Below are 72089 nucleotides of genomic sequence, written 5' to 3'. Positions count from 1 at the left end.
ACGCGTCCGTGGAGTGGTGTAGCGTGGCCAACTGCATCCTCTGGACCTGAGACCATGCCGGGTCGTCTTGCTTTTTCAATGACATGCGGGGATCGCATGTGAGCAAAGGGCATCTCCAACGTTGCCACGACCGCAGCTGACTACCCTGGCACACCAAAACCCTTGTCCCTCGCGCTGTCGTGCTGTGCGTTCCGCCGGCGCCAACTGCCCGCATTCATGTCATCCATTCGTATGCCATTGTTAAGAGGCTCGGTGCCCGAGGAACCAACTCCGGCGACTTAATGACGCACCCGGACGCTTGGCCTCACCGGAATGCGCTACTTAAAGCGGCAACGCCCAGCTAACCTCCACACCATAGCGCATCGTCCTCCTACCTGGCACCACATCCACCATGACCGCAAGTGCGAACGCTCTACGGGAGAGCTTGTCTTCGGGGATGAAGCTCGAGGTTGCCGCCCTCGCTCAAGTCGCCTCTCGCGACGCAATAGCGGCGTAGCCGGACGCGGACGCGACCGCACAAGCGGTGGCCACGCTGGCGGCGACGACGGGAGCACCGTCAGCCATGCGTCCTACTTGCCGCCGTCCAACATCCGGCACCGCCGAGGTCGGGGACTCCTCCGAGGATGAGTAGGTCATGGGAGGCAGCAGGTCATGGTGTGCCAACTGGCCGGTACGTATCACGTGTTCTACTCTTCCTCGCCAGAGACGGCACCTTCACTTCACGGGTCTTGAACCCTGCCCCCGTACATAGAGATCGCAGATGGAGGACGTCGGTCGCCGCCATAGAATAGGTTTAGGGTCAGGTTTCTTTTATTTTTCTGTCCTATAAAAGTTCGAAATGTAATGAAAATCTGGTGTGTTTGCATTAATCTTGGTCGGTATATATGAACTTTCACAATAATATACATATTGTAGGAGTACTAGCAAGATGCCCGTGCGTTGCACGGAAGATCAAGATCTTGTGGGAGAAAAGGATGAACGAGGGAAAGCCTTATCTACAAATGTGGAGAGGAGTGCGGGTAAATTGTCATAGTTTCCTTCCTATCCGTTAGATATAGATCGATACGGCCTATATTGCAGGATGACAGGCACACCATCATCACCAACTCTGCTTTTTATTGAACCAAGACAAATCTAACATGTGAAGTAAAATAAACACATAGGGTCTATACATACACAAATTATCTTAGGCACTCCAATAGTACGTCTACTACACATTCACGCATTTCACATCTTTCTACATCTACGGGAACCTACGAAAGGGTTAACGTAAATTGCCTCTCTCTCTCCTCCCCTGATTTTCATGGTGGTGGGCCCCTCCATCCCCCAATCTACAATCAACAGCTCACACGTTTCACATTACGTTAATTATGTAACTGGGATTACGTAGGTGTAGCATTACTCGTCCTAAAAAACCCAACTAAGCCAACCTCCCAGCATATCGCGCGGGAAAAGACCCGGCTGCGCCATTTTAGTCGGGATTACCAGATTACTAGTGGTAGTATCGATGGATCACGCGAAGCAACAATTTTTTTGAGGGGGTGAAGCACCTAGTTTAAAAGGAAAAAGGTGGTACACTCACAGCACTCCTGTCGTGGTCGCATTGCACCCCACACACGTTCGGTCCTACACACGGCTCACGCAAACGGAACACGCTTCGTCTTGCCTCTTCACTGACACGTGGGACTACACTTGGAGAAACCGACCATACGCCAAACTCCCCCTGCCCACCGCGCGAAAATCCTCCTCCCCCCCACACCCAAAAATTCCCCCCAAATCTGACTCAACCGCCCTTTGGCCAACTAGCCAATAATATTCCCCAAACCCCTCTGTCCCCCTCCACTCCATTCGGTCCGCCAAAGCCGCCCTCCCCGCCGCGCCGATACGTCGGCGCCGTGATTCGGCGATCCTCTCGCTCCCACAGTACGCTCTCATAGACTGCCGTCCTCTAGCCGCACCGCCACCTCTGGCTACGTTCTTGTGGAGGCTCACGGCGGTCAGCGCCGCCACCGCTGGCGACGTTCGTGTGGAGACGCACGGCGATCAGCTTCTCCCATGGTACGCGCATTCTAGACTGAGGCCCCGTTCATGTCGGTGTAGCGTTGAACGTTAGCTGATAGACGCTGTTAATCTCACTGTTTGCCGAAGTAGTTTACTGTCAATATGCTCTGCTTAAGAAGCTTCCTTGCCCTGTTCTGCACTCAATCTGCTTAGCTGAGATGGCATGCCAAGGACGATTAGTTGCTAAAATATCCTGCCATATATTTATTGTGATGTAGATTGCCATGGTCTAGTAGCCAATCTGTTAGGTGAAATACCTCTACATCGTTTTATACTCGATCTTTGTTGCTGCGATGGCCTTCGATAGTTCTATGGCTGTGTGCTAGGCCTCATTGACTGCTGAAACAGCCTGCCATAATTTGGCACTCAAATCTGTTTGCTGAACTAGCTTTACATATATTTCGTTACTTAGATCTGCTCGTCCAAATATCTTGCCATAGCTTTAGACATCGACCTAGGTATTATGTTTTTGGACTTCATAAAAAAGCATATATGTTTTTCCTGTAATATCTAGTAGAAGAACTAATTTGTATGTCTAACAGATGGACAGGACTTGGATAACTTCTGCTCGAAGATTCTCTGCTGCATATGTCGAGGGGGTTGAAAACTTCATGAACTTTATCAGAGCTGAGTACGGTGGTCCAAAATCAGATGTGCTCTGCCCGTGTAGCAGTTGTATGAATTCAGTTACAAGACCCCAGTCAACTGTGCAAAATCATCTACACTTGTATGGGATGTCGGTCACATATAGTAGGTGGGTTCATCATGGTGAAGCTGTGAACGTCGATGTTATTGACTACGTGGAAGCAGCATATCACCATCTTGATCTGCCTGATGCTCAGGTGGAAGAGGAGGAGGAGGTGGTGGTGGCGGAGCCAGTGAGTTTGACCAACATTGAAACAATGCTACGAAATGCTCGTGCATTCCGTGAACTTTCACCTGCAGAAGAAAAACGGTGGGCCCGCATGTTGGAACAATGCAACGTTGCTGTCACCCCAGGAAATAAGCTGTCAGTATTCTAAGCTATGGTCACCTTTCTTCAGGTGAAGACATCTGAGCGGATGACCAACAAATCATTCGATGCGATGTTGGCTGTTTTCGGCAAATCTTTCCCAGATGCGTCTGAGCTGCCACACACCAGTGAAATGAAGAATTTCCTTCGTGCAGTTGGAATTGGATATGATATGATCCATGTTTGTAAGAATAATTGTGTTCTGTTCCGGAAGGATTATGCCAACTTAAGTGAATGCCCGAAATGCAAATCATCAAGATGGAAAGATGGCGATGCTGTGAAGAGGATTCCTCATAATGTTCTGAGACATTTTCCAATTACACCAAGATTGCAGAGGTTGTTTCATGATGCTGAAACAAGAGAGAATGTACTGTGGCATTCTAGGAACCAGGAGTACAGAGATCAGAATGTAATGAGCCATCCATCTCATGGTAGTGAGTGGAAAAACTTCAATGATAAACACAAAGAGTTTGCTGCTGACCCAAGAAATATTAGACTTGGATTAGCTTCAGATGGATTTAACCCATTTGGCCACCAGAGCGCCACATATAGCGTGTGGCCAGTGCTTGTTATCCCTTACAACATGCCTCCAAATGTCTACACCAAAGAATCAAACTACATGGTGGCCTTGCTCATCCCAGGTCCAAAAAGTCCTGGAAAGGATTTTGATTTGTTCATGGAGCCTCTTGTGGAGGAACTTCAACAGCTATGGAATGGTGTTCTCACTTGAGACCTATATAGCAGCCCACCAGCTGATTTCTTTCTGTGTGCTGTTATAATTTGGTGCATCCATGATTATCCGGCTTTGGGCACTATGTCAGGGAGAACAACACATGGTTACAATGCATGTGTTCGCTGTGACAGGAATCCGCTGTCATACGCAATACTTAGCAAGATCTGTTACATTGGACACCACAGTTTCCTTTCCAAGGACAAGCCGCATCCTAGAAAATACCGAAGACATGTGTTCAATGCAAAGCATGAAAACCGTGACGCGCCAAAGAGGCTCACCGCCGATGAGTTGCAAGTTGAATTAGAGAAGGTCAGGCTTATTACACCAGGAAACCATCCTGGTAATGGTAGCGGGAAAAGGAAGCGTGGCAGGGTAGGAGAGAGATTATTGTTTACCTGCAGGTCCACTTTGTGGGACTTGGAGTATTGGAAAGATTTGGATCTGCAGCATAATCTTGATGTGATGCACATCGAGAAAAATATATGTGACAGTATTATCGGCACACTTCTTAATATTGAAGGCAAGACGAAAGATACCTTAAAATCTAGGATTGATTTGACACACCTGGGTATCAGAAAGGATTTGTAGGTGCAAGATGAAGGTAAACCACGGGATATGGCACCAGCTGTGTACGTCTTGGACATGGTAAAAAGAAAGGAATTCTGCGAGGTCCTGTCACGTGTGAGTTCCCACATGGATTTTCTTCCAACCCTGAAAGGAGAGTCAGTGTAGATGGAAACAAGGTACAAGGGTTGAAAACTCATGACTGCCACGTCCTACTTCAAAGGGTTTTACCTGTTATCCTTAGAGGATTGGGCCGCCCTGACTTATACAGAGCAGTTGCAGAGTTGGGACAATTCTTCAGGGAACTCTACAGTAGGAATATCAGGATAGATGCTTTGGAGCGTCTTAGAGACAAGATACCAACTATCCTATGCGACCTTGAGAAGATATATCCTCCAGCCTTCTTTGATGTGATGGTGCATCTGGCTGTTCATCTACCCGATGAGGCACTACTTAGAGGTCCAGTACAGTATGGCTAGATGTACCCTATTGAAAGGCGGCTAGGGACTTTGAAGGGCTATGTTAGGAACAGAGCTAGACCCGAGGGTTCCATTGTAGAGGCCTACATTACTACAGAAGCGTTGACATTCTGCTCAAAATACATTGAAACAGCTTATCAGCTTAGCAAAGAGGTGGGTGAAGACAATCCCGGGCTCAATGTTTTCGATTATTCTATTCGAGTTACAGGGAAGAGTCGACAAGAGGACAAACCTAAAGATTTGGACAAAATGGTTTGGTATGTTTTGAATAACTGTCCTGAGATACTACCTTATATCAAGTAAGTGCAGTACTGCAGCTTATACATCGTAATCTACTAAACTTGCAGCACATTCTTATATATTTAGATGTTTGACGCGATCACTATGTTGTGCAGCATCTACAAAGAGGAGTTACTACCGCAAAATCCAAGAAACATTGACAAACTGGTTATGGCAGGATTTGCGAAATGGTTCAAGAACCATGTAAGCTTTTGAAGTGCATTGTCAGTTTTTTAATATATTGAGTACATAAGATGACCAGCTTGTCTATTTTCTAACCATAGGATAAGAAGATGTGGGAGGATGGGCAGACAGTTGATGGTGCCCTTTACTCACTAGCAATGGGTCCTAATACTCGGGTAAGACATTATGAATCTTGCGTTGTTGGAGATGTGCGCTACAACACCCTTGCACGAGACGAAGGCAGGAAGACACAAAATAGTGCCATCATGAGCATGGATACGTATGACAAAGAGACAACTGAAATGTATGCTAATATTACAGACATTGTTCAGTTGCAGTACACCTCCAGTTTCGAGGATCATCGGTGTGTGGTTCTGTTGTGCTGTCGTTGGTATAACCTGTTTTCCAGGATCGCAAAACCTAGAGCTGATGATTATTTCAAATCCATCAATGTCAAGGTGGCGTACCAAACCAATGAGCCTTTTATTTTGGCAAATCAAGCCACACAGATATTTTTCTTGGAAGACACATTTGCACGTAGCGATGACTGGAGAGTATTGCAAAGGTTTCAGCAGAGGAATTCATTTAATGATGTTGCACAACAAGATGATGCTTACACTACTCCTGATGTACAAGATAACACAGATGTTCCTAATATCTTTGAGAACCATCACGTCAATGACGTCGGCGAAAAGATTGCCTGTCGTGTTGTGGACATACAAGAGTTGATCAAGAAGAAGCCAACGTTCGAGGACGTTGAGGACGAAGAAGATGATGACACCATGGGGAATTACGATTCAGACTGATACACATGGCGAAGATGTTGACGCTGCTGCTGCGGATGATGATTACATTGCTTTTGTCATATTTGCCTGTCAGAAGACGTTTTTTATCTACTATGTGAAATTGTGTTTGCTATGACAACTGAAACTTGATGAACATGTTGTTTAGTATTTTGCTGTGAGAACATCACTTGTTATGTATGCTAATTTGTGTTTGGTGATTGTATGACAACTAAAACATGATGACATTGTTGTTTAGTTGTACTCATATTTGGCTGTGAAACTTGAATTTGATGACATAGTTTGCTGTTGGACTGCAATTTGCTCGACGTCTTCGAATGAGAACAAAGCTAACCTGACAGGGCCTCTGCTATTTATTTATTTATTTATTTATATGAGCAAAAGGGGATACCCCCTGATTTCCGTTAATAGAAATAATTAGATGTTCACAACACTACGCCCAGCCTGCTACACAGGTTTCAATCATTACTAGTTTCAGCAAAGTGCTCATGTCGTAGCCACTGAATACATCACAAGTGCTACATACACTGCAAATAAAGAGACAATCATCCTAAAGAGCACATAGATTTTGCCCATTATCTTCACAAGCTCTTTCATCTCCTCATTACTGTCAAGGCCGTTCAGCAGCTGTTGCTTGGCCATGATCAGAGGAACTGCATCTTTAACCTTCTGCTCTACACCTTCCTCTTCTGTCGTTCCTTCAGTTACTTGTCCAACACCCCAACCTGCTGGAATTGGGATTCCTCGGCTAACCAAATAATCAGCGTAGTTGCATTCCCCCACATCAGCAACTTCCCAGAAATACAAATCACATGAATCTTCCCTTTTCTGCACGAATCAACTTGGAAGATCATCAACCAAACTATTAAAAAAAATTAGCAAATGAAAGCAGCAGAACAACACTTAAACATATTTATTACCCCATGATTCGGGTATTTGTAGAAGACTCGGCCAGGGTTGCGGATTATGGTTGAGACGCGACGGATGACTCTGCATGATTTGCAGCAGTGGCACCACACCAACGGCTATGGGTTGCTATGAGCAATCGGCTGCGGTGCACGTGCCGGCGGGGGTGTGATGAGACCCACAGGCAATGGTACAGGTGGCGACTTGGCGCATATCTGGTTGTTGCCTGCTGAAGAGTAGGTGGACGAGCAGCCAGCGGACATGGTTGCTGCGGCCAGAGCTTATGATGCTAGGCAGAGTAAGTAGAGAAGAGGAGAAGCGAACATTGGATATGTCAGTTTCATTACTTGCATAGTAGCGTATCACCATATATAGTCATAGTCTAGGTTTGGATTCGAACCAGCTACAGGAGCATGTCTTTCTTTTTTCTAAAACTCGGCAATGTCTCTTTACTAGTATACTAGCTTGTTCTATACGCCTTCCCAAGTCTTTGATTTTCTTTCCCTTTTTTGCGAGGAAGGAAGGAGGACAAAATTGAGAGTTCCTGGGACTCGAACCCAAGACCTCTCGGTTGAAAACCAAGGGTGCTAGTCACTTATGTGGTGAACGTTTCCTGTGAGGAGGACGGCAGACGAACGCATTTTCCTCGCAGTTTTCTTCCTATATATAAAAAAGTATGCTACTTGGTGTCCGCTTAGTCAACAAACGATTGTGCCAACCTTGACCGTTGGATTGACATTCAACGTCTGTCGCGTTTCTTCAGTCTCTTCTTCCTCGAGCCGCCAAAGCCAAACCAGCGGTGGCGAGACCGCCTGCTCCCGCCTCCCACTGCTGGCTGTGATCTTCCCCGGCTCCTGTTCGTTCCCGTCTGAGGCCTCACCATCGTCCTCCGCCTTGGTTCGCTCGCTGCGGCGCCACCCTCCGGTGTTGTCAACATGGTCAACAACTGAGAGGAATAAGGAGATGACTGTACATAGTGAGGATGACAGTAGGGACCCAGCAGCGCGCGCAGTAATTTTGTTTTTTCGGGACGAAGAAGGGTATCAACTGGGTTGTGCGGGACCCGTGGCCCATCTAGCCCAGGCTTTTATTTCATATGTTTAGCACATGACCAGCCCAGTTTGTTTTTTTCCTTTCTGAAAATGGCTAGCCAGCTATTTTGTTTTCTGCAGAATAACCAACGTAGGCCTACTTGCTTTTCTACGCCCTGCTGGGCCGGAAATCTTTCAAGACGAGGAGGGATGCATTTTTCCCAGAAAATGGGCTATAAGTAATAAGAAATGGGCTATAAGTAATAATAAATGGGCTGCAAAATGAAAAAAATACAACAAACACGCAATTAGTTCCAAAATACTGTTTTCTTTCGGATTTTGATATTTTAAATTTCATTGTTTTTGTGCGGGTAAAATTTCATTGAATTTAAATTAAGGTATATTTAGATTTAAAATTAATTTGAATCTGGCTAGAAATTTTGGGTTGTATGTTGTTTGGGACAGATTTGGAGGCTGACTTGTGGGTCTACTAGGTTGACGTGTACTTTGGCTTTGTCAACTTAGTCCACAAATGATTCTACCAGCAGTGATCGTTGGATGTTAATCCAATGGCCGTGCTGCTTCTTCAATATCTGATCTTCTTGCTCTAGCCGCCCAAACCAGCTCCGGTGGGACTGCGTGCTCCCGCCTCACATGGCCGGCTGTGCTGCCGCACAGGCTGCACGGCCCCACCCTACTTCATTGTTGGCCAGGCCATTCCTCTACTCACCCACACCTCCTGTTATTTTCCGGTGACGGTAGCCGGACCAGTAAACCCTAGTACTCCCCACCGCGTGGGCAACCATTGCCAAGTCTTCCCCGGCTCCATGTCGTTCCCTTCCTAGGCCTCACCGTCGTCCACCGCCATGGTGCTCTCGGCGCGGCCTGGTCAACGTGGTCAACGAACGACATCCATCGGCCATGGACTGTACACGCAAAATAATGATTCCTCCACCGGACAGCTAGGACCCACCGAAAGTGCCTCTATATTTCATGAAAAAAACGTTCCCCCTGCTGACATGTCGGACCCACCAGCTATATCTTCGCACGCAAGGAAGTGCCTCCTTATTACGCACAAAATAATGAATACCCCCTGCTAGCTGGGACCCACCATAGTGGGAGGATGACTTGTGGGCCAACTAAGTTGACGGGGATGGAGGCTTTGTCAACTTAGTCAATATGAACGATTCTAGCTCTAGTGACCATATGATGTCCATCCAACGGCCGTAGTGCTTCTTCAACCTCTGGTCTTCTTGCTCCAGCCACCCAAAGCAGCACCGGTCGTGCCGCATGCTCCTGCCTCCCGTGGCCAGCTATGCTGCCATGGAGGCCTCGCCGCCCCTACTATTCCCACTGCTGGCCAGGCCCTGCGGCGACGGCAGCCTCACACCACAGCCGAACCAGTGAACCCTCGTAGTCCTCTCCGCGCGGGCTTCCACTGCCGCGTCTTCCCCAGCTCCGCGTCGTTGCCTTCCTAGGCCTCGCCGTCGTCCACCGCTATGGTTCTCTCAGCGCGGCTGGTCAACGTGGTCAAGGAACGACTTCCATCGGACGTGGACTGTACGTGGAGAGGCTGACAGCTGGGTCACGACAGCAGCAAGGAAGTGCCTCCTTATTACGCAGAAAATAATGATTCCTCCACCTGACAGCTGGGACCCACCGGACGGGCCACTGTATTTCACGGAAAAAACCTTTCCCCCTGACTGCTGGGACCCACCAGCTTCATCTTTGCACGCAAGGAAGTGCATCCGGGCAAAAAAACGATTCGCCCCCCTGACTGCTGGGACCCACTAGCTACACCTTCACACACAAGGAAGTGCGTCCGGGCAAAAAAAATGATTCGCCCCCCTGACTGCTGGGACCCACCGGCTACATCTTTGCACGCAAGGAAGTGCGCTGGGCAAAAAAAATGATGCGCCCCCTGACTACTAGGACCCACCAGCTACATCTTCGCAGGCAAGGAAGTGCCTGACAGTCGGGACCCACCTAGTCGAAGCGTATGTAGTGTTGTCATTCTGGTCGTGAACGTGTACGTACATACTGGTCGATGTAGAGGCGCGCACGTGTCATAGTAGAGGCATGCACGTGCCATAGTAGAGGTGCGCACATAACATGTACACGTACGTACAACGGCCAGGGTGCAAGAAAGAAAATACGGCCACGTATGTGTACATACAGGCGGGGTCTCGAACGCCTACTCGCACATACGTACGGCCAGGGCTCGTGTACATGGCTGGGTTGGACTGGAGAAACAACGTCGTCGTCGTGTTCATGGGGATGCAACGGAATGCGTCGTGTTCATGGGGAGGCAACGGAATGCGTCGTGTTCATCGGGAGGCAATGGAACGCATGGGAGCCAACCGGCTGGGTCAGAACCGAATGCGTGGTCGTGTTCATCGGGAGGGCTTGGACGGAACAGGCAATGGAAACAAGGCCTGGCGTACCGCACAACGGAGGAAACGGACCTCCTATGTTTGGAATGGGGTCCTGTTGATCGGGAGGGGTCTAGCGTACCGCAAAATGGAGGAAACGGACCTCCTACGGTCAAAACGAGGGTCTTGTTGATCGGGAGGGGTGTGGCGTACCGCAAAACGGACGAAACGGACCTCCTACGGTCGAAACAGGGGTCCTGTTCATCGGGAGGGGTGTGGCGTACCGCAAAACGGGACTCCACGGGATACTGTTCATCTCCACCGTCGACCTCCTCCAGCCTCCACGGGCTCCTGTTCATCCAGCCTCCACCGCGCGCTACTCCACCGGCTACTGTTCAACCACCCCTCCACCGTCTACTTTTCATCCAGTCCTCCACACCATGGGGTCCTGTGCAACCACCCCTCCACGGGCACCCCTCCACCGTCTTCTGTTCATCCAGCCCTCCACACCACGGGGTCCTGTTCATCCACCCCTCCACGGGCACCCCTCCACCGTCTACTGTTCATCCAGCCCTCCACCACACCACGGGGTCCTGTTCATCAAGAGGTAACGCCACCGCTCACTGTTCATTCAACCCCCCGCCCCCGCAATGCTCACTGTTCATCCCAGAGGCAGCATCGATCGGCTTCAGTTAGCAGCAGTACCGAAGGAATCGCTCGATCGGGTTCAGTTAACAGCCATCGATCGATCGCTCGGGTTCAGTAACGCGTAGCCTGCAGTGCAATCGCTGGGGTTCAGTTAGAGCCCAACGCCTCGCTCGGGTTCAGTTAGAGCCAACGCCTCGTACACACGCGCATACATGTATGAGAGAAACGCGCATCGCTCGGCCCCCGACCTCCCACCGTCATCAGGAACTCCCCGAAATTTTCCTCCCCCTCGGTTCTACCATGGTTTTTCCGTCATGGACGACCCAAGGAATGTCATGCAGTTGCGTCTCCGGCCCGCCCAGGACGAAAAGCCCATTTTATGTCATGATTTTTTGTCATAGAAGTAGGAGCCCACCACATCTATGATGATACCGGGTTTTGTCACAATTATCGTCATAGAAGTGTCATATGTATGACAGAAAAAAAAATTGTTCGGCCCAAAATGTCACGGATGTGACTTTTTTTGGTAGTGTCTATAAATACCCCAATATTCCCAAAACCCTAGGGGAGTTGACGAAATATTCATCCAGCCGCCGCAGAGTCCAAAACCACATGATCCAATCTAGACACCATCTCGGATGGGGTTCACCACCTCCATTGCTGCCTCTCCGATGATGCATGAGTAGTTCTTTGTAGACCTTCAGGTCTGTAGTTAGTAGCTAGGTGGCTTCCTCTCTCTCTTGATTCTCAGTACAATGGTCTCTTGGAGATCCATATGATGTAACTCTTTTGCAGTGTGTTTGTTGGGAACGATGAACTTTGAGTTTATGATCAGATCTATCTTTTTATATCCATGAAAGTATTTGAGTTTCTTTGATCTCTTTTATGCATGATCTCTTATAGCCTCGTATTTCTTCTCCGATATTTGGGTTTTGTTTGGCTAACTTGATCTATTTATCTTGCAATGGGAAGAGGTGCTTGTAGTGGGTTCGATCTTACGGTGCTTGATCCCAGTGACAGAAGGGGAATCGACACATATGTATCGTTGCTACTATGGATAAAATGATGGGTTCTATCTCTACATATGTATCGTTCTTATTGCATTACTCTGTTTCTCCATGAACTTAATACACTAGATGCATGCTGGATAACGGTCGATGTGTGGAGTAATAGTAGTAGATGCAGGCAGGAGTCGGTCTACTAATCTTGGACGTGATGCCTATGTAATGATCATTGTCTGGATATCGTCATGAGTATTTGAGGTTCTATCAATTTCCCAACCGTAATTTGTTCACCCGCCGTTTGCTATTTTCTCGAGAGAAGCCACTAGTGAAACCTACGGCCGCCGGGTCTCTTTCTCATATTATTTGCTTTTGCGATCTACTTTTATTTGCTTTTATTTTTAGATCTATTAATCTAAAAACCCAAAATTACTTTGCTGCACTTTATTTTATTTGTGATATGTTTATTCAATCTATCACAACTTTCTCCAATCACGCACCAATTTCTGGCACCGTTACGTGAAAGGGATTGACAACCCCTTTAACATGTCGAGTTGCAACGATTTGTTATCTGTGTGCAGGGGCTGCTTCTGTTGTGTTGCTTGGTTCTCCTACTGGTTCGATAACTTTGGTTTCATATCTGAGGGAAATACCTAACGCCGCTGTGCTGCATCATCCCTTCTTCTTTGGGGAAATACCGACATAGCTTCAAGCGACATCATCGCCCTAAGCAGGTCGCGTTCGGCCCGGAGCTTTGCATGGCTCTCATTTAGTTGTCGGATGACATCGACAAAAGAGGCTTTCATGTGATCATGCAACCTCGCCCAGCCGCAGATCTGATCCATCTGGCTATGGACGATCGCATGCATGCGCCTGTAAGAGTCCTTGCCTGCCCGTGAGACATTTTCCCAGGCTGCCGCGGCGCGGGAGGACATCTTTGCTGCATTCGTGGCGTGGCAGGATATGTCTTCTGCTTCCGCGGCGCAGCCAGACCACTCTGCCGCATCGACGGTGCGGCAGGACCTGAGTGCTGCTTCAGCAGCGCGGCGGGGCCTCTGTGCTGCTATGGCCGCGTGGCGGGATATGCCGGCTAAGTTCGTGACGAGGCGGGACATCTCTCTAATGTCTACTACACAACCTTCTTCTTGTAGACGTTGTTGGGCCTCCAAGTGCAGAGGTTTGTAGGACAGTAGCAAATTTCCCTCAAGTTTATCAATCCGTGGGAGGTGTAGGATGAAGATGGTCTCTCTCAAACAACCCTGCAACCAAATAACAAGGAGTCTCTTGTGTCCCCAACACACCCAATACAATGGTAAATTGTACAGGTGCAGTAGTTCGGCGAAGATATGGTGATACAAGTGCAATATGGATAGTAGATATAGGTGTTTTTAATCTGAAAATATAAAAACAGAAAGGTAACTAATGATAAAAGTGAGCATAAACGGTATTGCAATGCTAGGAAAGAAGGCCTAGGGTTCATACTTTCACTAGTGCAAGTTCTCTCAACAATAATAACATAATTGGATCATATAACTATCCCTCAACATGCAACAAAGAGTCACTCCAAAGTCACTAATAGCAGAGAAGAAATGAAGAGATTATGGTAGGGTATGAAACCACCTCAAAGTTATTCTTTCTGATCGATCTATCATAGAGTTTATACTAGAATAACACCTTAAGACACAAATCAATCAAAACCCTAATGTCACCACAAGTATCCATGGGTATGATTATACGATATGCATCACACAATCTCAGATTCATCTATTCAAACCAACACATAGTCCCTCAAAGAGTGCCCCAAAGTTTCTAACGAAGTGTCAAGACGAAAGCGTGTGCCAGCCCCTATGCATAAGTTCACGAGGTCACGGAACTCACAAGTTTATCACCAAAACATACATCAAGTGGATCACATGATATCCCATTGTCACCACAGATAAGCACATGCAAGACATACATCAAGTGTTCTCAAATCCTTAAAGACTCAATCTGATAAGATAACTTCAAAGGGGAAACTCAATCTAGTACAAGAGAGTAGAGGGGGAGAAACATCATAAGATCCAAATATAATAGCAAAGCTCGCGATACATGAAGATCGTACCATCTCAAGAACACGAGAGAGAGAGAGAGATCAAACACATAGATACTTGTACGTACCCTCAGCCCCGAGGGAGAACTACTCCCTCCTCGTCATGGAGAGCGCCGGGATGATGAAGATAGCCACCGGAGAGGTATTCCCCCCTCCGACAGGGTGCCGAAATGGGTCTAGATTGGTTTTCGGTGGCTACGAAGGCTTCTGGCGGCGGAACTCCCGATCTATTCTGCTCCCCGATGTTTTTAGGGTATATGGACGTATATAGGCGAAAGAAGTCGGCCAGGGGAGCCACGAGGGGCCCACGATGGTGGGGGCACGCCCAGGGGGGCAGGCGTGCCTCCTTGCCTCGTGGCCACCTTGAAGCTTCCTTGACTTCAACTCCAAGTCTCCTGGATCATGTTCGTTCCAAAAATCACGCTCCCGAAGGTTTCATTCCGTTTGGACTCCATTTGATATTCCTTTTCTGCGAAACACTGAAACAAGGGAAAAAGGAGAGAAACTGGCACTGGGCTCTGGGTTAATAGGTTAGTCCCAAAAATAATATAAAAGTGTTTAATAAAGCCCATAAACATCCAAACAGATAATATAATAGCATGGAACAATCAAAAATTATAGATACGTTGGAGACGTATGAAGCATCTGCAAGCTTAATTCTTGCTCGTCCTCGAGTAGGTAAATGATAAAAACAGAATTTTTGATGTGGAATGCTTCCTAACATATTTCAAATATAATTTTCTTTATTGTGGCATGAATGTGCATATCCATAAGATTCAAGACAAAAGTTTAATATTGACATAAAAATAATAATACTTCAAGCATACTAACTAAGCAATCATGTCTTCCCAAAATAACATGGCCAAAGAAAGTTTATCCCTACAAAATCATATAGTTTGGTCATGCTCCATTTTCGCCACACAAGAATGCTCTCATCATGCACAACCCCGATGACAAGCCAAGCAATTGTTTCATACTTTAGCAATCTCAAACTTTTTCAACTTTCACGCAATACATGAGCATGAGCCATGGACTTAGCACTATGGGAGGAATAGAATATAATGATGGGGTTATGTGGAGAAGACAAAAAGGAGAAAGTCACACATCTACGTGGCTAATCAATGGGCTAGGGAGATGCCCATCAATTGATGTCAATGCAAGGAGTAGGGATTGCCATGCAACGGATGTACTAGAGCTATAAATGTATGAAAGCTCAACAAAAGAAACTAAGTGGGTGTGCATCCAACTTGCTTGCTCACGAAGACCTAGGGCACTTTAGGAGGCCCATTGTTATAATATACAAGCCAAGTTCTATAATGAAAAATTCCCACTAGTATATGAAAGTGACAAAACAAGATTCTCTGTCATAAAGATCATGGCGCTACTTTGAAGCACAAGTGTGGAAAAAGGATAGTAGCATTGCCCATTTTTATTTTCTTTTTTTGGGCCTTCCCTTTTTTTGGCCTTTCTCTTTTTTTTATTTGGGACAATGCTCTATTAATGATGATCATCCCACTTCTACTTATTTTCAACTCAATGATTACAACTCGATACTAGAACTATATATGACTCTATAGAATGCCTTCGGCGGTGTATCGGGATGGGCAATGAATCAAGAGTGACATGTATGATAAATTATGCATGGTGGCGTTGCCACAAATACGATGTCAACTACATGATCATGCAAGGCAATATGACAATGATGAAGTGTGTCATAATAAACGGAACGGTGGAAAGTTGCATGGCAATATATGTCGGAATGGCTATGGAAATGCCATAATAGGTAGGTATGGTGGCTGTTTTGAGGAAGGTATAAGGAGGTTTATGTGTTATAGAGCGTATCGTATCACGGGGTTTGGATGCACCGGTGAAGTTTGCACCAACTCTCAAGGTGAGAAAGGGCAATGCACGGTACCGAAGAGGCTAGCAATGATGGAAGGGTGAGAGTGCGTGTAATCCATGGACTCAACATTAGTCATAAAGAACTCACATACTTATTGCAAAAATCTAAAAGTCATCAAAAACAAATCATTACGCGCATGCTCCTAGGGGAATAGATTGGTAGGAAAAGACCATCGCTCGTCCCCGACCGCCACTCATAAGGAAGACAATCAAATAACACCTCATGTTTCAAATTTGTTACACAACGTTTACCATACGTGCATTCTATGGGACTTGCAAACTTCAACACAAGTATTTCTCAAATTCACAACTACTCAATCAGCACAACTTTAATATCACTATCTCCATATCTCGAAACAATCATCAAGTATCAAACTTCTCTTAGTATTTAATGCACTTATATGAAAGTTTTTTATTATATCAAAAGATAATTACCATGCTGTTCTAAAGGACTCTCAAAATAATATAAGTGAAGCATGAGAGATCAATTATTTCTATAAACTAAAACCACCACCATGCTCTAAAAGGATATAAGTGAAGCACTAGAGCAACGACAAACTACTCCAAAAGATATAAGTGAAGATCAATGAGTAGTTGAATAATTATGCAACTATGTGAAGACTCTCTAACATTTAATAATTTCAGATCTTGGTATTTTATTAAAACAGCAAGCAAAACAAAATAAAATAAAATGATGCTCCAAGCAAAACACATATCATGTGGTGAATAAAAATATAGCTCCAAGTAAAGTTACCGATGAACGAAGACGAAAGAGGGGATGCCTTCCGGGGCATCACCAAGCTTAGGCTCTTGGTTGTACTTGAATATTACCTTGGGGTGCCTTGGGAATCCCCAAGCTTAGGCTCTTGCCACTCCTTGTTCCATAGTCCATCGAATCTTTACCCAAAACATGGGAACTTCATAACGCAAAACTTAACAGAAAACTCGTAAGCTCCGTTAGTATAAGAAAATAAATCACCACTTAGGTACTGTTGTGAACTCATTCTAAATTCATATTGGTGTAATATCTAATGTATTCCAACTTCTCTATGGTTCATTCCTCCGATACTACTCATAGATTCATCAAAATAAGCAAACAACACATAGAAAACAGAATCTGTCAAAAACAGAACAGTCTGTAGTAATCTGTAGGATTCGAATACTTCTGTAACTCCAAATATCCTGAGAAATTAGTAGGTCCTAGGAAAATTGTTTATTAATCTACTGCAACTGGAATTGGTATTTTATCGCACTTTGGTAAGAAATGAAAATTATTCTCGTGAGTGCATACTTTCTATTTTTACAGCAAGATCAAATAACAATCACTCAAGAAGGTCCTAAAGGCTTTACTTGGCACAAACACTAATTAAAACATAAAACCACATCTAAACAGAGTCTAGATGAATTATTTATTACTAAACAGGAACAAAAAGCAATGAACAAAAATAAAATTGGGTTGCCTCCCAACAAGCGCTATCGTTTAACGCCCCTAGCTAGGCATGATGATTTCAATGATGCTCACATAAAAGATAAGAATTGTAACATAAAGAGAGCATCATGAAGCATATGACAAGCACATTTAAGTCTAACCCTCTTCCTATGCATAGGGATTTTGTGAGAAAACAACTTGTGGAACAATAATCAGCTAGCATAGGAAAGCAAAACAAGCATAACTTCAAAACTTTAAGCACATAGAGAGGAAACTTGATATTATTGCAATTCCTACAAGCATCTATTCCTCCCTCATAATAATTTTCAGTGGCATCATTAATGAATTCAACAATATAATTATCACATAAAGCTTTCTTTTCGTGATCTACAAGCATAGAAATTTTATCACTCTCCACATAAGCGAATTTCTTATCATGAATAATAGTGGGAGCAAACTCATCAAAATAATTATCATGTGAGGCATAATCCAATTGAAAATTAAAATCAAGATGACAAGTTTCATGGTTATCATTGTTCTTTATAGCATACATGACATCATAATAATCATCATAGATAGCAACTTTGTTCTTATAATCAATTGGAAACTCTTCCGAAATAGTGGATTCATCACCAAATAAAAGTCATGACCTCTCCGAAACCACTTTCATCAACATAATCATCATAAATAGGAGGCATGCTATCATCATAATAAATTTGCACATAAAAACTTGGGGGACTAAATATATCATATTCATCAAACATAGCATCCCCAAGCTTGTGGCTTTGCATATCATTAGCATCATAGATATTCAAGGAATTCATACTAACAACATTGCAATCATGCTCATCATTCAAATATTTAGTGCCAAACATTCTAATGCATTCTTCTTCTAGCACTTGAGCACAATTACTGGAATCCTTATTCTCATGAAAGATATTAAAGAGATGAAGCATATGAGGCACCCTCAATTCAATTTTTTGTAGTTTTCTTTTATAGACTAAACTATTGATAAAATAAGAAACTAAAAGATTCAATTGCAAGATCTAAAGATATACCTTCAAGTGCTAACCTCCCTAGCAACGGCGCCAGAAAAGAGCTTGATGTCTACTACACAACCTTCTTCTTGTAGACGTTGTTGGGCCTCCAAGTGTAGATGTTTGTAGGACAGTAGCAAATTTCCCTCAAGTGGATGACCTAAGGTTTATCAATCCATGGGAGGCATAGGATGAAGATGGTCTCTCTCAAACAACCCTGCAACCAAATAACAAAGAGTCTCTTGTGTCCCCAACACACCCAATACAATGGTAAATTGTATAGGTGCACTAGTTCGGTGAAGAGATGGTGATACAAGTGCAATATGGATAGTAGATATAGGTTTTTGTAATCTAAAAATATAAAAACAGCAAGGTAACTAATGATAAAAGTTATCATAATCGGTATTGCAATGCTAGGAAACAAGACCTAGGGTTCATACTTTCACTAGTGCAAGTTCTCTCAACAATAATAACATAATTGGATCATATAACTATCCCTCAACATGCAACAAAGAGTCACTCCAAAGTCACTAATACCGGAGAACAAACAAAGAGATTATGGTAGGGTATGAAACCACCTCAAAGTTATTCTTTCTGATCGATCTATCATAGAGTTCGTACTAGAATAACACCTTAAGAAACAAATCAATCAAAACCCAAATGTCACCTAGATACTCCAATGTCACCAAAAGTATCCATGGGTATGATTATACGATATGCATCACACAATCTCAGATTCATCTATTTAAACCAACACATAGTCCTTCAAAGAGTGCCCCAAAGTTTCTACCGGAGAGTCAAGACGAAAACGTGTGCCAACCCCTATGCATAAGTTCACGAGGTCGCGGAACTCGCAAGTTGATCACTAAAACATACATCAAGTGGATCATGTGATATCCCATTGTCACCACAGATAGGCACATGCAAGACATACATCAAGTGTTCTCAAATCCTTAAAGACTCAATCTGATAAGATAACTTCAAAGGGAAAACTCAATCCATTACAAGAGAGTAGAGGGGGAGAAACATCATAAGATCCAACTATAATAGCAAAGCTCACGATATATCAAGATCGTACCATCTCAAGAACACGAGAGAGAGAGATCAAACACATAGCTACTGCTACATACCCTCAGCCCCGAGGGAGAACTACTCCCTCCTCATCATGGAGAGCGCTGGGATGATGAAGATAGCCACCGGAGAGGGATTCCCCCTCCGACAGGGTGCCGGAACGGGTCTAGATTGGTTTTCGGTGGCTACGGAGGGTTCTGGCGACGGAACTCCCGATCTATTCTGCTCCCCGATGTTTTTAGGGTATATGGACATATATAGGTGAGGGAGTCCTGGATTAGGGGGTGTTCGGGTAGCCGGACTATACCTTCAGCCGGACTCCTTGACTATGAAGATACAAGATTGAAGACTTCGTCCCGTGTCCGGATGGGACTTTCCTTGGCGTGGAAGGCAAGCTTGGCGATGCGGATATTCAAGATCTCCTACCATTGTAACCGACTCTATGTAACCCTAACCCTCTTCGGTGTCTATATATACCAGAGGGTTGTAGTCCGTAGGCAATCAACTCCATATACAACAATCGTACCATAGGCTAGCTTCTAGGGTTTAGCCTCCTTGATCTCGTGGTAGATCTACTCTTGTACTACCCATATCATCAATATTGATCAAGCAGGACGTAGGGTTTTATCTCCATCAGGAGGGCCCGAACCTGGGTAAAACATCGTGTTCCCTGCCTCCTGTTACCATCCGGCCTAGACGCACAGTTCGGAACCCCCTACCCGAGATCTGCCGGTTTTGACACCGACATTGGTGCTTTCATTGAGAGTTCCTCTGTGTCGTCGCCTTTAGGCCCGATGGCTCCTTTGATCATCAACAACGATGGGGTCCAGGGTGAGACTTTGCTCCCCGGACAGATCTTCGTCTTCGGCGGCTTCGCTCTACGGGCCAATTCGCTCGGCCACCTGGAGCAGATCGAAAGCTACACCCCTGGCCATCAAGTCAGGTTTCGAAGCTTAAACTACATGGCTGACATCCGCGGAGACTTGATCTTCGACGGGCTCGAGCCACGGCCAAGCGCGCCGCACTATCTCGAGGGGCACGATCTAGCTCTACCCCAGGACAGTGTCCTGGAGGCCGCGCACGCATCAGTTTCGACCCCTAACTCGGAGCCTATTGCGCCAATCGAGGATGAACAATTGGACGTCACCTCGGGGGTTGCGATCCCAAAAGCGATCGAGCCGAACGCTAGCCCCGCACTCTGCACGACCCGTGACTCCAAGGATCCGGACTCCTCCCCGAACTCCGAACCCCCCATGCCCCTGCCAATCGAATCCTATTGGGCGCCGATAATGGAGTTCACCGCCACAGACATCTTTCAGCATTCGCCTTTTGGCGACATCCTGAATTCTCTTAAGTCTCTCTCTTTATCAGGAGAGCCCTGGCCGGACTACGGTCAGCGAGGGTGGGATACGGACAATGAGGAAATTCAAAGCCCACCCACCGCCCACTTTGTAGCCACTGTCGACGATCTAACCGACATGCTTGACTTCGGCTCCGAAGACATCGACGGCGTGGACGACGATGTAGGAGACGAACAGGAACCAGCACCTGTAGGGCGCTGGAAGGCCACCTCGTCATATGACATATATATGGTGGATACTCCAAAAGATGGAGATGGCGATGGAACAGTGGGGGATGACGCCCCCAAGAAACAGCCAAAGCGCCGGCGTCAGCGGCGCCGCTCTAAATCCCGCCAAAGCAAAAACGGTGATTCCGGCACGGGAGATAATACTACTCCGGATAGCACCGAAGAACACCCACCTCAGCAAGATTCAGCACAGGAAGATGGAGAAGCCAGCCCTCATGAGAGAGCAGCAGACCGAGAGGTCGAGGATGATAACTATACACCTCCCTCCGAAGACGAGGCAAGCCTCGATGACGACGAATTCGTCATACCATCAGACCCCACCCAACAAGAGCATTTTAAATGCAGGCTTTCAGCCACGGCAAGCAGCCTCAAGAAAAAGCAGCAACAACTTAGAGCTGCCCAAGACTTGCCAGCTGACAGATGGACTAAAGTCCTTGCGGCCGAAGGGTATGAACTCGAAGGCCCATCCAAGAATTACCCGAAGCGCAGGCTGCTACCCCGATCAGAGGAGGAAGCCCCTACATCACCACCGCATGACATGGCAGACCGGCCACCTCGCGGCCGCGACAGAGAGGCCTCTCGGCCCTCCACCCAAGCCATGCCCCGACGCCGCTCAACTAAGGCACGGGAAAATGCGCCAGAGCTGTGAGACATACTGGAGGATAAGGCAAGACAAACAAGATCGATCTACGGATCACAGAGGCGCCCTACGGCATGTGACAATGATCTTCACTCTGGATACAACAAATCCGGCCGGGCCGAACACAACAGACATAGCTCTTCCGAGCTGCGTCGTGATATAGCCCAGTACAGAGGCGCCGCACACCCGCTATGCTTCACGAATGAAGTAATGGATCACAAAATCCCAGAGGGTTTCAAACCCATGAACATCGAATCATACGATGGCACAACAGATCCGGCGATATGGATCAAGGATTATCTCCTTCACATCCACATGGCACGCGGCGATGACCTACACGCCATCAAATACCTCCCGCTCAAACTTAAAGGACCGGCCCGACATTGGCTTAACAGCTTGCCAGCAGACTCAATCGGTTCTTGGGAGGACCTGGAAGCCGCATTCCTCGACAACTTCCAGGGCACTTACGTGCGACCACCGGATGCCGATGACTTAAGCCACATAATTCAGCAGCCAGAGGAATCGGCCAGACAATTCTGGACACGGTTCCTAACAAAGAAAAACCAGATAGTCGACTGTCCAGACGCAGAGGCCCTAGAAGCCTTCAAGCATAACATCCGTGACGAGTGGCTTGCCCGGCACCTGGGACAGGAAAAGCCGAAATCCATGGAAGCCCTCACGACACTCATGAGCCGCTTTTGCACGGGAGAAGACAGCTGGCTAGCTCGCAGTAACAACTTATCAAGGAACCCTGGTAATTCGGATACCAAGGACAAAAGTGGCAGGATACGTCGGAATAAGCAAAAATGCCGCATTAGCAGTGACAGCAATGAAGACACGACAGTCAATGCCGAATTCAAAGGCTATAAATCCGGTCAGCGGAAAAATCCATTCAAAAAGAATACACAGGGCCCGTCCAGTTTGGACCGAATACTCGATCGCTTGTGCCAGATACATGGCACCCCCAAAAGGCCAACCAATCACACTAACAGGGATTGTTGGGTGTTCAAGCAGGTAGGCAAGCTAAGGGCCGAAAACAGAGACAAGGGTCTGCACAGCGACGACGAGGATCCCAAGCCGCTGAACAACAATGGACAGAAGGGCTTTCCCCCACAAGTGCGGGCGGTGAACATGATATACGCAACCCACATTCCCAAGCGGGAGCGGAAGCATGCGCTACGGGATGTATACGCGATGGAGCCAGTCGCCCCAAAGTTCAACCCATGGTCCTCCTGCCCGATCACCTTTAATTGAAGGGACCATCCGACTAGCATCCGTCATGGTGGCTTCGCCGCATTGGTTCTCGACCCAATCATCGACGGATTTCATCTCATAAGAGTCCTCATGGACGGCGGCAGTAGCCTGAACCTGCTTTATCAGGATACAGTGCGGAAAATGGGCATAGATCCCTCAAGGATTAAGCCCACAAGAACGACCTTTAAAGGCGTTATACCAGGTGTAGAAGCCAACTATACAGGCTCAGTAACACTTGACGTGTTCTTCGGATCCCCGGACAATTTCCGAAGCGAAGAGTTAATCTTCGATATAGTCTCGTTTCGCAGTGGCTATCACGCCCTGCTCGGATGAACCGCATTCGCAAAGTTCAATGCAGTGCCGCACTACGCATATCTCAAGCTCAAGATGCCAGGCCCTCGAGGAGTAATTACGGTCAACGGAAACACCGAACGCTCCCTCCGTATGGAGGAGCATACGGCGGCTCTCGCAGCAGAGGTACAAAGTAGCCTTCTCAGGCAATTCTCTAGTCCGGCCATTAAAAAGCCAGACATTGCCAAGCGCGCCCGGAGTAACCCACAGCAGGACCGCCTGGCACACTCTAAGCAAGCGTAGCAATGTGGTCCCAACCCCAGCTTTCGCGACATAGCGAAACCAGTACCTCACGTGCATAACTACGCCCTTGAAATACCATGGGCACAGGGGAAGGGGCACAATAACGGCACGCCCAAAATACGGCTTAAAACATACTAAGGGCTGCCGGATTCTTTTTTTTAATTTTTTCTTACTTTCAGGACTCCATACTTCAGATGACCTGTTCAGCAATTCGACTGCCGCACAAATGATGCAAGATCCAGGGAGGCAGACAAGCCATGCCGCATTATGGAACTCCCAGGTGGTCTCTGTTACGAGCGGTATACCTGTTTTAAATACAATTCCGCGGCCTGCCCCTGGTCAGGACATACTGAATAGTCCAATATCTTTTGCTTACCGCACTATTTGTATCATTCGGCTTTGATAAATAGCCTCTCTATAAACAATGCTTAGCTTCTTGTCTATTTTTTGCATTGTCTTCTTTTCACATTTATGTTTATTAAATGACATGATTGCACCCATACACCATGGTACGGCAAACACGACAGGGGCTTCAGTACCCCTCATAATGGTGTGAGAAGTCCGTACACTTTCACAAGTGCGGCACCCCGAACTTATAGCACTATATGCATCGGCTCCGAATCATGATTTGGGTCAATAGTTGGGTTTGCCCGGCTCCTATGTTTTGGTGCCTTACGTTCCGCTCTATCGGCTAAGGTAGCACTAGGAGAACCACTGCGATTGTGCCCCAGTTCAGTTGGGTTAAGCACCTTAGTGGAGAAAGCTAAAACTGACTGTCATGATGTGGTGAGAGACCGGTCGCTGTTCAAGAGGTTTTTTGAGTCCCTAAAGGCTTATGCCGCTTCGAGCGAGGAGCTGGCTTCGTCCGGCCAAGGCGTGGATAGCGCCCCGAACTCGGTCTTCCGAACTAGGGGCTTCGCCAAAATTTAAAATTATAGAGTTCTATGGCTAAGTGAGAGTGTTCAAGCATTATAGTCCGATTGCCTGGTTCGTTGTGCTGAGCGCCTCCCTCGAAGGACCCAACTATGGGAAAAAGACCGCTCAGGTTTATCCCGCACACCCCAGCACTAGTGGCATGGGGGCAGAAGCCGACGACGGGCCATCTCTCAATTTTTGATAAACGTCCGCACAGAAATTAATATTTTAAATTCAATAAGCATTGCTTAGCGCATATGAACAAGTTTTCAGTGCACAGGATAAACACGAGTGAGTTCATTCAAATATCACATCCTTGGTACATTCATCCGCCACAAGGCGGGCACCTGCAAGAACATCCTTGTAGTAGTTCTCGGGCTTGCGATGCTCCTTCCCTGGCGGCGGCCCGTCCTTCACAAGCTTCTCACCGTCCAGCTTACCCTAGTGCACCTTTGCACGGGCAAGGGCCCGACGGGCACCTTCGATGCAGACGGAGCGCTTGATGACCTCAAGCCTCGGACAGGCCTCCACCAGCCGCCGCACTAGCCCAAAATAGCTCCCAGGCAGGGCCTCTCCAGGCCACAGCCGAACTATGAAGCCCTTCATGGCCTGCTCGGCCGCCTTGTGGAGCTCGACCAGCTGTTTCAGCTGGTCGCTCAAGGGCACAGGGTGTCTGGCCTCAGAATACTGAGACCAGAACACCTTCTCCGTCGAGCTGCCCTCTTCAGCTCGGTAGAATGCGGCGGCATCGGATACACTGCGGGGAAGATCTGCGAATGCCCCTGGAGAGCTCCGGATTCGGGTAAGTAACAGGTAGTTCACTTTTATATTTCTGCTTTGCATAAAGAATGCCTTACCCGCTGCTATCTTCCTCATCTCCTCCAACTCTCGGAGGGCCTTTTGGGCTTCGGCCTTGGCAGACTTGGCAGCCTCTAGGGCCGTCGCAAGCTCGGATGCTTGCGCCTTCGACTCCAGCTCCAAACTCTCATGTTTTTTCATGAGAGCCTGAAGCTCTTATTGCACCTCGTCGACCTGAGCCCCAAGTCTGTCTCGCTCGGTGCGCTCCGCGGCCGTTTTCTTTTTGGTCGCAGACAGCGCCTGCTTAAGGGTTGCCACCTCAGTAGTGGCCCCTACAATAAGCAGTACAATCCTGTTACTCTTTTTGCAATCAAGCCTTTCTATAGGCACGTTTTCTGTAAGGTATTTCTTACCTTCTTCCTCCTCGAGCCACCGCTTGGCAAGGCCGAGCTCTTGCTCGGTCCGCTCGAGGTCCTGCTTTAGGACACCCACCTCCGCAGTCAGTGCGGCGGTGGATAGCAGCGAAGCCTGCATACACATATTGACTCTTTTTTGTTAGACTCCTGCGATATTTAAGAGATCCTCTATTCGGCTTTTCTTTCCGAACACCAAACAGAGCATCAGGGGCTACTGTCTATGCGGTAATATTTTTACATATTTTTACTTACCTCAAAGCCTATTAGAAGGCTAGCGCAAGCTTCAGTCAGTCCGCTCTTGGTGGACTGAACCTTCTGGATCACCATACTCATAATAACACGGTGCCCCTCTTCAATGGAGGCATCGTCAAGCACCTCCAGCAGATTGTCCGGCACCTCCGGTTGGACGGAGGCCGCCGGCTCAGAAGGCTTGCTCCTCTTGGAAGGAGTTCGCCTACCGCGGCTCGGAACTGTGGAAGATTCCGACGCGGTGTCCGGCATAAAGCCGGACTGAGAGCCCCGGGGAGCCTTATCCCCTTCACTCCTGGAGTCCGGGAGGTTGCCTTGTGGCTCCTCCGGGACCACCTCCTCCTGCCCTGGAGCTTGTCGCGATGCCACTTCGGCGTCGTCTGCAATGCGGGGGGAGACAGCGGGTGGAACTGAGTTCATGTCCGATGAGTCCAGGGAGCCGCCCGACGATTCGTTGAATTCGGCCCGGGGCGGACTGCATAATTTCATTCGACATTAGGGAAAGCTGTGCAACAAAGGAACATCATGAGTTACTCTGATATCCAAACTTACGATTTTGCCGGACGCTTGGCCCTGTTTGGCCACTCCTCTTTGCCCTCTTCAGCGTCAGAGGCATAGTCCGGCGGAGGGGTCTTCCTTTTACTAGACCTCTTGGCCTCCCCCGTTGGGGCGGCCTTCCTCTTCTCTCCTCCCTCCGCTGGGGGGAGATTTTCTTCTTCCTCCTCCTCGTTTTCGCAGGAGGAGGGTGTCTCGGACTCGTCAGATGACGAGTCCGACACCACCACGTTGCGGGCACTCTTTCGAGTCCCCGTGGTCCTCTTCTTCCTGGCCTTCTTCTCCGGCACCACATAAGGCGGCGGAACCAGCAGCTTCACTAGTAGAGCTGGGGCTGGGTCTTCGGGCAGCGGAGCCGGACAGTTAATCGGTCCGGATATCGCTCGCCAAGCCTGTCAAAGGTAAGGGAGTTTAGATCCCGCATAGAGTCAAACTATGAAAAAAGCTTAACATCTTGTAAAAGGTGTAGATGGCTTACCTCGCTAGCGTGACGCTGCGAGCTGTATCCGCGGTCCTCGAAAGCGGATGCGGGAGCCGCAGCGCCCTTGAATAGCATCTTCCAGGCGTCTTCGTACGTCATGTCAAAGAGCCTGCTGAGGGTTTGATGCTACGCCGGGTCGAACTCCCACAGATTAAAATCTCGTTGTTGGCACGGGAGGATCCGGCGGACGAGAATAACCTGGATTATATTAACAAGCCGGACTGGCTTGTTCACCAGGGACTGGATGCATGTTTGCAATCCGCGTGGGGGGTCTGGATCGGAACTTGGGGGCTGTAGTCCATTCCGGATCGCGCGACTCGGTGATATAAAACCACCCGGATTGCCATCCCTTTAGGGTCTCCACGAAAGAGCCCTCGAACCATAGGACGTTGGCCATCTTGCCCGCCATGGCGCCTCCGCACTCTGCCTGGCTGCCGCGCACCACCTTGGGCTTGACATTGAAGGTCTTGAGCCAGAGGCCGAAATGGGGGAGGACGCGGAGAAAAACCTCGCACACGACGATAAACGCCGAGATGTTGAGGATGAAGTTCAGAGCCAGATCGTGGAAATCCAGGCCATAGTAGAACATGAGCCCCCGGACAAATGGGTGGAGTGGAAAACCCAGTCCGCGGAGGAAGTGGGGGAGAAATACTACCCTCTCATGGGGCTTTGGGGTGGGGAGAAGCTGCCCCTCTTCGAGAAGCCGGTGCGCGATGTCCTTGGACAGATATCCGGCCTTCCTTAGCTTCTTGATTTTGCCCTCCGTGACGGAGGAGACCATCCACTTGCTTCCCGCTCCGGACATTGCTGGAGAAGGTTGAGGTGGGAAGTGCGGGCTTGGGCGCTGGAGCTCGGGTGCACAGGAGATGGATAGGCAAAGGTGGAAGAAGGCGTAGGTAAAGAGGTGGATCCTTGTCCCCTTATATGGGCGGATGCGGTTGTGCGTCCCCACCTGCCTAGTAAAACTCGCTTGCCTCCAAAGCATCGTGATATGGCGCGGTTGGGTTACCCACGTCCGTATTGATGAGAATCCCGTAAAAGGGGTACACGATCTCTGCTTTGACAAGACGTGCCAAGGAAACCGCCTCGCAAAACACGCTGAGGTGGAAAAGTTTAAACGATTCGAGTGCAGGACTTGGCTGTAGTGTGTTGACACACTGCGGAATACGTCAGCAGATTTGATTTGTGTTAATATTATTCTCTCTATGGCAATATGTGGAAGCTTATTTTGCAGAGGCGGACACTACTCTTGGTGTTTACCATCTTCTATGAAGGACTTGGAGGAGGAACCCGCCTTGCAATGCCGAAGACAATTTGCGCGCCGGACTCGTCGTCATTGAAGCCTGGTTCAGGGGCTACTGAGGGAGTCCTGGATTAGGGGGGTGTTCAGGTAGCCGGACTATACCTTCAGCCGGACTCCTGTACTATGAAGATACAAGATTGAAGACTTCGTCCCGTGTCCGGATGGGACTTTCCTTGGCGTGGAAGGCAAGCTTGGCGATGCGGATATTCAAGATCTCCTACCATTGTAACCGACTCTATGTAACCCTAACCCTATCCGGTGTCTATATAAACCGGAGGGTTGTAGTCCGTAGGCAATCAACTCCATATACAACAATCATACCATAGGCTAGCTTCTAGGGTTTAGCCTCCTTGATCTCGTGGTAGATCTACTCTTGTACTACACATATCATCAATATTAATCAAGCAGGACGTAGGGTTTTACCTCCATCAAGAGGGCCCGAACATGGGTAAGACATCGTGTTCCCTGCCTCCTGTTACCATCCGGCCTAGACGCACAGTTCGGGACCCCTACCCGAGATCCGCCGGTTTTTACACCGACAATAGGTGAAAGAAGTCGGCCAAGGGAGCCACGAGGGGCCCACGAGGGCGGGGGGCGCGCCCAGGGGGCAGGCGCGCCTCCCTGCCTCGTGGCCACCTCGAAGCTTCCTTGACTTCAACTCCAAGTATCCTGGATCACGTTCGTTCCAAAAATCACGCTCCCAAAGGTTTCATTCCATTTGGACTCCGTTTGATATTCCTTTTTTGTGAAACACTGAAACAAGGGGAAAACAGAAATTGGCACTGGGCTCTGGGTTAATAGGTTAGTCCCAAAAATAATATAAAAGTGTTTAATAAAGCCCATAAAAATCCAAAACAGATAATATAATAGCATGGAACAATCAAAAATTATAGATACGTTTGAGACGTATCACTCTCGTGCTTCCGCTTCCATGCTTGCATCTCCCTGGTGGCAATCTGTTGACCCAGAACTCACGCTGGCCATTGCTGACGCAAGGGAAGAATGATGATGACTTGTTTGTTTTTGTGGATGAGGAGTTGAGGAGGAATGTGCAGTCATCTTAGAGTAGTAGTATTTATAACCGAGTACTAATACACTCCTAAGTGGGAAACTGTTTAGGTTTTGATCAGTGTGAACAGGTTTGCAATATGGAATGTGACGGGGCACATGCTCAAAATTTACTGACAGTTATAAGTGCGACACTATTCCCAGAAGGCGTAACATGGGCACGTACGCCTTCTCGGCCGCATACGTGGCGTTTGCACCATACGGTGCACCGCAATAGGCAATGTCAGCACACGTCTTGTTCCAACAATCGTGCGCGCTCATTATTACTATCACACACACTTCTTATAATTAGAATGTGTCTGCCCGTCTAGCGCACACACGTTGATCTATCTAACTGTTTCAGTTTCTTGTGGCTAATCGCAAATAGTTCATCCATATGAAGTGTATTCCATCAATCGCAAACACTTTGATCTGGCTGACCCATTTCTGTTCTGTTGCCTAATCGCAAACAGTTAATCCTTCTGAAGCGTATGCCCTCAATCGCACACACCTTTATCTAGCTGCCCATTTCTATTGTTCCTCCTCATCACAAACAGCTCATCCGAGCGAACTGTATGCTGTATATCGCACACACCTTCATATGGCTACACGTTTCTTTTGTTCTGCCTCATCGCAAACAGTTCATTGAACTGAACCATATGCCCTACATCGCACACGCAACTAAAATCTGAACCGTGTTTGATGGCTCCGCCATCGCAAATGTTTTACACCTTTTTGACGGTTCTTTTACACCACCGTTTGCGATTATTGCATCGCACACAGTTTCATCAAAGGGTCTCTGATCGTAGTGTCGTGTTAGCAGCATCCTTCAGTAGTGTAAAGACCGGCGCTCTTAATTAAACAAAACAAAGAGTACTACTACAGCTGGTTCTCGTTGATCTTTGCCGCCGCCTCCATGTCCAGCTTGCGCCCGACGGTCTCCTAGGGAAGGGGCTTCATGGCATCCATCGCACCATACTCGGCAAGCAACTCACTGTCCACGTCCGCAATCTCTTTGGAAAAGATCGCCGCGAGCTGGGCGTGGGCGGCCACAATCTGGGTTTAGATGGGCTCCATCGTCACAAGGTATGCGGCGGAGGAACGAACGGCTGCTCGAACGCTCTCGGTGATTGCCGACTCTTCGGCCGTGGGTTGCCGATAGTTGTCGGAGAAGCTTTGTTCGATTTGTGTGGTGACCGCCATGAGTTGGGCGTGGGCGGCCTCGACATGATCGTGGGCAGCCTCCATCAGGGCTATGGCCGCCGCTGCAGAATGGATAGCTGATGTGCCGCTCTCGCCAGTTGCTATCCCCGAGGTAGATGTTGCTGCCTCCACCTGAGAAGCAATAGCGTCCGTTTGGGCTGCCTTGGCCGCCCGGTCGTAGATTGCGGCCGCGCACATGCACCTTGTTAGCACGCGCATGGCGGCTGCGGCCGCGCTCTTGCTGGAGTGGGCCACCAAAGTTGCCCTCAAGATGTGGGTCCACGTGCCCATCTTTCACCGGCGATGATTGAACAGTGAAATGATATTTGGGGAGCGAGCAAGTGTGCTTGAGACGTCGGCTGTGGACTATAGCCGACACACCATATCGCGTAAGCCATAGGCGTACTATACACCAACGGTGCTCCAGGATATTTTGTGTTGCATCTCACACGGTTGGTGATAATAAACTATGTGGGATCTACTTGATTTTTCATCTTGATTTGAAATACCTAATGGGGTCACAACAACAATGGATAGTGTTTGAATTGCTAGACCTTTTATCTGCAGTGAACATGCAACTATATTTGGGTCGTAAAAGAATTGGAATTATTCAGGGTTCGTTTGAACATTTTACACATTAAATTGGTTTTCTAGCCATTTTACACAATTTAAAATTAAACTACATGCACATACTCCGGTGCACCTACATGGGTTGTAAAATTATATGTGTCCATGGGTTTATCCTTATGTCCCATGCAAGAAATGGGGATGAAATTCGAACACCACGACACCGTGGCTCTCCGGCAAACATCGATGTACTTGCTTTTGTAATTCTAGTAAATCCAAAATTCGTCTGAAATTCATGAAACTTGGCATGCTATCATGGAGCGGCATCAACATGCCGTGGCAAATTTTTTGTCCCATTTGGGGCAGGTTTTGGTATAAGCTTCTCATAAACCTTCTCACAACAAGTGTGATGGTTTCAGTAGGGAACATTTCACCTTTCTGGACGAAATGATATCCGTTGCCTCTTCTTGATTCAAAATTTTTCCTAGTGTCAACATAGAACAAAAGGAGTGTTGTGTCAATTTTTGGGATTTTTCGGGGTTCGCTAGGACATTTTTATACATTAACTGAATTTTCTATGCATTCACGTGCATAATTCAAATTTAAACTACATGCACATGCTCTAATGCATATAAATTGGTTGAAAATTCAAATTTGTGTCCATGGTTGCATGCTTAGGTCCCATGCAAAAAATGAGAATGAATGTCAAACACCCTGCCACCGTCACTCAGCCGCAAACATTGAGATACCTAGTTTTTAAATTCTAGTTAATCCAAAACTCATCTGAAATTCATGAAACTTGGCATGTTTTCATGGAGCAGCATCAACATGCCGTGGTAAAAATTTTGTTCCATTTGGGGCAGGTTTGGGGATATGCTTCTCACAGACCAGAGCTTCTCACAACAAGCCTGGTGGTTTTGGTAGGGAACGTTTCACCTTTCTGGACGAAACGATATCCATTGCCTCTTCTCAATTTCAATTTTTTCTAGTGTCAACATAGAACAGCAGGAGTGTTGTGTCAAATTTTGGGATTTTTTGGGGTTCATTTGGGCATTTTTATGCATTAATTGAATTTTCAATGCATTTATGTGCATAATTCAAATTTTAACTACATGCACATGGTCTAATGCATATAAATTGGTTGAAAATTCAAATCTGTATCCTTGGTTGCATGCTTAGGTCCCATTCAAGAAATGAGAATGAATGTCAAACACCCTGCCACTATCACTTGGCCGCAAACATTGAGATACCTTGTTTTTAAATTCTAGTAAATCCAAAACTCATGTGAAATTCATGAAACTTGGCATGCTATCATGGAGTGGCATCAATATGCCGTGGTAATTTTTTTGTCCCATCTGGGGCAGCTTTGGGTATATGCTTCTCACAAACCAGAGGAGCTTCTCACAACAAGCCTGGTGGTTTTGGTAGGGAATGTTTCACCTTTCTGGAAGAAACGATATCCATTGCCTCTTCTCGATTTCAATTTTTTCCTAGTGTCAACATAGAACAACAGGAGTGTTGTGTCAATTTTTGGGGATTTTTGGGGTTCATTTGGGCATTTTTATGCATTATTTGAGTTTTCAATGCATTCATGTGCATAATTCAAATTTGAACTACATGCACATGGTCTAATGCATATAAATTGGTTGAAAATTCAAATCTATGTCCTTAGTTGCATGCTTAGGTCCCATTCAAGAAATGGGAATGAATATCAAACACCCTGCCACCATCACTTGGCCGCAAACATTGAGATGCCTTGTTTTTAAATTCTAGTAAATCCCAGACTCGTATAAAATTCATGAAACTTGGCATGCTATCATGTAGCGGCATCAACATGCCGTGGTAAATTTTTTGTCCCATTAAGGGCAGGTTTGGGTATATGCTTGTCACAAACTAGAGCTTCTCACAACAAGCATGATGGTTTCGGTAGGGAATGTCCCATCTTGGGGGACGAAACGATATCCATTGCCTCTTATTGCTTTCAAAAAAATTCTCATGTCGACGTAGAACAACAGGAGTGTTGTGTCAATTTTTGTGATTTTTCAGGGTTCGTTTGGACATTTTTATGCATTAACTGAGTTTTCAATGCATTCATGTGCATAATTCAAATTTGAACTACATGCACATGCTCTAATGCATATAAATTGGTTGAAAATTCAAATCTATGTTCTTGGTTGCATGCTTAGGTCCCATGCAACAAATGGGAATGAATGTCAAACACCCTGCCACCATCACTCGACCGCAAACATTGAGATACCTGGTTTTTAAATGCTAGTAAATCCAAAACTCGTCTGAAATTCATGAAACTTGGCATACTGACGTGGAGCGGCATCAACATGCCGTGGTAAATTTTTTGTCCCATTTGGGGCAGGTTTTGGGATATGCTTCTCACAAACCAGAGCTTCTCACAACAAGCCTGGTGGTTTTGGTAGGGAACGTTTCACCTTTCTGGACAAAACGATATCCATTGCCTCTTCTCGATTTCAATTTTTTCCTAGTGTCAACATAGAACAACAGGAGTGTTGAGTCAATTTTTGGGAATTTTTGGGGTTCATTTGGGCATTTTTATGCATTAATTGAATTTTCAATGCATTTATGTGCATAATTCAAATTTGAACTACATGCATATGGTCTAATGCATATAAATTGGTTGAAAATTCAATTATGTGTCCTTGGTTGCATGCTTAGGTCCCATTCAAGAAATGGGAATGAATGTCAAACACCCTGCCACCATCACTTGGCCGCAAACATTGAGATGCCTTGTTTTTAAATCCTAGTAAATCCAAAACTCATGTGAAATTCATGAAACTTGGCATGCTATCATGGAGCGGCATCAACATGTCGTGGCAAACTTTTTGTCCCATTTGGGGCAAGTTTGGGTATATGCTTCTCACAAACCAGAGCTTCTCACAACAAGCATGATGGTTTCGGTAGGGAACGTCCCACCTTTGGGGACAAAACAATATCCATTGCCTTTTATTTCTTTCAAAAAAAATCTTGTGTAAACGTGGAGCAACACGAGTGTTGTGTCAATTTTTGAGATTTTTCGAGGTTCATTTAGACAGTTTTATGCATTAACTAAGTTTTCAATGCATTCATGTGCATAATTAAAATTTGAACTACATGCATGTAACGCCCTCGATGCGGCTATATCTCCCACGTGTCGAAGCATGACTTAGAGGCATAACCGCATTGAAAGCAATGTCGCAAATGAGGTAATCTTCACACAACCCATGTAATACATAAGGGAAAGAGATACATAGTTGGCTTACAATCGCCACTTCACACAATTACATGAATAAAGCATTACAACATCCAAATACAATCAAGGTCCGACTACGGATCCAAAGTAAAAGAAGAACCCCAAATGCGACAAGGTCCCCGATCGACCCCAACTGGGCTCCACTACTGATCAACAAGAAAGAAACAACACAAAGGACAAGATCTTCATCGAGCTCCTCCTGAGCTTGGTTGCGTCATCTGCATGGGCTCATCGGCACCTACAAGCTGGTTTTGGAAGTATCTGTGAGCCACGGGGACTCAGAAATCCTACACCCTCGCGATCAAGACTATTTATGCTTATGGGTAAGATAAAGGTATGAGGTGGAGCTGCAGCAAGCGACTAGCATATATGGTGGCTAACATACGCAAATGAGAGCGAGAAGAGAAGGCAAAGCACGGTCGATAAAAGTATGATCAAGAAGTGATCCTAGACAACCTACGTCAAGCATAACTCCAACACCGTGTTCACTTCTCGGACTCCACCGAGAAGAGACCGTCATGGTTACACACGCGGTTGATGTATTTTAATTAAGGTCAAACTTTAGGTTTTCTACAACCGAACATTAACAAATTCCCATCTGCCCATAACCGCGGGCATGGCTTTCGAAAGATCATATCCCTGCAGGGGTGTCCCAACTTAGCCCATCACAAGCTCTCATGGTCAACGAAGGATATTCCTTCTAGCGGGAAGACCCGATCAGGCTCGGAATCCCGGTTACAAGACATCCTCGACAATGGTAAAACAAGTCCAGCAAGACCACCCGATGCGCCGACATCCCGATAGGAGCTGCACATATCTCGTTCTCAGGGCACACCGGATAAGCTAAGCATACGGGAGCCAACATAACCCAAGTTGCCAAGGGACGGCCCCGCACGGTGCTCTGGGTTGGACCAACACTTAGACAAGCACTAGCCCGGGGGTTTAAAACAAAGATGACCCTTGGGATGCGCGACTCCCAAGGGAAAAGGGCTAGGTGGTGAAATGGTAAAACCAAGGTTGGGCCTTGCTGGAGGAGTTTTATTCAAAGCAAACTGTCAAGGGGTTCCCATTATAACCCAACCGCGTAAGGAACGCAAAATCCGGGAACATAACACCGATATGACGGAAACTAGGGCGGCAAGAGAGGAACAAAACACCAGGCATAGGGCCGAGCCTTCCACCCTTTACCAAGTATATAGATGTATTAATTAAATAAGATATATTGTGATATCCCAACAAGTAAACATGTTCCAACAAAGAACAACATCTCCATGTTCCAACAAGGAACAAACTTCAATCTTCACCTGCAACTAACAACGCTATAAGAGGGGCTGAGCAAAGCGGTGACATAGCCAAACAACGGTTTGCTAGGACAAGGTGGGTTAGAGGCTTGGTTCAACAATATGGGAGGCATGATAAGAAAGTGGTAGGTATCGCAGCATAGGCATAGCAAAAGAGCGAGCAACTAGCAAGCAAAGATAGAAGTGATTTCGAGGGTATGGTCATCTTGCCTGAGATCCCGCAAGGAAGAAGAACGAGTCCCTGAAGAAGACAAACGGACGTAGTCGAACGGGTCCTCACAAATGCGACGTTATCGGAACTAACCCGAAGAAGCAACACTGGAAAAGAAGCAAACCACATAGTAAACAACCAACACATAAACATGGCATGATGCACAATCGAGTATGATGCATGTCCGGCTTAATGAAGTATGGCATGGCAAAAATGCACAAACAATCCTACAAATTAAGTGGAGCTCAATATGCAACGGAGTTGCATATTGAAGAAAACACCACATGACTTATTTAGATCGATCTTGTTTATGTACCCAACAATATTAAATGTTGTTAACCATGGCAAGAGGTGAAGCAAAGTAAACTACACAATCTAAGCAATTTAAATGGGGCCGGAACCATCAAACAACAATTCTAGTAAATCCCCATATGCATTTAGCAATTTGGTGCAACAACAATTTTAAACATATTAAATGTTATTATCATGATGCGGATGTCATGTTCAAGTTATGCAAGTTTAAGAGAATGTTGACATGAGGGTGATGAGAGCATCTGTCACCATGGTAGAAAGAAAGGGGTGCCACGGCAATGAAACGGAAATGATGCCGCGACAACATTCCAGTTTCGGTAACTCGATTGAGAAACCGATGCAAAGGAGAAGTGTGCGGATGCGTGCAACATATGGTGGGGCACTCCCGGATACCGGGTGTCCCACGAGTTAGTGGCATGGAAATGACTGACAATACGGACACGATGTATACAAAGGGTGTATCTCATCCAACATGCATTCATTCGTTCACGGGCGTCGTCTCGGGGTTATACCTTCGAGGTGAGACCTTTCAGAACGGATCAAGTTCTTAGCAGAAGTAGACGGTCTCGCCACGTTCGTAGAGGTAGTTGTTGTACTCATGCCGTAGTGGAAGTAGTCGTGCTATCATTCATCTGTGATCACCGGGACGGTAGTAGAAATAGAGGCACACGACGTCTTGTCGAAACTCACGGCGGTGGTAGTTGTACACACGTGGTAGTCAAACTTGATGGAACCAAGGTCCTCGAGGGTAGTCGTGGTACTCGTCGCGTTTAGAAACCGAAGTGGTACTTGGAAATATCCGGGATGGTTTTGACGTTTTGGTGCGGTGTAGTGGTACATGTCAACGGTCATCGTGGTACTTTGTTCCGGTCCTGTAGTCGTACTAGGCCTCGGTGGACCTTCGAGGAACTTGCGTATCCAAAGGGGTACTTGGCGATCGATGGACGTCGTGGTACTTGTCGGTCCACGAAGTCGTTCTCGTAGGTCTTGGTGATTCGTTCGGTACTCGTTTATGTAGTAGTCGTACACGTGTCTTCGGTGGGAGTCTTCGGCGGAGGTACTTGAAGTTCCGGTGCGGTAGTCGTCCGGGTGGTCCTGAGGTCTTGATAGTTCGAAGGGGTGCTTGGCATTCTCCGTCTTGTGGGTCATGGTACTTGGCGTGGAGGTAACCATCTGGGCTGCCATTCATTGGAAATGAGCTGCACCAGGGAAGATTAATGCAGCGGCGGCAGCAACCAAGTTGAACGAAGGGGATGGCTCAGACAGGAGCTTTTTGCATGGGGAGGAGGCTGACGAAGAGCACCGAGGTGGAGGCAGCAGTGCTCCTGGTGGTCGTCGCGGATAGGCGATGAGAAGAGGAGGCAAAGCCACGGACGCAGAGGGCCGTGTGGTGCGGCGCAGAGGAGGATGAGCCAACGCGGCTGGAGATGCGACGGCGGGGATGGCCTGGACAAGGCCGGAGGTCGGGGAGGGAGCTGCTGATGGCGGTTGGACCAGGACTTGAGAGGGTTAGGTAGGCTGGGCTAGCTGCGCAAATGGGCCGGTCTAGATGGACAGACCCAAGAGGTTGACTGGGCTGGCTCTCTTCTCTCTCCCTCTAATTCTCTTTTACTCCTTTATTTCCTGATTTAACAAATAAACCGAGGAATAAGAAATGTAGAGAGAGATAGGAGAAGAATTTGAGCAGGGCGCCAATTTTCTTGGACTCATAAAAATGAGCTTGAGCCAAGAAAAATACATTTGGCACCGTTTGGAAGGATTGCATCCGGACACATTTGAATGTGATTCAAATGAGTTTGAATTAGGAAAACATTTTTGGAGAGTCCAAAAATGTTCCTAATATTGGTGGAGCTCCGGAAAATGGAGAAAGGATAAAAGCAAAGTTTGGGGACCAAACTCGAAGCAAGAAAAGGCATGTGATTATTTGTAAGTGTGTTCATGGGTAAATTCAAAAGAATGGAAATATTTATAATAGCTCCCTAATAACGGGAGGATATGTTATAAAGAGAATCACCAAGTGAATTCCCTCGGTTTAAATGGATCAAAGATCCATGCCATTTATTTAGATGAGATGCAAAAGATTTATGACATGATGACATGATGACATGATGCAAAGCAAACATAAAAGGAGCAAGTAAAAATAAAACACACAGAGAAACCCGGGAACCCTGGAAGGCAACTGAAGCTCCGGTCTTGGGCCGTTACAATGCACATGCTCTAATGCATATAAATTAGTTGAAAAATTCAAAGTGTGTCCTTGGTTGCATGCATAGGTCCCATGCAAGAAATGGGAATGAATGTCAAACACCCTGCCACCGTCACTCGGCCGCAAACACTGAGATACCTAATTTTTAAATTCTAATGAATCCAAAGCTCGCCTGAAATTCATGAAACTTGGCATGTTGTCATGGAGTGGCATCAACATGCCGTGGTAATTTTTTGGTCCCATCTGGGGCAGGTTTGGGGATATGCTTCTCACAAACCAGCAGAGCTTCTCACAACAAGCGTGATGGTTTTGGTAGGGAACATTTCACCTTTCTAGACAAAATAATATACATTGCCTCTTCTCGATTTCAATTTTGTTCCTAGTGTCAACATAGAACAACAGGAGTGTTGTGTCAATTTTTCGGATTATTCAGGGTTCATTTGGGCATTTTATGCATTAACTAAGTTTTCAATGCATTTATGTGCATAATTCAAATTTGTACTACATGCACATGCTCGAGTGCATATAAAATGGTTGAAAAATCAAATCTTTGTCCTTGGTTGCATGCTTAGGTCAATTGCAAGAAATGGGAATGAATTTCAAACACCCTGCCACCATCACTCAGCTGCAAACATTGAGATGACTTGTTTTTTAATTCTAGTAAATCCAAAACTTGTGTGAAATTCATGAAACTTGGCATGCTATCATGGAGCGGCATCAACATGCTGTGGTAAAGTTTTTGTCCCATTTGGGGCACGTTTGGGCATATGGTTGTCACAAACCAGAGCTTCTCACAACAAGCATGATGGTTTCGGTAGGGAATGTCCCACCTTTGGGGATGAAACGATATCCATTGCCTCTTATTGCTTTCAAAAAATTTCTCGTGTCAACATAGAACAACAACAGTATTGTGTCAATTTTTGTGATTTTTGGGGTTCGTTTGGACATTTTATGCATTAACTGAGTTTTCAATGCATTCATGTGCATAATTCAAATTTGAACTACATGCACATGCTCTAATGCATATAAATTAGTTGAAAATTCAGATTTGTGTTCTTGGTTGCATGCTTAGGTCCCATGCAAGAAATGGGAATGAATATCAAACACCCTGCCACCGTCACTCGGCCGCAAACATTGAGATACCTAGTTTTTAAATTCTAGTAAATCCAAAACTCGTCTGAAATTCATGAAACTTGGCATGCTATGATGGAGCAGCATCAACATGCCGTGGTAAATTTTTTGTCCCATCTAGGGCAGGTTTGGGTATATGCTTCTCACAAACTAGAGCTTCTCACAACAAGCATGATGGTTTCGGTTTGGAACGTCCCACCTTTGGGGACAAAATGGTATCCATTGCCTTTTATTGCTTTCAAAAAATTTCTTGTGTCAACATAGAACAACAGGAGTGTTGTGTCAATTTTTTTGATTTTTCGGGGTTCATTTGGACATTTTTATGCATTAACTGTTCAATGCATTTATATGCATAATTCAAATTTGAACTACATGCACATAATCCAGCGCATATAAATTGGTTGAAAAATCAAATCTTTGTCGTTGGGTGCATGCTTAGGTCCCATGCAAGAAATGCGAATAAATTTCAAACACCAGGACACCATTGATTGCCGGCAAAACATTGAGATACGTTGTTTTTAATTTCTAGTAACTGCAAAACTCATCTAAAATTCATGAAACTTGGCATGCTATCATGGAATGGCACCCGACATGCTGTGATATTTTCCGTGTCCATTTTGAGAGAAGGCGCACTCGAATAACAGCCGACGAAGGCATTTTGAAAAAATAGCTGCCACTTTATTATCTAAATTTTTTGTATAATTCAAACCGTGTGTGTTCTGTTAACCATTCACGTGACGTCACGTGTCTTGGTTTTAATGGGTATAGGAGGTGTCGTGCGGACAGCTTCTTGACCTTGACTGAACAGGAAGCGTGCGAGCGCAGTCAGGTCCACAGGCTGGCCGAGAGGCGTGCAAGCTGTCCTCCAATGCGTAGGCTACCAGCAAGCATGTGAGCTGTACGCTGTGCAGGCTCACTGGGAAGCGGGATACCTGTGATGTTGCGCGGGAACGGGCTCACCGACGATTCATTGGCGCCATCGTTTGACCAAAAGAACGCCCCCCCCACGCGCTACGCAAGCTTGCATTGTGAGCCGTCTGCGACAGCGGGGTGATAAGACATGCGAGAGGAGGACGAAAGGCCACATACACATATGGTTAATAAAAAAACATTTGCGGTTTAATTACCTACTGTACTCCCGTCCTGGTTTATAAGTAGGATTTAACTAATAAAATACGAATGCATGTCGCCAAAGATTATATAGTTGGATTCATATTTGAACATAGTTTCCAATTATATAATTTTTATAACATGCATTAACATTTTGTTGGTTAAATTTAAGGGCAAATTATGGCACAGAATATAAAGGGGACTATAGACCAAGACGGAGGTAGTATCACATGGCCGCTCTCTGTGCAGCGACGCAACTGTTGGCTGGCTTGTAGGCGACCATTTCTTGTGTGTTCAACGGCTCTATGCATGTGGTTGCTTGCGGTTGAGGCGGCCGCCGCGCGCTCTGCTCGCGTCCCACCACATGTGCTCTGCTCTCGCGTTGCTCCGGGTGCTCTGCCCTCGTCCCTTCACGCACGCTGCCAGTGTTTGGGGTCGGCGCACGATCATGCACGTTCGCATGCATGTGGTTGTGCCGGGCGCGGCGCGACGATGCAGTTACCCACTGCAAAAACTGCCATGCAGACGCGCCGAGAATCCAGGCCGCCCACCCCCCTTTTATTCTTGCGGCCATTTGCCTTCATCTCTCGTGTCACACGACACAATAAGAACACCCACGAGGACATATAAAAAGAGGACATCTAGCGGTTCCAATGGCGCTCCCCATGGCTGCAATGGCGCTCCCAGCGGCCGGCGATGACAACGGTGGGCAGTTCACCACGCAACACGTCGTGGACACCCATGTGAGGGTGAAGGCTCTCTTGGTGGTGTACACGAACGATCCGGTCTCGGTGGAGAGCTCCATCCAAACTATGGAGCAGTTCCCTGCCGAGGACAAGTACCAAGTGGTTGGCTTCGACCTCGAGTACACCATGGGTCATGTCGGGCACAATCAGAAGGTTGTCATTGCCCAGTTATGCGTGCGACATGCCGTCCTCATCTACCACTACCACCTGGCCACAAGGCCTTGCGAGCGTTTCTCCAGGTTTATCAACAGCTCGGACTACAGTTTCGCTATGGTGGACACCACCAACGATCTAAAAGCGCTGAAGGTTTCGGGCTTGAAATGCCCGAAACTTGTCAACATCCAGCACCACTACAAGGTCTGGGGGAGCGACAACAACGAACTGAACTCCCTGGTTGACTTCGCCTCGGCCATCATCAACCCCTACTACGCGAAGATGAAGGAAGAGAGCAAGAAGGACAAGAACGCGTGGCACAGTGTTTGGCATGAGATACTGGATGAACAACACATCAAGTACGCGGCCAAGGACGCGTACACAAGCTACAAGATGTATAGGCGGATCGTTGACATGAGGAACTATCTTCTTCCTACCCCAGACGAGGGATCGAGCCACATAGCAGTGGCGGGAGCGTCACAAGAAGTAGATGACTAGACAATCGTTTCTCCTACTTTAGAATGCATGCAATTGTTTATTAAGGTGTGTGTGAATGATCTGTATAGTCCCTTATGTAATTGGATGTATACACACACACACACACATAAACAGTATTCTGATCACGAGATCAGAATATTATTCTGATCACAACATGAACTTCCTGCGTTACATGCCTGAACTTCCCTCTGTAGGAACCCGACCTTCGGGCTATCTTCGCAACCGTGTCTCCCCGCGTGAATTATTCGTATTAGTCATGTTCTATATGATGTAAGTGTAATCTAGAAATAGTTTTTAGCAACTAAATGCCTGTTTTAAATAGGAATCTCACTCATTGGCGGATTTTGCTCTCTGGTCATGATGAAATTGCATTTTTTGCAATTTTACTGCCTGAGTTGTTCGACTTGAACTTCCCCCTGTGCTAGGTTGAACTTCCCCCAACATTGCCCAAATGGGGCTTGCGATATACCGTTGGAAAGCTATGAACACCAGTATCATGGCCCAAGTTTAATTTTTGGCAAAATGTAAGTGGTTTAAGAGCAGTTTTGAAAACCGTTTTTTCTTCATACAAAAAACATGAATCGTATTTTCGATCGCATTTCTAAATGTTTATCAGAATGAGGCAAATAATATCGCGTTGGAAAGGTACTGCAAAACCGCTTCTTCCACATGTTGAAAGTTTTCTCTAATTCCCTATGGTTAAAGAGTAATTTGGAAAATCATAACATTTCGCAAACCGAACAGCCGAGTTTGTATTTTCGATGTTGTTTCTAAATGGCTAATCCAATTGAGGCAAATGATATGGCGTTGGAAAGCTTATGAAAATGCGCTACTTTTTCATATTGAAAGTGTTGTCTAATTTTGAACGGTTTAAGAGTAATTTAGAAAATGGTACAAGTTTCACAAAGTTCGTATTTTCGATCTATTTTTTAAACTGTATGCCCGAATGCAGCAAATGATATGGTGTTGGAAAGCTTGAACAAATGCAAAACTTTTTGGTATACATTGTTTCTCCCAATTCGTTATGGTTTTATGTCAATTTGGAAAATGGCTAAAACGTATTTTCGCTGTAATTTTTACAAACTTTATCAGAACAGGGCAAATAATATACCGTTGAAAAGCTACGAAAAACGTGGAACTTTTTCATGTTGAGGGTTTTCTCTGATTCCTTCCCGTTTTCAAGTAATTTTGAAAGTCTAAGTGTTCCAGAGCAGTAGTGCTGGGCTAGCAGGACTCCGGATAAACCGGGCTGTAGCGGATTACCATGGCTCGGTGGAAGCACTAGACTACATTTCCCCATAAGAGAGGCTACCAACGATAGTCAAATAGGTTGTCGGATCCCACACATAGCAATACACGTTACACGTACGCATAACATGCAAGTATGTGCTGTACAACATGGCATCACAAAATAACATGAACTCATATAGATAAACGCCCAGAAGAGCCACATAACATTAAATACAAACAGGGGCCACATGACCCATCATTCAAAGCATACAAGCAACAGAAGCATTACATGTCTGAGTATAGACAACTACAAAAGAAAAAAACTGAGAAGCCTGACTATATACAAGTCCCTCCCATGGGTACAAGATCGTAGCTGAGGTAACAAGCTACTCGTCGAAGTCCAAGTGGTACTACTAGTGAGACAAATGTCTCACCTGCAAAACATAAATAAAGCAAACGTGAGTACAAAGGTACTCAGCAAGACTTACATCAGATCCTATCATACATGCATTAGTGTCAAGGAGGAAATGTGGGGTTTAGTTGCAGCAAGCCAGTTTGACTCAGTGGCTATCCTGTTCTATGACTACGAGAAACTTCTTTGAGGTGAGGCAGCGCACACGAGTCCACTAAACACCACATCAATACACTACTATGGATTCATCCTCGTCTCCTTACGAGAAGGCCATCCATAGCACTCGCACTTGTCTTGAGCATTTTAGAGTATCCACTTCAAGTTGTCTATGTACCACGTAAGCATCCAAGAAGTCCATAACCGAGGACACAACTATTCGAATAGATCATGATAACCCTGCAGGGGTGTACTTCTTCACACACGCTCTCGCCACTTACCACCATGTACCTGTCATGTACCTCGGCAACCTTCAAGCGGAAGCCTAGCGAGGGTGTCGGCCACGACCTGACTAACCACACAAGTCTCTCATCCAAGTTTATCGCCTATTCGGGTTCCATCCGCAAGGAGATCCGGCCGGGGTGTCGCTCACGGCCCCAAACGATGTGAGCAGGGTTGCCAAGCCCACCATCCAGGTGCCACTTGGTACACCGTACCACTGTGCCTAGTCTGTCCCAAGCCCACCTGGCCGGGTGCCACTTGGTAGACTACTAACACTACCTACAAACACCAGAAACTATTTGCAACTCCTGGACGGGGATCAAGTTGGTTAATAAGTCGAGAGGGGCACTTAAGCATTCTAATGTGTGGTAGTAGTTAGTCATTGGACAACATACAAGGAACTCAGTGCTTAAGGACGGCTCCAATGAGACAACCCACCATGTGCTCCTACATGGCCTCTCACCGCTACCTTTACCAAATCGTGTTCACACGCTTTACTCTCAGCACCAGAACATGTCGTAACACTCCAATTCATTCCCGATGAATCAGACCTGACACAACTCTAAGCAATAGCAGGCATGGAATGGTAGGAACACAACATGGCTCAATCAACTCTTACACATGCTAGTGGGTTTTAACTATTTACTGTGGCCATGACAGGTCATGCAGAGGAATGGGTTCAACTACCACAACATAAAATAGCAGTTGAATCGTTGTTTTCCTAATGCAATAAACGAGAGCAGGAGCGAGAGAGTAGGATTGTATCGGAATGAACAAGGGGGTTTGCTTGCCTGGTAGATCAACAAGGGGGCACTGCTCCTCAAACAGGTACTCTGGAGCACTCTCCGGAGCAGGACCTATCGAGAAGGAACGGTGTCGACAAGTCAAAACACAATCATATGCAACAATATGATGCATGAACATGGCATGTGGATGTGATGTTATTTGAACTAATGCTGCTAGTATTCATTTGGATGAAGTCCATTTGAATCAAGAATTCAAATGCGACTCCAAGTTAAGTCTTTATGAAGGCCATTAATATGTTTTCACCTATACAGTAAGTATAAGTTGGTTTATCATGCATGAAAATGGTACAGATGTATAGATTGAATTTTTCTGATCATTTTTCATATATAAATTATTTCAATCTGAGCTACGGTTGAATTTCTATGAATTTTTGAAATTTATATCATTTTCTAGAATTTCCTGATTTATTTTTTTAACTAGAAAATGATATATTGCATCAGCATGATAGTGGCATGATGTCAGCGAGTCAAACGTGGCTGACCAGGTCAAACCTGACATGTGGGGTCCACACGTCAGTGTCAGAGTTAGTTAACAGGGTTAGTTAGCTATTAAACTAATCCTAACTAAAAATTACCAGGGCCGGGCCCCACATGTCATTGACCCACAAGGGTCAAAGCTGGGTCAGCAGGGGGGTTGGACCCGGTCAATCCCGCCGGCGTTAAGCCGCCAGTGAGGCAGAACACGGCGGAGGGCTCGGGATCGTCGCTCCGGCGACCATTCGGGCGGCGGAGACTACCCGCGAAGCCCAGGCTCGCGCACATCCAGGGGAGGCGACGGGAGGATGCGGGGTGGCCGGAGACGACCATGGCGAGGTCATCCGTGGCGGCCGAAGTTCGAACACGCGCGGGTTCAGTGCTACGGAGCTCGGGAGGGGAAGCCGTTGGTGGCTACAGGCTCGTGGAGGGACGCTGACACGTTGGCGTGTGCGACCGCGAGCTGCGGTGGCCAGGACGACGGCGGCGGCATGAACGGCGGCGAGGAGCTACGACCATGGTGGCAGACGGGGCTAGGGGCGCCGGAAGAGCAGGGGAGTGGGGGGTTCGACGGTGGGGCTCACAGTGGATCCTGCGGAGGCGTCAGCGAGCTCGGGCGAGGCCGGACGGCGACATGGCGTTGAAGGCGGTCTCGGGCGCTAGAGGTTCAAGACGATGGTGGTTGCGGCATTGCAGGGGCTCCCGATGCGTGGCTTGACGGAGAGATGGCCGACGACGTGGCGGAGCTTGCAGACACGAAGAGAGGGCGAGGGGGAGGCGGTGAGCGTGACAACAGCGAGTGGCGGTGACGAAGCTGTTGGGGGGGGGGTGGTGCAAGAGAGGTCCAGGGGAGGGGATGAGCATGGGGGAGAGTGGGAGAGGGTCGAGGGGAGTCTGTGGCGTCGCCTGGACGCATCTGGGATGAAGCAGGCAGGGAGGAGGTGGCCGGGCGCGAGCTAGGAGATGACAGGCGCGGCCAGTCGGCTGGGCCGGCCTGCTGGGCCACATAGTGCCAGGCCGCAGGTAAGGTCTAGGTAAGCGTTTTCCTTTTTGTTTTCTTTTCTATTTTTCTGACATTTGTTTGGTTTAATAAAAATACAAAACCATTTTATTTTCTTATGACAATTTTTGCAGGGGCTAGTGGTGTTATTCCATAGCTCCTCAACTACTGGCATAATTTTTGGACAATATTATATATATATATATAACAATATATATCCAAAGCAAATAATTACTGCATTAATTCCAAATGCCCAAAATAAATACTTATGAGCTCTTGAAAATGTTGGTTTGATTTTTATCTCTATCCAAGATTTTCAGAGAGCAACATGAGCATTTTCTTGGACCTTTTTGGAGCAATTTTTTATTTGGGTCGTTTCCAGAATGATTCTGAGGGTTTCACAAATCCCCATTCCAAATTTCAATGAAATTTAAACATGATGCAAACATGAAGGCTAGCCTAGGTCATACCAGAACTAGGGATGTGACACGTAATTCGAATTCCACCATGAAATCGAGCTAGAGATCGAGAATCTTACACTTATGCCCTCATTCTTTCTTTCCGTTCGTCTCTTTTTATCCATACATATATCTCTTCTTTGTGCACCTCACAACCGCACCAAGCTAGCTGCCAGCCAACGCACCAGTGCATATCCAGACGCCGGAGGCGATGTGCCCGACCGCACCTTGCTACAAGCTCTCGCCGCACGGTCGTGCCTTGCTGCAAGCTCTTGCCGCCCGGCCATGTGCTTCCATTGCTGCACTGCATCGAAGCATCCATCGGCACCGCCGCGTGTTGTCGCTGCATCCTCTGTCATCGCCGCACGCTGTGTTGCAGCATCCGACGGCGCCGGTGCTTCCATGGAGCTTGTCAAGCACGTTACTGCAGTGTAACATCGGCGGACCGCCAGAGCTGCCGGACTGCCAGAGACTACATTGAAGTGCCATGGGGTAGTTGAAGCTTCACCGAGGTGGTAATGAAGTGCTACCGGAGCTGCAACGAAGCGCCGCCTGAGAGCAATGAAGCGCTGCGGCAGCCGTTGAAACTTCGCAGAGGTTGCATTGAAGCGATGTTGGTGCTGCAACGGAGCGCCGCCAGGCGTCGTTGGTGCTACCACGGGAGCTGCTGTTGTGATGCTGCGTGGCCAAGGGCGATGTTGTGTGGCCGGCGACGACTGCCACAGAGGAGCTAGGGGTGTGGCTCCTGCTGCGGAGCGTCGACTGCGAGCCGGGCAGCGACGTTGCGATGTACTCCCCGTCCGCTTCCCCGGCTGCTTGCCGCTGCTGAGCTCTCCCGCGTCGGCTCCAGGTGGCCCGCTCCACCCGCGTCCCGCCTCCACACCCCGGCCTTGGGCTAGCTCGCCTCGGCGCCCCCGCTCCAGCCGGCTTGGCCACCCGCGCCGGCCTGCTCCGCTCCCATGCGCCTCAGCGGTCGTGTAAGGGTCTGCCCGCGCCCCCCTTGGCCGTGCATCCGTGCCTGCCGGCTCGCTGTTCCGCCCCGGCTGGCTCCCGCGCGGGCTTCGTTCGCGAGCTACACCCAGAGGCGCTCCATACGCAGGCACTTGCCATCCTCCTTCTCCTCCCTGGTCCGCTTGCCGCTGTTCACCAGCACCCGCGCTCGTCCTTCACGTCGGCGGGGGTGGCCGCCATGGCGCTCGCGTCCCGGACGTAGGCACGCATCGGGCCCTGCTTCTCGCCGACGGCATTGCCGGCTCCACCGGACTCGCCGCCCGGGACGTCCAGCAGGTGCTGCAGCGCCGTCATCAGCGGGGTCTCAGCCCGAACATCCTGCCCTCCATTCTGGCTCGTGGAAAATTTGACTCTAGTAAACCCTATGGGTGTGAGTCACATGGCGATGTGAACTAATCACATGGTGATGTGAACTATTGGTATTAAATCACATGGCGATGTGATCTAGATTATTGACTCTAGTACAAGTGGTTAACTGAAGGAAATATGCCCTAGAGGCAATATAAAGTTATTATTGATTTCCTTATTTCATGATAAATGTTTATTATTCATGCTAGAATTGTAATAACCGGAAACTTAGTACATGTGTGAATACATAGACAAAACATAAGTGTCCCTAGTATGCCTCTACTTGACTAGCTCGTTTATCAAAGATGGTTATGTTTCCTAACCATAGACATGTGTTGTCATTTGATGAACGGGATCACATCATTAGGAGAATGATGTGATGGACACGACCCACTTGTTAGCTTAGCATTATGATCGTTATAGTTTCATAGCTACTGCTTTCTTCATGACTTATACATGTTCCTTAGACTATGAGATTTTGCAACTCCCGAATACCGGAGCAACACTTTGTGTGCTATCAAACATCACAACGTAAATGGGCAATTATAAAGATGCTCTAGAGGTGTCCCCAAAGGTATTTGTTGGGTTTGCATAGATCGAGATTAGGATTTGTCACTCCGTGTTTCGGAGAGGTATCTCTGGGCCCTCTTGCTAATGCACATCACTATAAGCCTTGCAAGCAATGTGACTTTTGAGTTAGTTGTGGGTTATGCATTACGGAACGAGTAAAGAGACTTGCCGGTAACGAGATTGAACTAGGTATGGGGATACCGACGATCAAATCTCAGGCAAGTAACATACCGATGACAAAGGGAACAATGTATGTTGTTATAAGGTTCGACCGATAAAGATCTTCGTAGAATATGTAGGAACCAATATGGGCATCCAGGTTCCGCTATTGGTTATTGACCTGAGAGATGTCTTGGTCGTGTCTACATAGTTCTCGAACCCGTAGGGTCCACATGCTTAACGTTCGTTGATAATATAGTATTATATGAGTTATGTATGTTGGTGACCGAATGTTATTCAGAGTCCTGGATGAGATCGCGGACATGACGAGGAGCTCTGGAGGTAAAGATTGATATATGGGATGATATGGTTCGGCCAAGGGGTGAAGCCCACGAGGCTTTAGGTCGGTGCAAAAGGAGTTTTGCGGAGGCCAGGGGGCCAAACGTCGGAGACCCTTGCGTCTGGCCCTGGGCCAGACGCCGAGGCCCATGGCGCCTGGGCCAAATGCCAAGGATTGTGGCGTTTGGTACTGGAGTCCGAGTGGGACTCTTGCCTTTCGGGCAAAACCGACTTTGAGGAGGCTTTTACTCCATGTTTCGACCCCAGGGCTCAACATATAAATAGAGGGGCAAGGCTAGCACCAAAGACACATCAAGAAACACCAAGCCGTGTGCCCGCAACCCCGTCCCCTCTAGTTTATTCTCCGTCATAGTTTCTGTAGTGCTTAGGCGAAGCCCTGCGGAGATTGTTCTTCACTAACACCATCACCACGCCGTCGTGCTGCTGGAACTCATCAACTACTTCCCCCATCTTGCTGGATCAAGAAGGCAAGGACATCATCAAGCTGAACGTGTTCTGAATGCGGAGGTGTCATACGTTCTATACTTGATCGAGACGGATCGTGAAGGTGTACGATTACATCAACCGCGTTGATAAACTCTTCCGCTTTCGGTCTACGAGGGTACGTAGACACACTCTCCCCTCTCGTTGCTATGCATCTCCTAGATAGATCTTGAGTGATCGTAGGAATTTTTTTGAAATACTGCGTTCCCCAACATCTGGATGGACAGAGGTCACCGGAGGAATAGGCGCACCTCCTTCACTTGAAGGAGGCTGCTTGCCTGATTCCGGAGCCGTATGAGGCTCAATAATAGTATTCGGCTGGGGGCCGAATTGGATATGGCCCCCATCGCTAGTCTCCAGGGGGGACTGCTCCCCCATGTGTCTGGCGGCCAAGGTATCACCCTCTGGCGCCACCTTGACGGGGTCTTGTACCTCTCCTTGGCCTGGGAGGGTCTTTCGGGACACCACTTCGGCGTCGTCCGTGGCCTTGGGGGAGGAGGCCACCGGAAGTGACCCGCTGTCCATTGCATTTGGATCCAGCGAATTCCCTAAAGATGAGGATTGCTGGGGCAGGCGTGAGCCGAACTACAGCACATGATTCAACATATTAAAACCATGAAGTAAAGAAGCCGGATATATATGTGTATAAGTGCCTTTCAGTACTTACGATTCGGCCAGGGGCTTCTCCCTGAGACGCCACTCGGAGCTGCTGTCGGTGTCCAATGCGGAGTCATTTGCAAGGGAGACCCTCCCCTTCTTGGATGCCTCTGCCTCTAGACCCATGGAGGCCACCCTTTTCTTCCTTCCCCCTCAGGGGGAGAATTGCTTTCCTCCTCCTCGTCATCCTCGGCGGGGGAGGAGTAGGTTTCGGCGTCTTCAGGCGTTACATTCGAAGTGCCTTTATGACGAAGGCCGCTTCTGAACGCCTGGCCCTTCTTCTTGGCCTTCTTCTCCGGCGCCTGGTAGGGCGCCGTGACCAACATCTTCGTTAGAAGTGGGGTAGCTGGGTTTTCGGGCAATGGAGCCGGACACTGGATCCGCTCTGCCTTCTTTGTCCAGCCCTGAAAGGACAAATGGGGAAGCATAGATGTCTTCCTTGAATGTACAGGTGGAGGATACACCTTGAAATTTGAAGAACTTACCAGACTGGTTGGATGAGTCAGGTTGTAGCCGCGGTCCCTGGTTGTCTTTGACCACGTCTCATTAGCCTTGAAAAGTACCTTCCAGATGCCTTCATGCGTAGCGCCAAAGAACTGTTGCAAGGTCTGGTGCTTGGCCGGATCAAACTCCCATAAATGGCAGGTCCGTCTTGGCGAGGAAGGATCTGGCGAAAAAGCATCACCTGGATCACATCGACAAGCTTGATGTTCTTGTCAACCATACTCTTAATGTGCATCTGCAGCACTAACACCTCATCCGACGATGCCCAGTCCAGGCCCTTTTTTAGCCAGTAGGTAAGCCGCATTGGGGCCCCGGACTTGAATTCGGGGACCGCGGACCAGGTGGCATAACGGGGATCTGTGACGTAGAACCACTGCTGTTGCCACCCTTTGACGGTCCCCATGAAGGTGCCTTTGGGCCATGTGATGTTGGACAGCTTGTTCACCATAGCGCCTCCGCACTCTGCGTGTTGACTGTCCACCACCTTCGGCTTCACATTGAAGATCTTGAGCCAAAATTCGAAGTGGGGTGGGATGCAGAGGAAGGCCTCGCACACGACAATGAATGCCGAGATGTTGAGGAAAGAATTTGGAAACCCTAACCCGCGGGCGAAGTGGGGAATGAATACTACCCTCTCATGGAACTCTGGGGTGGGGACGATCTGCCCCTTGGCCGGAAGCCGGTCGGCGATTTCCTAGGCCAAGTACCCCGCCTCCCGGAGCTTCATGATGTCCTTCTCCATGATGGAGGAGGCCATCCACTTGCCCTGCGCTCCAGATCCGAACATGGTCGGAGTGCTTTTTGAGGCGGAAAGGATGGAAGCTTGGGCGTTGGAGCTCGAGAGCGGATGGGCAGAGAGGAAGAAGGCGTGGGTGAAAGAGTGGATCCTTATCCTCTTATAAAGGCAGTGAATATAAACCGCCTCCCCACTCGCCTTGAAACTCGCCTATTCCCCAAGGGTCGTCCGGGCGGCGCGGTTGGATTACCCACGCCCGTATTAATGAGAATCCTGCGATAAGGGGGACACGATCTCTGCTTCGACAAGATGTGCCAATGAAAACTGCATCTTGAAATATGGAGCGGGAGGCTAAAAAACGGTTCGAAATGATGACTAGGCAGGGACGTAATGTCTCGCTGCAAAAGTTGTCAGCAGATGGGACTTGTTTAATATTATATTCTTTGCGGCTACATGTGGTGCTTGTTTTAGAGAGCCGGACACTTTTTCTGTGTTCGAGGACTGCTTTGAAGTATTCGGAGGAGGAACCCGCTTTGCAATGCCGAAGACAATCTGAGCCCGGACACATCGTCATTGAAGCCTGGTTCAGGGGCTACTGAGGGATTCCTAGATTAAGGGGTCCTCGGGCGTCCGGGTTATGTGACGTGGGCCAGACTAGTGGGCCATGAAGATACAAGACAGAAGACTTCATCCAGTGTCCGGATGGGACTCTCCTTGGCGTGGAAGGCAAGCTCGGTGTTCGGATATGAAGATTCCTTCCTCTGTAAACCGACCTTGTACAAACCCTAGGCCCCTCCGGTGTCTATATAAATCAGAGGGTTTAGTCCGTAGAGGCAATCAGAATCATAATCATACAGGCTAGACTTCTAGGGTTTAGCCATTACGATCTCGAGGTAGATCAACTCCGGTACCCCATATTCATCCATGATAATCAAGCAGGAAGTAGGGTATTACCTCCATCAAGAGGGCCCGAACCTGGGTAAACATCATGTCCCTGTCTCCTGTTACCTTCGTTCCTCAGACGTACAGTTCCGGACCCCCGACCCGAGATCCGCCGGTTTTGACATGGGCAGCGCCCGACGGCCCAAACGCAGGCACCGGCTCCAAGCCAACCCTAGCCTCCATCGTGGCAGAACCAACCGTCTCCGCCTCCGTGCCCGGCGCTACCACCAACACCACCAACCGGACGGACTCTGGCCCGCGCACCGCCTCGGTCGTGCATCCGCGCCCGCCGGCTCGCTGTTCCTCCCCGGCTGGCTCCCGCACGGGCTTCGTCCGCGAGCTGCACCCAGATGCACCTAGAGGCGCTCCATCCGCAGGCACTTGGCGTCCTCCTTCTCCTCCCTGGTCCGCTCGCTGCTGTTCACCAGCACCCGCGCTCGTCCTTCATGTCGGCGGGGGTGGCCACCATGGCGCGCGCGTCCCGGACGCAGGCGCGCATCGGGCCCTACTTCTCGCCGACGACATTGCCGGCTCCGCCGGATTTGCCATCCGGGACGTCCAACAGGTGCTGCAGCGCCGTCATCAGCGGGGTCTCCAGCCCGAACATCCTGCCCTCCATTCTGGCTCGCGGCAAATTTGACAATTTTGACATGTGGATGAAATCATTTCACAAAATGAACTGCTCCTAAATTTTTTTCCACTCAGGTGACCTTTTTGAGTGGCGCCCGACACGAAGGCGCCACACTACACTATGGAGCGCCTGACTGACAGGCGCTGCACGTCTAGCCAACGTCACACCCGGGTGATCTGAAAATTACTAAGTCAGTGTGCAGTGTAGCGCCTAGCGTCTAGGCGTTGCACTAGTGGTTGCTTCTTTTCGTAGTGGTAAATAATGCAACCACTAGTGAAGCAACCACTAGTGCAATGCCTAGAGGCTAGGTGCTGCACATTAACTTAGTAATTTTTTAGGCAGTCCGGGGTGCGACGTTGGGCAGGCGTGTATCGTCTGTCAGTCAGGCGTTGCATAGTGTAGTGTGGCGTCTTCGTGTTGGGCGCCACTCAAAAAGATCACCTGAGTGATTTTTTTAGGAACGGTTCATTTTATGAAATGATTTCATCCGCATATCAAAATTATCAAATTTGCCCTCGCTCGTTGATCGATCTCCTCGGTGTTATGCCTCCTGGGGGCGCAAACGAGTGGGGATGCTCTAAGGGATCTGCTGAGGTTGATCTGTAGAAGTGGCCTAGATTTATTATTGTCATTATTGTTATTGTTATTATTATTATTATTATTTATTTTTTAGATTGATGGCCGCTTTCGATGATGACCATTACGGCTACGACTGGGACACAGATTCCTTATTCATACTCCCACCGTTCGCAAATATAGTATAAGTCTTGGACGGGTCTAGCCAGCGGCCGGCTACTCGCTGGCCTTTGCGAGCGGCCGGCCCCTACATGAGGAGATTTTTCTTCGCGACCATCACCGTATTTCCACTCCTATATACAAACGCGCACCACACCCGCAGTTATTCTCGGCCCGCTCCCCTCTCCTCACGCTCTGCTCTCTATCTGGCTCGTGGAGATGGCGGCAAAGGAGGCGACAACGAATGTGGTGGAGGAGCTCACGAGGGTGTACTGGGAGCTGCAGCCACGGCCGGCAGTGGATGAAGTGGAGGCGGCGGCGACAGTGCTAGCCTCGACCAACACGCAGGAGGAGGCACGCCTGGCGAACGTCACGCGGGAGGAGGCAGCGCGGCTGCGTGAGGCGGAGGGGGTGCCTGGGGAGCTCCTCGCCGTGCTGCGCGAGGCCAGGCGCGCTGTGGTGCGGCTGCGCACGCTGCAGCAGCGGAAGGACGCCGCACACGTCGTCGAGCTCAAGAGGCAGTTCAAGGTGCTCGACGGCCTCATCCAAAGGGCATCGCAGGTCGTGTCCCCTTCTGGCGAAGGTAGCAATGGCAGTGGTGCGGAGACGGAGGAGGTCGTGGAGGAGATGGACGCTAGGCGTAATGACGTCATGGCGGTGGCTGCCGCGGTTGGGGAGATAGAGCGCGCAAACAGGGGTGTCGGCTTCAGCTTGAACACCAAGGCCGTCTTGTCTCTGCTTCGCAATGGTTCTACAGGTGATTTTTTTGCCTTTACTTTCATGATTTGGCTTTCCGTTGGTTCTGTTAGGATCACGATTGTACCTATTACTGGACCGGTGTTGTTTCCTTGGAGCTGTGTGGATTTTGTTCCACGTTCATGTTAATTGTTGGAATCAGGAAATCTAGTTCCATGTTCATGCTAATTGTTGGGACTATGCAGACTAGATTGTGCAACTTTGTGGTCGTGCATGTGCGACTATGCGGATGGGAGTGTACAACTTCGCGGTCGGGCGTGAGCACCTCCCACAACAAAATCATGTGTGACTGTGCCGATGAGAGTGTGCAATTCTATGACCATGCATGTGCGGATATGCGGACGAGACTGTGCTACTCTTCGGCCGCGCGTGAGCACCTCCCATAACAAATTCATGCGGGACTATGCCTATGAGAGTGTGCAACTCCGCAGCTAGGCGTGAGCACCTCCCACAACAATTCACGTGCGATTATGCGGACGAGATTGTGCAATCTTGTGGTCAGAAATGTGTGACTATGCCGATGAGAGTGTGCAACTCCCTGACCAGGCGTGAGCACCTCCCGCGGCAATTCATGTGCGACCATGTGGACGAGATTGTGCAACTCTGAGGTCAGGCATGTGCGACTATGCCGACGAGAATGTGCAACTCCCCGGCCAGGCGTGAGCACCTCCCGCGGCAATTCATGTGCACCCATGCAGACGAGATTGTGCAACTCTGTGGTCAGGCATGTACGACTATGACTACGAGAGTGTGCAACTCCCCAGTCGGGCTTGAGCACCTTCCGCGGCAACTCATGCGACCGTGAGGACGGGATTGTGCAACTCTGTGATCAGGCATGTGCGACTATGCCTACGAGAGTGTGCAACTCCCCGGCCGGGCATGAGCACGTCTGCAACAATTCATGTGCGACCATGCAGACGAGATTGTGCAACTCTGTGGTCAAACATGTGCGATTATGCCGATGAGAGTGTGCAACTCCCCGGCCGGGCATGAACACCTCCCACGACAATTCATGTGTGACCCTGCAGACGAGATTGTGCAACTTTATGGTCAGGTATGTGCGACTATGACTACGAAAGTGTGCAACTCCCTGGCCGGGCGTGAGCACCGTCCGCGGCAATTCATGTGCAACCATGCGGACATGATTGTGCAACTCTATGGTCAGGCATGTGCGCCTATGCCTACAAGAGTTGTCGGGGGTTTGGTGTGACATATGCCAACAGATGGCTTATCATGGTGGGGGCGAGTAGAATGTCGCCGGTGCCTGGAAACGGGCTGAGGAGAAGGCATGCACGCCGGCGAATCTTACCCAGCTTCAGGGCTCTCCGGGGAGATAATACTCCTACTGCTGCTCTGCGGGGTCTCCGCATGGTCACTATGGCAAAGTGTTTACATGGTTGCTCCTTGAGCTGTTTCTTGGAGGTAGGAGAGGGCAAGGCTAGCTCTCTCCCTTCTATATGATCTGGCCTAGAGCTAATGGGTTCCAACCCTTTGCTTGGGTGCCCTGGGGGGTTTATATAGGCCTACCCCCCAGGGGTACAATGGTAATCTGGCTGGACGTGGGCCCAGCCGTCAGTGCCCCTGGCCTCCGTCTTCTGTACCGACCGCTGGGGCCCGCCGACTGGCCTGGTACGGAGCCGACAGGTCGCGTCCTCCGCGGGTGGGTCTTGCCGGCTGCCGATTACTGTAGTCGTGCTTCTGATGACGCGGGCTTGATCATGAGGTCATGGCAACAGCCCCGCCGCCCGGCGGGCGATCACTGTCGCCACTCCCCATCACATCTTGATTAATGGCGTGTGGGCCCCGGGGGAGGGCTCGGCCGACTTCCCCGGGCCGACTCCCGACGGGTCCGACTGGTGTTCCTCTTGCCGTCTCCTGGGGTCTCACCGACTGGTGGGACCTGCCGCCTCTAGGCCGTACAGACAAGCCGTCGTGGGTGCAAGATTCGGTCCTGCGGTGCTGATGTCAGGGCTGGTAGGGCAACAGTGCCACGCCGCACGGAGATCTTCCGGGGTACGGCATGCTGTAGCCATGCCTGCCCTTGGTAAGGGGCAGGAGCGGGCTTCATTATTGCCACTCCCCCGCCCTGTCCCACTTGATGAGGTCGTGGGGGTGTTGGAGTCGCAGGCCGACTCCCCAAAGCCAACTTCTCTGGAAGTCGTCAGTCAGGAGTCGGCTCTCCCTGAAGTCGTCCCTGGGACTCGGCTGTGAGTGGTCAGTCGGCCACCTTTGCCGTTGGCTTCTTGAAGGTGACTCTTCGTCCTGGGGTCTTGAGGGGCGTAGCCTGCCCCGATGTCTTGAAAGGTTCTGGGGCTTGGGTCGGCCTACCCGTGGGCCATTACTCCGACAGTAGTCCCCGGAGCTGGTGAGGCACCGCGGACGATCGGCCGAGAAGCCTCAGCAGTTTCTCTTTCTGGGTGCTCAACACATGGTCTTTGATTGACTTCTGCCGGGCCGACTAGGAGGAGTCGGACTCGCTCGATTCGTACTCGCTTAATTCTGACTCGCACAATATTTCGAACGTCGCGACGGGATCCAAGCGGCGTGCTAGCTAAGCCTCTAGGCCGCCGCCCATTCTAGGCCTGTCACGTGACTGGGCCGTCCTGCCAGCCTACGCGCGCGACGGGACAGGCCCATAGGCGGGGCCCGCCACTACCGCGCCTCGGCACCCGAGCTGATCCGCTGCGGCCCCGGCGAATGGTTGGGATTCCTGTGGAGTTACTGCGTGCAGTAACTTTATCGTGGAACGTGGGGGTCGTGGGGCCGTGGGCGCAGTAAATCCCCACGACACCCCCTCGACTTCGCAGCCCACAGGGCTATAAGTAGGGGGAAGAGGGGGGCACGCGCGCCCCTCCTTCCCACTAGTCCTCGTTCTCTTCCTTCTCACTGCTCCTCGCTCTCCTCCACCTTCTTCTGCTTCGCTCCGCCGCGCACCCAAGCTCTGGCGAACACCGCGGCGACAGCTCGCGATGAGTTCTTCCTCCGCCGCCGCGCCTCCCCCGGTGCGCTCCGGCACTTGGGACGGTTCCGAAGTCCACGACGACCACATTTAGTTCCTTCGCCGGACTCGTCGGCTCCCCAGCGAGGATCACGTGCGGGTGCGCCTCGCGCCGAAGAGGGAGATTTCCCCCGCGCCGTAGGAGGGCGAGCGGGTCATCTTCCGCTCGCACTGCCTACGCAGGTTGGGGCTGCCGGTGAGCAGTTTCTTCCGATCTTTCCTGGAGTTCTACGGCCTCCAGCCGCACCACCTCACCCCAAACACAGTGGTGCTGTTGTCCGCCTTCGTGGCCTTATGCGAAGGCTTCCTCAGAGTCCTCCCCACCCTCGAGCTCTGGGGGGAATTCTTCTTCTCCAAGCTTGGCACCCAGGCCGCGGGCGTGCCGGCTCAATGCGGCGCTTTCATCGCTGTGCGAAGGTCAGGAGCCGACAACCCCTTCTCTTCCATCTTGCTGATAAAGTCGGTGAAGATGTGGCAGAGATCCTACTTTTACGTCAGGAGCGTCTCTACGAGGGGGGCTGGGTCAACTTGCCGGCTTTAGAAGCCGGCCCGCCGGCTGGGCGACTGCCCAACTGGTTGTACCGGGCCAAGTCGCTGACGCCTGCGGGAGCCGATGCCATCACGCGACTCCGAGTGCTGACGCAGTCGGAGGGTTTGACTGGTCCGGACCTGCTGGCCGCCTTCGTGGCGCGCCGAGTTCTCCCACTCCAAGGCCGCGCCCACATGATATGCCAGATGAGTGGGCACCGCGGCCGAGTTCTCCCACTCCAAGGACGCGCCCACATGATATGCCAGATGAGTGGGCACCGCGACCCGAGTCGGATGTGCACCTAGGACATGCCTCACGAAGAGGTGGCCTTCATGGTGAACTACCTCTCGGACAGCAAGCTCCTGGAGGATTGGCGGTTCGGCAAGTAGCCGTACTCCCGCGCCAACCCCCCGCCCGTGGTGAGTCCCCTTTCCTTTCTTTCTTTGGATTGTCTTCTTTCTTGCCGAGTTTTGTTTTGACCAGTCGGCTTTGGTTAGAATTGTTGGAAATATGCCCTAGAGGCAATAATAAATTGATTATTATTATATTTCCTTGTTCATGATAATCATTTATTATCCATGCTAGAATTGTATTGATAGGAAACTCAGATACATGTGTGGATACATAGACAACACCATGTCCCTAGTAAGCCTCTAGTTGACTAGCTCGTTGATCAATAGATGGTTACGGTTTCCTGACCATGGACATTGGATGTCGTTGATGACGGGATCACATCATTAGGAGAATGATGTGATGGACAAGACCCAATCCTAAGCATAGCACAAGATCGTGTAGTTCGCATGCTAAAGCTTTTCTAATGTCAAGTATCATTTCCTCAGACCATGAGATTGTGCAACTCCCAGATACCATAGGAATACTTTGGGTGTGCCAAACGTCACAACGTAACTGGGTGGCTATAAAGGTGCACTACGGGTATCTCCGAAAGTGTCTGTTGGGTTGGCACGAATCGAGACTGGGATTTGTCACTCCGTGTAAACGGAGAGGTATCTCCGGGCCCACTCGGTAGGACATCATCATAATGTGCACAATGTGACCAAAGGAGTTGATCACGGGATGATGTGTTACGGAACGAGTAAAGAGACTTGCCAGTAACGAGATTGAACAAGGTATAGGGATACCGACGATCGAATCTCGGGCAAGTATCGTACCGCTAGACAAAGGGAATTGTATACGGGATTGATCGAATCCTCGACATCGTGGTTCATCCGATGAGATCATCGTGGAACATGTAGGAACCAACATGGGTATCCAGATCCCGCTGTTGGTTATTGACCGGAGAACGTCTCGGTCATGTCTGCATGGTTCCCGAACCCATAGGGTCTACACACTTAAGGTTTGATGACGTTAGGGTTATAAGGAATAGATATACGTGGTTACCGAATGTTGTTCGGAGTCCCGGATGAGATCCCGGACGTCATGAGGAGTTCCGGAATGGTCCGGAGGTAAAGATTTATATATGGGAAGTCCTGTTTTGGTCACTGGAAAAGTTTCGGGTTTTACCGGTAGTGTACCGGGACCACCGGAGGGGTCCGGGGGTCCACCAAGTGGGGCCACCAGCCTCGGAGGGCTGCATGGGCCAAGTGTGGGAGGGGACCAGCCCCAGGTGGGCTGGTGCACCCCCCCACCAAGGCCCAAGGCGCCTCCAAGAGGGAAGGGGGGCTAACCCTAGGGCAGATGGGCCCTAAGGCCCACCCCAGGTGCGCCTCCCCCTCTTCCCCTTGTGGCCGCCACCCAGATGGGATCTGGGGGGCTGCCGCCACCCCTAGGGAGGGAACCCTAGGTGGGGGCACAGCCCCTCCCCTGCCCCTATATATACTTGAGGTTTGGGCTGCCCAAGACACACGAGTTCCTCTCCTCCTTGGCGCAGCCCTACCCCTCTCCCTCCTCGTCTCTTGCGGTGCTTGGCGAAGCCCTGCTGGAGTACCACGCTCCTCCACCACCACCACGCCGTTGTGCTGCTGCTGGATGGAGTCTTCCTCAACCTCTCCCTCTCTCCTTGCTGGATCAAGGCATGGGAGACGTCACCGGGCTGTACGTGTGTTGAACGCGGAGGTGCCGTCCGTTCAGCACTAGGATCATCGGTGATTTGGATCACGACGAGTACGACTCCATTAACCCCGTTCTCTTGAACGCTTCCGCGTAGTGATCTACAAGGGTATGTAGATGCACTCTCCTTTCCTCGTTGCTGGTTTCTCCATAGATAGATCTTGGTGACACGTAGGAAAAATTTGAATTTCTGCTACGTTCCCCAACAGTGGCATCATGAGCTAGGTCTATTGCGTAGATTCTATGCACAAGTAGAACACAAAGTAGTTGCGGGCGTTGATTTTGTTCAATATGCTTACCGTTACTAGTCCAATCTTGTTTCGACGGCATCGTGGGATGAAGCGGCCCGGACCAACCTTACACGTATGCTTACGTGACACCGGTTCCGCCGACTGACATGCACTAGTTGCATAAGGTGGCTGGCGGGTGTCTGTCTCTCCCACTTTAGTCGGAACAGATTCGATGAAAAGGGTCCTTATGAAGGGTAAATAGCAATTGGCATATCACGTTGTGGTTTTGCGTAGGTAAGAAACGTTCTTGCTAGAAACCCATAGCAGCCACGTAAAACAAGCAAACAACAATTAGAGGACGTCTAACTTGTTTTTGTAGGGTATGCTATGTGATGTGATATGGCCAAGAAGAATGTGATGAATGATATGTGATGTATGAGATTGATCATGTTCTTGTAATAGGAATCACGACTTGCATGTCGATGAGTATGACAACCGGCAGGACCCATAGGAGTTGTCTTTATTTATTGTATGACCTGCGTGTCATTGAACAACGCCATGTAATTACTTTACTTTATTGCTAACCGATAGCCATAGTAGTAGAAGTAATAGTTGGCGAGCAACTTCATGGAGACACGATGATGGAGATCATGATGATGGAGATCATGGTGTCATGCCGGTGACAAGATGATCATGGAGCCCCAAGATGGAGATCAAAGGAGCTATACGATATTGGCCATATCATGTCACTATTATTTGATTGCATGTGATGTTTATCATGTTTTTGCATCTTGTTTACTTAGAACGACAATAGTAAATAAGATGATCCCTCATAATAATTTCAAGAAAGTGTTCCCCCTAACTGTGCATCGTTGCGACAATTCGTTGTTTCGAAGCACCACATGATGATCGGGTGTGATAGATTCTAACATTCACATACAACAGGTGTAAGACAGATTTACACACGCGAAACACTTAGGTTGACTTGACGAGCCTAGCATGTACAGACATGGGCTCGGAACACAAGAGACCGAAAGGTCGAGCATGAGTCGTATGGTAGATACGATCAACACAATAAGATGATGACTAGTCCGTCTCACGTGATGATCGGACATGGCCTAGTTGACTCGGATCATGTAATCACTTAGATGACTAGAGGGATGTCTATCTGAGTGGGAGTTCATAAGATGAACTTAATTATCCTGAACATAGTCAAAAGGTCTTCGCAAATTATGTCATGGCTCGCGCTTTAGTTCTACTGTTTAGATATGTTCCTAGATAAAATTTAGTTGAAAGTTGCTAGTAGCAATTATGCGGACTAGGTCCGTAAACTGAGGATTGTCCTCATTGCTTCATAGAAGGCTTATGTCCTTAATGCACCGCTCAGTGTGCTGAACCTCGAACGTCGTCTGTGGATGTTGCGAGCATCTGACATACACATTTTGATAACTACGTGATAGTTCAGTTAAACGGTTTAGAATTGAGGCACCAAAGACGTTTTGAAACGTCGCGAAACATATGAGATGTTTTGAGGGCTGAAATTGGGATTTCAGGCTCATGCCTACGTCAAGAGGTATAAGACCTCCGACGATTTTCTTAGCCCACAAACTAAGGGAGAAAAGGTCAATTGTTGAGCTTGTGCTCAGATTGTCTGAGTACAACAATCATTTGAATCGAGTGGGAGTTGATCTTCCAGATGAGATAGTGATGTTTCTTCGAAGTCATTACCACCAAGCTGCTAGAGCTTCATGATGAACTATAATATATCAGGGACATATATGATGATCCTTGAGATATTCGCGATGTTTGACACCACAAAAGTAGAAATCAAGAAGGAGCATCAATTGTTGATGGTTGGTGAAACCACTAGTTTCAAGAAGGGCAAGGGCAAAAAGGGATACTTCATGAAACGGCAATTCAGCTGCTGCTCTAGTGAAGAAACCCAAGGTTGAACCCAAACCCGAGACTAAGTGCTTCTGTAATAAGGGGAATAGCCACTGGAGCAGAATTACCCTAGATACTTGGTAGATGAGAAGGCTGGCAAGGTCGATAGAAGTATATTGGATGTACATTGTGTTAATGTGTGCTTTACTAGTACTCCTAGTAGCACCATGGTATTAGATAGCGGTTCGGTTGCTAAATGTTAGTAAACTCGAAATAAAAGGCTGCGGAGTAAACGGAGACTAGCTAAAGGTGAGCTGGCAATATGTGTTGGAAGTTTTTCCAAGCTTGATGTGATCAAGCATCGCACGCTCCCTCTACCATCGAGATTGGTGTTTGCGTTGAGCATAGACATGATTGGATTATGTCTATCGCAATACGGTTATTCATTTAAGGAGAATAATGGTTACTCTGTTTATTTGAATAATACCTTCAATGGTCTTGCACCTAAAATGAATGGTTTGTTGAATCTCGATCGTAGTGATACACATGTTCATGCCAAAAGATATAAGATAGTAATGATAGTACCACCTACTTGTGGCACTGCCACGTAAGTCATATTGGTATAAAACGCATGAAGAAGCTCCATGTTGATGGATCTTTGGGCTCACTCGTTTTGAAGAGTTTGAGACATGTGAACCATGTCTATTGGTGTATATGCATGAAGAAACTCCATGCAAATGGACCGTTTGGACTCACTTGGTTTTGAATCACTTGAGACATGCAAATCATACCACATGGGCAAGATGACTGAAAGCCTCGTTTTCAGTAAAATGGAACTAGAAAACAACTTGCTGGAAGTAATACATTTTGATGTGTGCAGTCCAATGAGTGCTGAGGCATGTAGTGGATATCGTTATGTTCTTACTTCACAGATGATTTGAGTAGATGTTGAGTATATTTACTTGATGAATCATGAGTCTGAATTATTGAAAGGTTCAAGTAATTTTAGGGTGAAGTTGAAAGATCGTCATGACAAGAGGATAAAAGATCTATGATATGATCATAGAGATGAATATCTGAATTACGAGTTTGGCACAGAATTAAGACATTGTGGAAATTGTTTCACAACTAATACAGCCTGGAACACCATACTGTGATGGTGTGTCCGAACATCATAACTGCACCCTATTGGATATGATGCATACCATGATGTCTCTTATCGAATTACCATGATAGTTTATGGGTTAGGCATTAGAGACAAGCACATTTACTTTAAATAGAGCACCACGTAATTCCGATGAGATGACACCGTATGAACTATGGTTTAGAGAAACCTAAGCTGTCATTTCTTAAAAGTTTGGGGCTGCGACGATTATGTGAAAAAGTTTCAGGCTGATAAGCTCGAACCCAAAGCGGATAAATGCATCTTCATAGGACACCCAAAACAGTTGGGTATACCTCCTGTCTCAGATCCGAAAGCAATAAAGGATTGTTTCTAGAATCGGGTCCTTTCTCAAGGAAAAGTTTCTCTCGAAAGAATTGAGTGGGAGGATGGTGGAGACTTGATGAGGTTATTGAACCGTCTCTTCAACTAGTGTGTGGCAGGGCACAGGAAGTTGTTCCTATGGTCCCTACACCAATTGAAGTGGAAGCTTATGATATTGATCATGAGACTTTGGATCAAGTCACTCCCAAACCTCTTAGGATGACAAGGATGCGTACTACTTCAGAGTGGTACGTAATCCTGTCTTGGAAGTCATGTTGCTAGACAACAATGAACCTACGAGTTATGGAGAAGCGATGGTGGGCCCGGATTCCGATAAATGGCTCGAGGCCATAAAATCCGAGAGAGGATCCATGTATGAAAACAAAGTGTAGACTTTGGCAGAACGGCTCGATGGTCGTAAGGCTATTGAGTACAGATGGATTTTAAAAGGAAGACGGACAATGATGGTATGCATCACCATTAAGAAAGCTCGACTTGTCATTAAGAATTTTTTTCCGACAAGTTCAAGGAGTTGACTATGATGAGACTTTCTCACTCATAGCGATGCTAAGAGTCTGTTGGGATTATATTAGCGATTACTGCATTGTTTATGAAATCTTGCAGATAGGATGTCAAAAAACATTGTTTTCTCAACGTTTTTCTTGAGGAAAGGTTGTATGTGATACAACCGGAAGGTTTTGTCAATCCTGAAAGATGCTAATAAGTATGCAAAGCTCCGGCAATCCTTCCGAGGACTGGAGTAAGCATCTCGAAGTTGGAATGTACGCTTTGATGAGATGATCAAAGATTTTGGGTTTATACAAAGTTTATGAGAAACTTGTATTTCCAAAGAAGTGAGTGGGAGCACTATAGAATTTCTGATGAGTATATGTTGTTGACATATTGTGGATCAGAAATGATGTAGAATTTCTAGAAAGCATGCAGAGTTATTTGAAAAGTGTTTTTCAATGGAAAGCCTGGATTAAGCTACTTGAACGTTGAGCATCAAGATCTATAAGGATAGATCAAAACGCTTAATGGTACTCTCAAATGAGCACATACCTTGACATGATCTTGAAGGTGTTCAAGATGGATCAGTCAAAGAAGGAGTTCTTGCCTGAGTTGTAAGATGGATCAGTCAAATGAGCACATACCACGGCAGAAGAAATAGAAAGGACGAATGTCGTCCCCTATGCTTTTGTCATAGGCTCTATACGGTATGCCATGCTGAGTACCGCACCTGATGTGTGCCTTGCCACATGTCTGGCAAGAGGGTACAAAGGTGATCCAGGAGTGGATCACTAGATAGCAGTCAAAATTGTCCTTGGAGTAATAAGGACATGTTTCTCGATTATGGAGGTGATAAAGAGTTCGGCGTAAAGGGTTACATCGATGCAAGCTTTAACACCTATCCGAATGACTCTGAGTAGCAAACCGGATACGTATAGTGGAGCAACCATTTGGAATAGCTCCAAGTGGAGCGTGGAAGCAGCATTTATAATATGACCTAGAGATTTGCGAAGTACATACGGATCTGAATGTTGCAGACCCGTTGACTAAAACCTCTCTCACAAGCAAAACATGATCAAACCCAGAACTCGTTGAGTCTTAATCACATGATGATGTGAACTAGTTTAGTGACACTAGTAAACTCTTTGGATGTTGGTCACATGGCGATGTGACCTGTGAGTGTTAATCACATGGCGATGTGAACTAGATTATTGACTCTAGTGCAAGTGGGAGACTGTTGGAAATATGCCCTAGAGGCAATAATAAATTGATTATTATTATATTTCCTTGTTCATGATAATCGTTTATTATCCATGCTAGAATTGTATTGATAGGAAACTCAGATACATGTGTGGATACATAGACAACACCATGTCCCTAGTAAGCCTCTAGTTGACTAGCTCGTTGATCAATAGATGGTTACGGTTTCTTGACCATGGACATTGGATGTCATTGATGAAGGGATCACATCATTAGGAGAATGATGTGATGGACAAGACCCAATCCTAAGCATAGCACAAGATCGTGTAGTTCGCATGCTAAAGCTTTTCTAATGTCATGTATCATTTCCTCAGACCATGAGATTGTGCAACTCCCGGATACCGTAGGAATACTTTGGGTGTGCCAAACGTCACAACGTAATTGGGTGGCTATAAAGGTGCACTATGGGTATCTCCAAAAGTGTCTGTTGGGTTGGCACGAATCGAGACTGGGATTTGTCACTCCGTGTAAACGGAGAGGTATCTCTGGGCCCACTCGGTTGGACATCATCATAATGTGCACAATGTGACCAAAGGAGTTGATCACGGGATGATGTGTTACGGAACGAGTAAAGAGACTTGCCAGTAAAGAGATTGAACAAGGTATCGGGATACCGACGATCGAATCTCGGGCAAGTATCATACCGCTAGACAAAGGGAATTGTATACGGGATTGATCGAATCCTTGACATCGTGGTTCATCCGATGAGATCATCGTGGAACATGTAGGAACCAACATGGGTATCCAGATCCCGCTGTTGGTTATTGACTGGAGAACGTCTTGGTCATGTCTGCATGGTTCCCGAACCCATAGGGTCTACACACTTAAGGTTCGATGACGCTAGGTGTCGTGGTTTTGTCACGACAGATGTCCTAGAGAAAGGACTTAGTCGTGGAGCCATCGCTACGGGTTAGCTTGAAGGGGTTAAAGCGGACACAAGGACGCAAGAGAGTTTATACTAGTTCGGCCCCTTCAATGAAGGTAAAAGCCTACGTCTAGTTGTGATGGAATTGATGGGTGTTTCGATGACTAGGGAGCAAATAAGCTTCGCCTATGTCTTGAGTTGTTGTCTGTTGTTCCTGAACCGCCGCCGGGTCATCCCCTTATATACATGGGTGACGCCCGTCGGTTTATAGAGTCCCAACACCGGCTCATAGATGTGTCCGGTTTGGTCTCTACTTATTCCTTACTTACAATACAAGTTACATATTGACGCCGGTTTACGGCTACTGGCTCAGCCCATTATGGGTCTTGAGCCCTCATCTATCTCCATGGGCTTTAACATGCTTAACTAATGATGAAGTTAATCCGGCCCAGATAGACCGGTTTACGCCCAGTGGTAATATCCCCAACATTAGGCCCCTGATTGATTTGAACAGGTTCATGTCAATCCTTAGCAAAACTTCATCTTCAACGTCTTCTTCTAGTTTGGTGAACCGCCGTGATGTCATCTTCTCTGATTGCTGTAAATCGGCATGATGTCATCTATCCTAAAGAAACCATCCGTGATACCTTCTTGTTTAATAGATCCGTGATAATCGAGGCGACCGCTTTGTTTCCAAACTTGCGGCTCCTTGATTTTCGCGCCTGACCCATGCCCCTTGCTTTATAAATAGGACCGAAGGGTCATTCCTTTTTTTTCCCTTCGTGCCCTTTTGCTTCCTCTTCCTCGCGTCGCCCAGTCTTCGGAGCTCCGCCGCCGCCGTCGACCTCTGCACCAACATTGGCCGCTGCATCACCCTGAACGCACCAGAGCACCGCGGCGACCTTTCGCTTCTTCCTCAGCCCCAGTAAGTCTTCTATCCTTTCCATCATAGATATGTTCTAGGGTTTCCCTGTTCTTCCCATGTTCATCGCTTGCTTCTTGTTCATATGATAGATCCTTAGACGAGTCTGTGTAGCTTCGCTCTGTGTAGCGATAGTTTTTATCCTCTGTTTTCACTATCTGGCATACTAAGAGCATAGATCTTATCCATACCTTTGCTTATTGATTCGGTACTGCTCCTTTAGGGCCTTGAATATTTATCTCCTTTATAAACATGTTCCAGATCCAAAGCTGTAGTATAATCTTGTGAAATCTGTTTTTTGTGTACTTACCCATCTACAGTCTTGACTGTTCAATGCTTAGGTCAGGCGGTTTAACTTTTTGGAAAAAATTTACGAACCGGTATATACCATTAGTCCCCTTGTTGAACTGCCAGATGTTGGTTGCTTCACGAAACTCCGGTTCAGATAATTTTGTCTCCGGTTTAACATTGTCCATACCAACGTATCTTGATCAAATGCATTTTTGAATCGGGATCTTCTACCTTGTAGATTCCATCATGGCCAAGCAAGTGTATGAGTGCAATTGGGTTCCTTCTCGTGTCACAGAGGATCAACTGGACGATTTAGTCCTGATTGGCGCCTTGGGCAGCAAAGATACCATCCATTGGAGGGCTCCTGGCAAAGAATGCCCCCCACACCTCGAGAAGGAGAGGTTGTTGTTTTCGTAGATCACCTAGCCCGGGGCTTTAAACCGCCCGGTTCTAAATTTTACCGGGATGTTTTAGCCGACTTTCAACTCCATCTGCAAGACACTGGCCCCAACTCTGTTACCAATATGTGCCACTTCCAAGTACTCTGTGAGGTGTTCTTTCAAGAGGAGCCCACAATGGAATTATTCAGAGATCTTTTCCATCTAAACCGCCGTACCGAGTTTACTGATGGCTCTAATACGGAGTTGGGTGGCATGGCAATTCAGAAAAGGAAAGAGGTCACATACCCTCACACCAAGCTGCACAGTCACCCCAAGGAGTGGAATCAGACATGGTTCTACTGCAAAGACACCTCCCCTGCTGGTGAGAATCCCTTGCCTGGCTTTCGTCCGGAGCGGCTCAGCAATACACACCCTTTTCCTCAGAGATTGACTGCCTAGGAGAGAAGCAAATATGCTCCCCAGCTGTCATAGCTCAGAGCCTTTATGGCCAATGGTTTAACCGGTGTTGATCTCGCTCGCTGTTGGATATCATGGAGCATATTGCCCCTTAGTCAGCGCCCCGGTTTGATGTGCGAATATACTGACAATGTTGATGACCCACTGCGACATTCAAAACTCCAACTCTCTGGTGAAGAAATCATAGAGGCTGTGCGCAAGATATTGAATGAACCGGAACATGTCTGCGCTAGAACCGGCCTGCTTCCCTTCTGTGCCACCAACAAACTGCCAGCTGTAAGACTTTAATTTTTCTCTTTGCTGAATCTGTTATTGATATGTCTGGTCATTGTTTGTAATATCAGTGTCTGTATAATCAGGGTGATGATCCGTTTTGGAGCAAAAAGCTGCCGCAGGAGAAACCAGAGAAGGCAGACAAACTGGAAAGAGTAATCCGGCAAAAAACTAAAGCTGTGAAGAAGACTGCCCACAGGAAAAGAACCACTGCATCTTCTGATCCGGCCCCTGATGATCAGGTGGATAATCCGGACGTTGAGGTAGAGCTTGACTCACTTGGTTTATTTTTCATGCGTCTTATTGATGATGATTTTTGTCAGGATGATGCCGAAGCCAGCCACGCGGATGTTGCAGAGGTAATTATTCTCTCTTCTGATTCAGAAACTTTGCCTTCACAAAAAAACCGTCAGGCAAACCGGAAAGTTAAATTTTCTCATCCTCTTGCTTATTTGGATCCTAAACTTCTGATGAAGACTCAACAACACGAGGCTCGCCACACCACCCGGCACAGCGGCCAGGTAGTTACCTCCGCCGGTTTACCGAACAGTCCGGTTCGGAAACGTCATTCTGAGGTCTCTAACTCGCCTATCAGTGCTTGTCCTAAAGCGGGCTGCGTTCGTCAACCTCTTAATCCATCTGACTCCGATTACCAGGTTATTTCCCACTCATCTTCTGGCGAGTCATCGGCCACTCAGCTCCCGCCGCTCAAAACGGTGCTTGGTTAAGCCATATTTATTGTGATGTTTGCAGTACATTGCCTCAGAACACATGCTGTATTTAATTTGGTTACTCTTCTCAGGGCCAAACCTAGGCCAAGAAAGAAGGCTCGCCTGGACAAAGCGGCCGAAGAAGATGTCATTCTTGAAGCGGCTATCTCTGAGGATATTCCCAACAATCCACCACAGCCAGATGATGATCTTATTGCTGAAGAGAGACCTGTTGATACCTCAGGCCCTACCCAACAGCCCACAGGTTCCATCCGGATTGAAAGCTCCACCGGTCCAGCAAAATCTACCGAGAAGCCAACAGTTCCAGTGCAAACCGGCGGTACCAAGGATGATGAGGTTGTCATTACTGGCACTGGTCATGCTGAACCAAGCAATCCTGTCGCTTTATCCAAACATTCTGCCAAGGAAGAATTTGCTGCTTTTGGCAAAGGCATGTGGAACGCTGATCTGACGGCATACTCTGCTCTGAACGCCCAAGATATCCATTCTGGCTATCTGAACCGGCTATATACCAGCCGTGACTACGAAGCCGGTTTGGTTAATATGATGAAAGATAAATATGAGGTAACTTCCATATGCTCCTTCCTGCTTGTATGCTTTTATTCTTGCTGACTCTCCTAGCCCCCAAGGGCCGGTTTGAACTATTCTTTCAAACCAGGACTTAATAATATAAATCTTGATGCTTTGAAATTAGCTGATGTAGCCCCCAAGGGCCGGTTCAACTTAGCGTAGTTAAACCGGTACTTTAAGTAATTGAAACTGCCGCATCAGAATACATATGATCAAATAGCCATTAGCCCCCAAGTGCCAAGTTGAATAATTGTATTGAGCTTGGGACTTTGTAAACAATTGAAAGATGAAGATCGAATATGCATTAGCCCCCAAGTGCCAAGTTGAATACTTGTATTGAGCTTGGGACTTGAATCCTTCTACCGATTTGTTGAAACATATATTTGTATGCCTGTAGGCGGAGCTGAAGGCGAAAGAAATCCAAGTCATCGATCTGCGAGAAAACCTGAAAACTCAACAGGCTGAAACCTCCAAGGCGAAAGAGGAATTGGCCAGTGCCTTAAGCGCCATGGAACAACTTAAGGAGAACTTCAAGAAGAAACGGGCGGATTGGGCCACTGAAAAGTCCGCTTTGATCAAACGAGCAGAGGATGCCGAGGCTGCACTGAAACCAGTGACAGATGAACTGACTAGCATAAAGCGACACGTTCATGCCATGACCACTGCTATCTTTGGTAAGCCAGCTTGCCTTCTGAATTGGTTCTGCCTTCTTACAGAGTCACCGGTTTATTAACCTTTTATGGTATTTTAGGGACACGCATTGGTCACTTGGGGTCAGATGTGCGGAAGAAATTGAAAGCCGCCTATACCTTGGTTGAACAATTGTATACTGGTGCCCAGCGGATCATCTGTACCGCGTCTCATAACAAACCGGCACCCACTTTGATTCAAGATACTTTGATGAAACTGTCAGTGCTTCCTGCCCGGGTTGAAGAGCTGAAGAAATCTGTTGCTCGAACCGGTGCAATCAATGCTTTAATCCGGGCAAAAGCCTGGGTGCCGGATTTTGATCCTATTGAAGCGACTCAGGGTTATCCCAATTTGAAGGAAGACGGGTCAGAATTTGGTGAAGCGGATCTGCGAGCCATAAACCGGGAGGTACGTCCGCTAGCTTGTCAACTGGCTGAGGAAGCAAATTTGTCTCATTATCAAGCCCAATATGACAGCCAGAACAAGCAAATAGCTGCACCGATCCATGAATAGGAAAACCTGATCCCTCCAATCCGTAAGCATACTTACGCTCCCGATATTGACCCGTCTTCGCTAATCCATGACGAAGCTGTTTTTCAAGCATTGATGGGAATTGACTAGACAACTGTGGATTTCCAGCCACTGGGTAGAGAAACGGAAGCTGAAGCAGCGCAGGATGACCCACAACCATCAGGCCAGGCTGGTGGCCAAGCTTAAACCGGAAGCCGGTTTTAAAACTGTCTCTCCTTTGTGAAAAACAATTATGTTATTATGGGCACCATGTTGCCTTGTAATAGGCTAGCTGATACCTTTGATGTTGATATGCCTTCGCGCATAACTTGTTCTTCCTGTGGTAATGAACTTTCCAAAATACTTTCTGAAATAAGAAATTTGTTAAGTGCCACCGCGGATTGTACCGTCACGCGGAATATGATGTTTGTATATATAAAGTCAAAACATCCAAAACAAAATTTTAAGTATATGATCAAAAAAATTGAGATACATAATACCTGCCACCATTGAGTGTGAAGTTGGCTTGGCCAACCTTGAAGCGGAGCTTTGCAAACCCACACTGT

General features: G+C 47.9%; 1 pseudogene; it reads right to left on the bottom strand.

Moving 5' to 3' along the window:
• Positions 1 to 48030: 48030 nt before the first annotated feature.
• LOC119299178 lies at positions 48031 to 48298 on the bottom strand (annotated as a pseudogene).
• Positions 48299 to 72089: the final 23791 nt, after the last annotated feature.

Source organism: Triticum dicoccoides, chromosome 5A, assembly GCF_002162155.2.
Source record: "Triticum dicoccoides isolate Atlit2015 ecotype Zavitan chromosome 5A, WEW_v2.0, whole genome shotgun sequence".
In the NCBI taxonomy this organism is placed as follows: domain Eukaryota; kingdom Viridiplantae; phylum Streptophyta; class Magnoliopsida; order Poales; family Poaceae; genus Triticum; species Triticum dicoccoides.
The sequence above is the reverse complement of the archived record's forward strand: the minus strand, read 5'-3'. Positions and strand labels throughout refer to the sequence as shown.